General features: G+C 32.3%; 3 protein-coding genes, 1 long non-coding RNA gene and 1 pseudogene across 11 annotated transcripts; all 5 read right to left on the reverse strand.

Annotated features, from left to right (window-relative positions):
* Positions 1-14,347: 14,347 nt before the first annotated feature.
* LOC131635783 (uncharacterized) lies at positions 14,348-17,036 on the reverse strand. 7 transcript variants are annotated; one of them, XR_009293872.1, is made up of 8 exons: positions 16,701-17,036; positions 16,396-16,478; positions 16,155-16,186; positions 16,024-16,075; positions 15,531-15,620; positions 15,033-15,439; positions 14,768-14,937; positions 14,348-14,665 (listed from the first exon to the last, which is right to left on the reverse strand). It is a non-coding gene; the product is annotated as an uncharacterized LOC131635783 (long non-coding RNA). The 7 variants fall into 7 exon arrangements; XR_009293870.1 differs by having other exon boundaries at positions 16,155-16,208; XR_009293869.1 differs by having other exon boundaries at positions 15,531-16,075.
* Positions 17,037-26,532: 9,496 nt separating this feature from the next.
* On the reverse strand, positions 26,533-29,123 carry LOC131635786 (uncharacterized; annotated as a pseudogene).
* Positions 29,124-30,061: 938 nt separating this feature from the next.
* Positions 30,062-37,595, reverse strand: LOC131635785 (uncharacterized). The gene is made up of 6 exons (XM_058906431.1): positions 37,296-37,595; positions 36,548-37,104; positions 36,221-36,413; positions 36,066-36,130; positions 35,749-35,959; positions 30,062-35,490 (listed from the first exon to the last, which is right to left on the reverse strand). The coding sequence occupies exons 1-6, from the start codon at positions 37,455-37,457 to the stop codon at positions 35,131-35,133; spliced, it is 1,548 nt and encodes a 515-aa protein (XP_058762414.1). The 5' UTR covers positions 37,458-37,595; the 3' UTR covers positions 30,062-35,130.
* Positions 37,596-37,903: 308 nt separating this feature from the next.
* LOC131635787 (tRNA-specific adenosine deaminase TAD1-like) lies at positions 37,904-45,623 on the reverse strand. The gene is made up of 10 exons (XM_058906432.1): positions 45,257-45,623; positions 45,008-45,128; positions 42,308-42,495; positions 42,130-42,210; positions 41,858-41,971; positions 41,519-41,688; positions 41,359-41,435; positions 41,166-41,285; positions 40,731-40,818; positions 37,904-40,638 (listed from the first exon to the last, which is right to left on the reverse strand). Exons 1-10 carry the CDS (start codon positions 45,405-45,407, stop codon positions 40,528-40,530), a joined length of 1,221 nt encoding a protein of 406 aa, XP_058762415.1. The 5' UTR covers positions 45,408-45,623; the 3' UTR covers positions 37,904-40,527.
* Positions 45,624-62,091: 16,468 nt separating this feature from the next.
* Positions 62,092-68,070, reverse strand: LOC131635775 (GDSL esterase/lipase 5-like). 2 transcript variants are annotated; one of them, XM_058906418.1, is made up of 5 exons: positions 67,774-68,070; positions 67,549-67,670; positions 63,046-63,258; positions 62,683-62,938; positions 62,092-62,576 (listed from the first exon to the last, which is right to left on the reverse strand). In XM_058906418.1, exons 1-5 carry the CDS (start codon positions 68,039-68,041, stop codon positions 62,341-62,343), a joined length of 1,095 nt encoding a protein of 364 aa, XP_058762401.1. In that variant the 5' UTR covers positions 68,042-68,070; the 3' UTR covers positions 62,092-62,340. The 2 variants fall into 2 exon arrangements, with proteins under 2 accessions (XP_058762401.1, XP_058762402.1); XM_058906419.1 differs by having other exon boundaries at positions 62,393-62,576; positions 62,679-62,938.
* Positions 68,071-72,089: the final 4,019 nt, after the last annotated feature.

Genomic DNA, 72,089 nt, shown 5'->3' on the forward strand with positions numbered 1-72,089 from the left:
AGGTATGATATGCTGACTTTATAGAATAATATCCATAATTTAGAAAATTCGATATGGAAAAATCGTCATTACCATGAGTAAGAGGCTTGATTTCAGCAATTCTAGAGCAAATATAAAGGGAAATGGCATGCTTAATTGAATTTTTATTTCAACCTTACAAAGAAGCATGTCATTAACGGTATAGTTATATCACTAGCAATGAAAATAAATAATCATATATGATAGTTTTACAAATCCTGAAATCCAATCATCAAGTCGAAATTTGACATCATGTAACTCATTTTAACTCTTTATACTATGAAATCTAAGACCAAGACATTCTTTGATAAAATTTCATTTCTTCATATCATAGGATTTGAAAATATCTAACATAAGCATTAAGCACCATAAAACAAGATTATCCTTTGGTAGAGTGCATGGTATGAATGACTTCTTGTAGGATAATAGTATTGTCAATAATACTCCTCTTAGCTATGAAAAGCTATTCTGATAAGGAAAAATAATATTGGACATTAATTCCTTAACCTACTAGAGATGTCTTTTGGCACAATCTTGAAGATCATGTTACAAAAAGCTCTTCTTCTAAAGTCGGAGGCTTTTGAAGTATCAACACATTTGAGAATAAGTGTTAACTAAGCGTTGTTAAAATTTGTAAAAGCTTATGGGTTTAAAAAAATCGTTTTGGAAAAATATTGAAGTATCAAAGAGTAATGCTTATTATATCAATTTCTATTGTTAGTAAAATGATTTACAAATACACAAAGAGTAATGCTTAGAGTAATGCTACTCTTACACCCAATTCCTACACCCAATACTTACACCAAACACTGTTTACCGTATTTATACGGTGAACAGTGTTTTTAAAATAAAATAATAATATTTATAAAAAATATTTTTTATTTTTAAAATTACGGACGACACTGTTCATGTACAAACGTGTATTAATCAAGTTCAATATTGCATTAACCAAATTTTTACACTGTATTAACCAAGTTTGATGATTGCTAAAAATTATTTTTAATACCTGGATTTTGCATTAACCAACTTCATTACTGTATTAACCAAGTTTTTACACAGTATTAACTAAGTTTGGTGACTGCTAAAAATTATTTTTAATACCTGGATGTTGCATTAACCAACTTCATTATTGTATTAACCAAGTTTTTACACTGCATTAACCAAATTTGAATAATGTTATTCTCACACCCATGAACAGTATTTTACAGTAGTCACCAAATTTGGTTAATGCAATGTAAATTGTTGGTTAATGAAGTTATAAAGTTGGTTAATGACACAAATTTAAAAAAATAAAAAATTATTTATTATTATAATAATATTTTACTGTTCATAAAATATATATTTTTATTTAAAAAACACTATTCACCGTATAAATACGGTGAATAGTGTTGGGTGTAAGTATTTGGTGTAGAAAGTGGTGTATGAATAGCATTACTCTAATGCTTATTATAACTTGTCATAGACTAAATTAATTTAGTCTATGACAAGTTACTCTCTAATATTATTTTACGTTTACAAAACTTTATTCTATTATTTAATTAATTTAGCCCATCACAACTTATCCATAAGTGATGATTACATGGTAGCTGCCATCTCACGTGTATGTCTTGCATTTTGAAGCTGCTACAGAGCATATGAAACTACATAGTTGAGTTAGATTAATGATATAGTTTTTTATAATAGTGAGTTAAACAATGGTGCAGAATGCTTGAAATGAAACTTTGGAGGTAGGTTTTTTTTATTTTCCATCTAATAGTAATTACCATATAGAAAATAAACATAACAACTAAGTATTCGTCATATTCCCGTGGAAAATTGTTTGCTATATATAGCATTGCTCATACTCAAATTAATTTCTATTGTAGTAAATTGAATGTCATTTAATTTGAAGGGACTTAGGTTCCAGACCCTATGGGTATAAATTTTGTAGTTTTTGTTTTAAATTCAAAATTGTTTAAAATTACTAGAAATCATGGGAATTACTTATCATGAATGTACATTGGTTTAATGGTAAAGACGTAAGATGTCTCTTAAAGGACTTGAGTTTGACTCCTTATAACAAACAATTTTGGTTTTTTTATATTATTAATTCATAAATATTTAAAACATGAAATTAAAAATAAAAATTAATTTAGTATTTAAAAAATAAAAAATAAATATAATCCAACATGGCAGTCCAGTAACAGTTTAAAACTTGGAAAAAATCAGAAAAAAATCAGAAGGGATTGAATTAGGTCAATTTTATTCCGAAGGACTAATTTAGGTTGTGTTATTTTTGTGAGGGACCAAAATGAGTCTTCACTCTCACAAATATTTTGATCATCATACACCCACTACATTTTCATTTTTTAGAGACGATATACAATTACGTCTTCTATGAACTAAAGTTGTTTTATGAAAAAAAAAAGAGTATTTTGATCTTTGAGAGTAATTGTTTGGAAAAATAACAAACATAGAGAAAAAAGAGGAACAAAATAACAACACAAGGGATTAACGTGGAAACTCTAAAATCGGAGAAAAAACCATGACTGTTGTTAATAGACAACCAGAGAATAATACTATGTGAAAATTGTTACAACACATAATATACCCTCAAATACCCCAGCCCCAGTATACTCACATCCTCCAAAACAAATATTTAACTACAAGAGAACAAAGAAAGTCAAATAAAAGCTTAAAGTACTTTTAACTGGTGTATTTTGTAACGAAGAACTTGAATCTTATTTATAGCCTTGAATTCTCTCTTCCATCACTAAACTAAGCAAAGTGGGACTTAAAAAAACTTTAATCCTATAAATAACCTTGGGCTCATTCTTCATTCACAAAACTAAGCGATGTGGGACTTCTGCAACATGTACATTTTTAAGCAAACCCCAACCATCACTATCTTGATTGAAAATAATACATTAGCTTTCATTGTCTTCACCGACAATCATACTCCACCGTAAAGAATATCAACATGTATATTTTTCAACCAATCTCAACAGTAATCAATTAGGATCTAGATTGATAAAACCAATAATTCTCTTGTAAGAAAATGTATTTATATTGTTTCCATAAAGTATCTCTATATGTCTTATTCGTTAACAATTTCCATTAAGAAATGACTGACCAATCTCATCCAACTCAGCCAAAATATACTTCTTATGGAGAAATATAATATCAATGACAACTTTATTAAAAGCCTTCAAATTGATTGTTACCCTATCTTTATGGTTTAACCCAGTGGCTAGGAATTTGAAAGAGGTCATACGATTTATCTAAGACAAGCCTAAATTGATTCAAATTCTCCAATGGTCCAAAGTGGAAAGAGAAAGATTTGTAACCGTACAATTCAAAAACAAAGATTGAGAAGAAGTATTACTAATATGTCATTGCTTATAAAAAAACTAATATGCCATTGAAAAAGCATGAAGCCTTAATTCTAGTAACATAACCAAAACTCAAACATTCAATAACTTTGTCTCCAAGAATTCCACCCCTAGTAGTGTGAGTTTCCAATAAAGTAAGAAAACTCAAATTATGAATATATGTTATATCACAAATATATCTGGGAAAAAGAAACTCATTGTAACATCCTACTTTCCCTATTACTATTATTTAATTAAAAGGAATAATTTGCAAAATAATCAGAGTACACACAAGTAGGAATGGCACATTCCAAAAAAAAATTTCATGAAGTATCAAGTCACTTCATCATTATTGCTTAGCAATCAAATTAAATTAAACAACAGAAATTCAAAGTAATTCACATCAATGGCTCTACGGCCTCAACGGTAATAATTTCCACAAAACTCGTGTTCAACATAATCTGAAAAATAAGATACGTAACTAATGAAACAAGCAAAACAAATCCAAATAAAAATCTCATGTTCCCCGTGTTACGTATCAGAGAGACTCCTAAGACTATATCAAGCAACACAAGCTCCAAGCTTTACTCAAGTACCTGATTATATGTACTTTTGAAGAAGCGCAGATACAACAACATAATATGGGTGAGAACTTCATTCAAATAAGTATCGGTGAGTATAACATGCTAAGGAGTAGTATTCACAAAACAAACACAACAATCACATGTACACGCAACTTGTATAATAACGTCATGCGTCTTCACTGTGCACGACTCATATTTCAATTATGTATGCAAATTGATTCTACCATCACGACTCTATGAATGTGGTACCAACACAACCAATACGGTTCATTTATATGAACTTGATTCCCGTCGGAATCCGGATAAGTCTTAAGCATTCCCCAAACTGCGACTTATCTCCACTTGACTCCTTCTTAAGATTCCAGACGAGACTAGGTATCCATCATGGATCCCCACCTAGACTTATCTCCACATGACATGACATGAATGCATGACATATAAACATACACAAGTATCATAACATTATACATAACACGATCCTCATTGATCACTTGTGAGTCACATACTCACCGTAATTCTCCCTTAGAATTACTTCATTATACACAAATATTTATGCAATTCAAGTTATCAAACATTACCCCATAATCATTGCAGATTCATCAACTAATCATCATTGATTCATCATATATTCATACGAGGCAACTTCGTACTCAATTCACAACTCATCATAGTTTGATACTTACAAAAATACACATTTGAGGGTCAAAGAGTTGGAATGCTAATATAAAAGTAATTTTAAATTAAAGTAAGTTAGTAAATTAAACCTTCTTCATCTAATTCTTGTGACAAGTGTTTGTACACAAAGTCGTGTGAGAATATTTTGATATTCCTTTATCTCTATGTTGATTACATGTTGATCATTAGTAACGAGATGAATAGAATCTTAGAAACAAAGAGGTTTCTGAATTTCACATTCAAGATGAAATATCTTAAAATAGTGGACACTCTTTTGGATCAAAGTAAGGCAAGAGAGTGGGGGTTAAAAACATAGTCAAACACACTATATTGAGAAAACTTCCACATTCAAGATAAAAGATCTTGGACTAGTTGACACTATTTTGGGGATCAAAGTAATGCAAAAATAGTGGGGGTTATGAACTTAGTCAAATACACTTTGTTGAGAAAGTTCTTGATAAGTTCAAACTGTCACGTTTCAAGAAAGTGAATATTCAATTTGATCTTAGTGTCAAAATGATGATGGAAGAGTGGTGGCTATATTAGAATACGCAAGTGCAATTGGTTTTCTAGTGCGATGTACTATATCCGACATAGCATTTGTAAATAGTAAATGAGTAGATTTACTAACAATCCAAATGGTGAGCATTAGATTTTTGATCACAAGGATTTTTTTTATTATCTTTTAAAAACCAAATCTTGACCTCCATTATGGTAGGTTTCCTGTCATATTAGAAGGATATACCAATATGATTTGGATATCGAGTGTTGGAGATCATATATTTACAACTAAGTGGATATTTATACTAGTTGAGGGTAAGATTTCTTGGAAGAGCAAGAAATAAACATGCATCACTCTCTTGACCATGGAGCCATAGTGTGTGGATCTCGCTCCCATTGGTCAAAGAATTTGAATGGTTTAGGGACCTTCTGTTGGAAGATCCATTGGCTAAAGACAAGTTTCAAAGGTGTTAACACAATGTGATAGTCAAGCCAATTTAGCAAGAGAATTCAGATAATTGTAAAATGAAAAGTCTGGGCACTAAGGCCTTAGACATTCTTTCGTGAGAAAATTGGTTAAAGATGTAATCAATTCATTCACATATATATACGATCGATCTATAATTTGAATAATTCATTTACTAAACTAATGGCTAGGAATTTAGTAAAGACAACCTCGAGAGGTGTGAGGTTGAAACTCCTTCAATAAGCGTTCCAACAATTATAGCAACCCAATCTGAAGTTAATACATCTTAACCTAAGATTCAATAGGTAACAACAAGTCGTTGATTTGGAAGTTAGTGCAATATTTTGTGATAATGTTGACTATTACATAATTGAGGGTTGAGTTTTTTTTTAAACTCTTAATGAAGTTCTATATCGAGGAGGATATGTATCTCAAGAAATAGATACAAACTGAACTTCACCTATATGAATTTCAAGATGGTGACATCTTAAAGTGAGAGTTGGAGTTTCTTTCATGAAAAATTCATGAAAACAGGAAAAGCACATGGCCATAAATAGTGCTAGGAGAGACATGTAGGCGAAGAACCTTTAAAGAGTGTGTGTATAGTAACGCCGATCTGATCACATGGGATAACGGTTCAAAGCATAGCTACCTAACGTTCCGATTAGGCTTTGCATTGTCTTTACTAAGGTTAAGCTCAAATCAAAAGATATATAACTGTATTAACACTCATTTGCTTTCTACTTTCTGGAATTGATCTTGTCATTATTAGAACAAGTGAGGGATTGTTGTAATTATTATAATAGTTGTGCCAAAATGACAAGAGAAGTGAATTTGAAAAATGGCAACACTTCATGAAGTGTTGTAGAATGAAACCATGCAACTTTTGAAGTGTGTTGTTATAGGCCAATCATTGTGACTTTTGGTAAAATACATTGTTTCACCAAGGGTCGCTACCTTGTGAAGCAATACCAATATGGCCTATAATATTCATTCTGAATTCAGAAAAGCATAACACAAAAATTCAAATCCTCTAGAATAAATTTCAGACATTCTTCGCTACATTCGAGTTTTCATCTGTCTTATGCAAACTCGATAAGGCTGAATTATCTTGGGTATTCCTGCACAGAAAATCTAAGACAACTTGAGAGTGCTTGAAATACTATAAAGAAAGTGAATTAATTTTCTAACAATATATATATATATATATATATATATATATATATATATATATATATATATATATATATATATATATATATATATATATATATATATATATATATATATATAAGATAAGGCTATGTAACTTAAACATTCCGAAGGTCTTTTATTCGAATATTGGTTGCCAACAAAAGAAAAAAAGTCTAAAATCTTATTAGTGTCTTAAGATTTAATAATGATAATAATTAAACTAGTAGTTAACTTTTACTTAATTATCCCACCATAACTCTATTACTCTAGGGTCTAATTGCATTAGGAAGACATATGAATAAGAAAATGATCATGTAAATAGTTATGCTGCACAACTATAGTTTGTTTTCTTGTCACAAAACAAAAATTAAAATATAATCAATCTTCCCTTAAAAAAAGAAATACCGCAAGCACAATCAAATTCAAAATATGGAAAAAAAATTGTGTTTTTCAAAAATTTACATCATGTATAGTTATTAGATGTTTTTTTTTTTGTACAAGATAGACATTCAAACTAAAAATTAGTGAACGCTGAAACTTGTAGTTTGTTGAAATATGCATAATAAATAGAGAATAGTGGAAGATATCAAGATGGGCTGCCAAACACTTATACACTTTTATTTTGTATAATTTTTTATTAATTTTAATTTAGTTTAAATCATTTTTAAAACATTAATATGATGTGGGAAAATTTAAATTTTGATTGGTTGTATGTGTAAAGTTGTTTTATGCACTATCTTTGTTTATATATATATATATATATATATATATATATATATATATATATATATATATATATATATATATATATATAAACAATTATTTTTTATTTTAAAAAACAATAAAATAAACTAAATCATTGCACATTTATTAATAAATAAAATTTTACATACTAAACAGAAAATTTATGTTTCTAAATCTTGTGGAAAGTAACATGTAACAAAAATAAAATTAATTAAAAAAATGCACTAATCAAACAAATGTAGTATATAAGTAATCAAACTAATGTCTAGTATACCGTCTCTGGTGAAAGACTTTTTTTTTTTAGTTTTTGACAAAATAGTAAAGTTATTTAGCAATTTTAAAGGTTATTTTGTAGAGGTAAAAAACTCTTGTACTTTCCATTTTTTATCTTTGTAGTAATTTTGTGGGGTTATTTTTAAATGGTCAATAATTCTTTTTAAATGGTTAAAAATGAAAAAGAGCCAAAGAAATTGCTTTAGTAGATGAGAAGCCTATGTACTTTTTTTTAAGAAGAATCAAAGTTAGTATATATTACCATTTTGCCTCTAATAAAAATAAAGTTAATTTTTAATGTATTTTTTGTTTTCTAAATTAAAAAGTGAAAAATAAAACCTATAAAATTTGTTTTGGATTTCAAAACACCAAGCGAAAAGTAAAAGATATAAAACTTGTTTTGGTTTTAAAAACACTAAAATAAAATAATAGTTTTTGAAATTAATTTTACAATTATATAATTAAATTAATTTTAAATTGTAAAAAAAATTAAAAATCAATTTTTAAAAATCAAATAAAAAAGTCTCAATGACAAATTGTTTGTAGGAATGGAGAGTTGTTTGCTAAGGACTTGTACAAATTACCTCGAGAAAATAACATATTGGTAACAAACCACTATGACAAATTCATCTCCAAAATTACATACCGGAGATGTGGTCTCAATGATTCTATTGCATCTCGGAAGGTTTTTAAATTTTTTTAGATAAGGTTAGATGGAAGAACGGGAGGAGGATCATAAAGTGGATCAAGATTAATGATGTGGGTGACTCACCTTTGTGTAAGAGATTATTAGATTCAAGAATGAGTGTTTAAGTCTAGAAAATATTTAATATATAAAGTAAAAAATAAAAAAACTCATATATCTAATACTTTGAGGGTTTAAGTTGAGATGCGAGTAAATCACACTTGAGAATGAGATTGTTGTTCATGTAAGTAGTTAAGACATATATAAATTCTTGAAATCTAAATGTGAGTAGTTAAGTCACACATGATAAGGGGAAAGAATATTGATATTCAACTGTGAGTGGTTAAGTTAAGTATATATCATTGAAATTCAAGTATGAGTAGTTAAATCGCTTATGGTGAGTTGTTAAGCCCCGTTTGTTTTGTTTTTTAAAAATTATTTTTATAGTGTAACAATTTTGTGTAAAAGAAATTTACAAAGAAACTTTTCATAAAAATTTCAATAAAAATTTGGTTTGAATAGTTACTCAGAAAATGTTATTTTAGATATTTCATCATTTTATCAAAACTTTTTTTGGATATCAAATTTTCAAAAAATCACTTAATTTTGAAGTTATTTCACATAGTTTTTCATAAATATCATTTGAGATATAATTTTAAAAAATAATTGCGATTTCAATTATATTTTGATCTTCAATAATGTATGTTTATGTTATAGCATGTCAAAATTAGTCTTTCAATTTAAAAAAAAAAACGAATATAAAATACTTGTAATATTTTGAATAACAATTTTTTAAAATTCATTTTAAAAATACAAATAAAAAATCCATTTTTAAAAACTAAAACATGAGGCCCTAAGTCACACATTGAATTTTTTTTCATAAGAGCAATTGAATAAATCACCAATCCTGGGAATAAGGGAGCTAACAGCTCTAGCGGTGTGCAGATCCTGCAGATGAGAATGATGAATATGCTGAGGTCGAGTTTACAGAGGAAGAATCATATAAGCGGATAAATTTTGTGTTACAAAGAATTGTACTCAGCCAAGGATGAATGGCAGTGCAAGAATTTGTTCAAAAAACATTGTTCTATAAAAAACAAAGTGTGTAATCTAATCAAGAATAATGGCCACATGGAGAATCTGGTGTTACTGCAACTGATAGATTATTTGAATTTCTCTATAGAACCCTATGAAAAGTCATACACCTCGGTTAGGTAAGCAAGGTATATCAAGTTTGAGTAACGCTAGCCTGCATGGTTCAGTTACGACCGACTTTAAATTTTAAGCTTTTAACTTAAATTACAAAGTTGCCGCCTATATTTATTCTATCTTAAGGATAAGGAAAAATATGGGAGAAAACCTAATTAAAAAATATTTTTAGGTAAGTTGAGAAATTAGGGCTAAGGGAAGGTGTTAGATACCCTTGTTCCTTCCTTAAGGTTTAATACCTCTTTGGATAATGTTTTTAAGGTGAAATGATTAAATATTCATTTTTGATGAAGAGAAATAAGTTAAACTAAATTAATCTAATAAATAATAAAAGACTAATAAACTAAATTAAGTAATTAAAGATGAAATTAATATTTATTTTTACTGTTTCGTTTTGTATTTATATTATGTTGGATTTTTTTGCAACATAAAGGTGGTAAATAGTAATACTACAAATATCTACAACTATAATAAGAAATTTGAAACCTTATTTAATTAGATTCTAATCCTAATCTAATCCGTGGATTACTCAATTTTTAGGGATAAAACGTCATTAAGGATTTTTAAATCTTAATAATTTAATTTAATCAAATTTAATTAGTAGGGCCTATTGCAATTAAATCATAAATCATTATTAGGTTTTCGAGTTTTTACGGCACATTCATTACACTCATATAACAATTTGCTTTTCCAATTTTTTTCTATGACTTATGGTATTACCTTCACACATAAAAAAAAAAAAGAGCTTTGCTATTTTGACACTCTTAGTATATACACCATATACTACACCGTATAAAATTGTAAAGCAAAACATTCATGCACAAAAATCAAAGCAGAATAAACTATTAAAAAACAAAATTTGTATCTTGTATGCATACTATTACGGTGTACACCCTCCGGTCACATTTACAAGCAAAAAAAATGGTTTTCACGATTATTAAGAAATTCAATTAAGTGTAGTTAACTTTTTAGATTTTGGAGAAAACATTGATTAAATTTACTATAATATCCTCTTTATTAAATTTAATGAAGTATTGGAAAATGAAATATAGGGGTATCTTAGGAATTACAGCATTAAATGATTTAGTAATAATTGATTTTTGCTTATAATAGTGACCAAGAATTAGATCATTTTTTTTGCTTATAATAGTGACCGGAGGGTGTAAGTGTTAAAAATGGGTGTCATTATATCTTTTCCCAAAAAATAAATGTTCCTTAAGTTTTACAACCCTTAAATCTATCAACTTATATTTTCAATGCAGGAATCATTAAATTCGTTGAAAAATGTTTTTCACCAATAACCCTTTTAATTTCTAAGACCTACGTAATACTCTATCTTCTTCTCACAAATTGTTTTATACGAGGTTACTCATTTCAACAGGTAAACATAATAATAAAATTGTTTTGTATCCTTTCATTTTTTTCTTCCCTCCATCAAAATAAACTTGCAAAATCAAAGCCACACAAAATCAGACATGAAACATAACACAAGCACCAAGTAAATCAATCTTAAAAGTGGAAGAGATAAACCACCTAAACTGCGGAGCATCGATGAAGAAACGATGGCAGTGGACCTTACAAACTTGCGAAGGAGAGGGTGGTGCGATGGAGGTGTGTGTGCGTCGAAACATCGGTGATGCGCAATGATGACTGGAGCAGTTCCAGTATGCATGGTGATGATGACGGCGGTGGGTAAAATTTTTCGGTGAGGTAGAATTTTTTTGTTCGCGATTTCAACAATTTTTGTCTTTGTTTATATAGTTTTTCAGATTTTGTGATGTTCAGGGTGGTGGTTTGATTTGTGAAGTGTAATAGAATAAAAGTTGGAGGTTGATGAAAGGATAAATGTGAAGAGTTTTGGTTTATTTTTCTGTTTTTCTATCTTCAACCCCTGTGCTTGGGTGGTTTGATTTTCTGTTTGAGGTTTGATGGATGTGAGTTTATTATAGTGAAAAAGGAGATTTTAAAATTATATTATATTCATTTTGTCATTGGAACCGTAGCTGTTGAAGAATGACAATCGTATGGAACTTGGCATATAAGGCAAAGGTGAAGATTGCGACGCCGTCTACGTTTCTACCGTAAACGACCAAACCCCTAAAAGTATGTTATGTTTTCAATCACACTTATGCTTACTTGTGCTCACTTATCTAATTTAATTCATACTTTATTGTGCTTCGATATCGACATATAAATTTTTTCAAGGATTAGAAACAAATTTATGATCAATTTTGAAGTTGTATAGCTTGATTTTATTGGAAAGATGCCCTTTTACAATATATTGAAAAAATGTAACCTTTTATTTATTTTTTTATGTGTTAGGTTTTTGGTGGTGAGACATAGAGATTTGAAGGAGATTGTGAGTTAAATTAAGGATAATTTAAAAAAAGATGCCGTTGCTAGAGATCAAATTTCTCGGATGTTTCAGATGTGAATTACTTCCATAATTTCTTTCATTTTTTATTTATTTTTAATAAATAATAAAGCTTTATGTTTTATGTATACATATTTTCAATGAATCGAGTTCATTGTCATTGTATGTTCCAAAGCAATGATAATCATAAACAGTAATTATATTCTATTAATTTTAAATATAGCGTATCACTTTCTATTGTATCAATACCAAATCCATTCATCTTTTTCATTAACGTGTGTAGAAAAAAAAATATTAGTTACGTCACTTATTAGAAAACTTGATATAATCATTATATATTTATCAATTTTATTTATTTATGATGTTCTTTTTAAAAGATATATATTTGGTTTACATAATTCATGTATCAGACAATTTCTCTTACTAATACAAATCCTAAACCCTATAAATATATGATGATGTGTAATAAATGTTTTTGTTGGAATTTATGTATGAAAAACTTTATCAATAATAAAATATTTTTTACAATTTCTCTTGCAAATGCAAATCCTATACCCTATAAATATATGATCATGTGTAATAAATGTTTTTGTTGAATTTATGTGTGAAAAAATTTATCAATAAAACTTATAACATAAACCTGTAAATAAGTATTTTGGACTATGTTTAAATTCAGTGCTCGTGCGTTCACTCGGTATTGGTGTTACCCGTGCATTCACACAGTACTGGTGTGTTACCCGTGCGGACGCACGGGTGTTGGTGTATTACACGCGCGTTCACACGAGTATTGGTGTGTTACGCACGCTTTTGTTTTCAAAATGTAATAAAATAGTTTTAAAAAAATAAAATGAAAAAAAGAGAAAATTACCACCCAAAAATAATTTATTATTCTTAAAAAAAATAATAAATTGGTTTCAATATTTTCTTACATATATAAATATATATTTTAACTTTCCATAAAATTGTTTTACCACACTTAATAATATATAATTTAACTTTCCATCAAATTGTTTTAGCAAAATCGTTTTCCACATATTTTTAAAAACATACTTAAGTAAACTCGAAGTGATCTTATATGTGTCATTTACTATTGTTTTGTAAAATCAATTAGCTTATTGGATTTGTTCGGCTGTAAAAACTTATAAGTTTAGTAAATATCAAGTTTATTCTCTATGTATTTGTTTTCATTAAAATGTAAGAGATATTGTTGAATTTGTATTTTAAAATGGATTTGATGAAATGAGAGTCTAAGTTAAGATGTCTTAAACTTTATCTAACACAGTCAAGATCATTTTTATTGTGAAAGTGCTTTTTAAATGAGAATATTGGTCCTGCAAATCATGCAAGTAAAGCAACAATTGATTGATCTAGATCTCATGCTTTTCCATTTCTCATTCTCAATGCCTTTGTGATTAGTGCATTTTCATTTTTCAGTTGGAATAAATTGATCGCTGGAAGAGAATGGAATGGGTTGCTCCACAATAATTATAGTTATGAGCAACTCTCACATTTACAAAAGTAAGAAAAATTATAGAATTTATAGGCATGCATATAAATTGAAACGGAGAGAAACCAATGGCGTATACATTTGTAAGATTGATATCTTAGCAATGCACTCCTAACCTAAATGAAACTATATAGCTTTTTATTTGCATGATAATTGTTAGTAATTTATATGAGATAACATCTCATAATAATATTTTAGAACATGTTGGTATATCTTCCATGGTCAGTTTTTAATCTTAGAGTATCTTCTAAGATTAGTTTTCAAATTTTATAGTTATTGTCATGATTTTTCTCTATTTATTTAGGATAAGTCTTGTACCTCTACAAATAGGGATTAATGTTTAGTCTTTTACATCAAGTCAGTATCAACTTATCAAGTTATTATCAATAATATTAGATGTTATTATTTATCACTTCATTTTATCTAAAATCATAATTCCAACAATCATGATTATATGAATCCTAGAATAGGCAGGTAATGCCTTTTTTTAGTATCAAATAATTGATTAAACCATAATTCAAATACATGATGTACCAGTAGGAATATAGTCACAATCCAAGAAACCAAGACCGTTCATTGGCACATCAGGTTCAACAAACTGTCATACAACTTGTGACCCAACCGACTCAGTGATCACACGGTTTCCACGAACTTCAGTTTCGGAGATGCTCACGCCTTGGTTTCTGGAAATGTCTGAGATGTCGTCGCAGTTGAGAAGAACGACAATTGTGTTTACTGCGGCTGTTGATTGCATGACAGAGGCGGGATTTCCTTGATTTGGGTTTGTCCTAAGGTTTGATTCTCGGTTGCCTGCATGAGAGATGCGTCTCTTGATTTGATTGGTTGTGATGCTAATTTTGCAGAGACGTTGAAAACGCCGCCGTATTTGATATGTTGTTGCTTCTTAGACGATATAAAGTATTGAAATATGATATAAAGTATTGAAAAAAACATTGATTGATCATCTTCGTAGATAAAAAATATCGCAGCTCAAAACAAAATTGCATTACTTGACATACCTGCATAGCTACCACAATGGTCCTTAATGTACTTTCCACATTTGTACATAGCTACCTCTAAATCTCCTGAAATAAAAAAGAGAAAAATTAGATCAAAACAACATGGACATGGTTTAATAGTATATCAGTGGCAGAGTAGAACACCGCAACGTAATCTCACTGGCTTACCCGGATTAGTTTGACAAATTTTAACAGTATATCAGGTCATCACAAAAGTGGTTGCAGATTTTGGACAACATATCATATGCACTTCCAGGCCACTCTGCTGAGTTCTCTCACAGTAGTACTATCTTAATCTTTTCTTTCACCAATCTTAAGTTGATTGAAAAATCTAAAATCTGTTTAAAAATAATTCATAATGTCAAAAATAATTAAACACCATAAATCTTGATATTCAATTTTGCAGCATTATGAAAATGAATGAAACACTTACCTGATTTCATAGGAAGTGGGCTTTAAGCCCTAATGAAGGTGCTGCTACCCTAAAGGGTGGCATTGAGTTAATTGTCGAAGACGGAATTCGACATTGATTACATTAGTACAATTCACAGCCAACATAAATAATCATTAGATGAAAAGTAAACCTTCAAAAAAATTATTTATAACCTGCAATGCAACACATCTCTTTATGTTTCAAATGAAGTGAAGACCTTCAAAAAGCTAACCGAAGCTACTGAAATAATTTGTTTCGTACTTTTTGCGGCTCCGTATTCTTGAACAAATCATACATTAGTTTATTATTACGAATTACTAAACATACCATTCAAAACTGATAAAACAATATGTTCAGAGTCAAGTGATTGAACCATTCAAATGTACAAAAAGAATCTAAACTTTTTCCTGCAACAAAATGAGATTAAACATTATCAACATCAGAAGAAAAAAAGAGAAACTTGAAACCGAAAGAAAAAATGAGATCCAACAAAGATACCGAAAAATGATTAAGAATTCAATCTATTTGGCAATTTCAAATCTATAACAATTCCTTCACATCCTGCACTTTCTTCATTGTGTTACCCACCTAATAAGAATCATAACAATTAGTTAAGCATAAGTTATAAAACTTAAACAAATCAAATACAATAGAATAAGGTATTAACAAAACATAAATTGAAAATTTCAAACAAAAATCTTTTCGAATCGGACCATCACCACACTCGTCGCTGGAAATCTGTTTACACCACATACAAACTCATCTGTTTCCAGGATGACACACTAAAATGACAAAAACAAATATAAATTATGGCTAACAAAATAATAATGACAAAACATGGTTTCAACTTTCAAAGATCAGGGTTTCATATTCATTCTCTGCAATTAATTCAGACCAAACTGAAACATGATTATGAGTCCAAACTATCAAGGCGCTTAACACATGTTCAAAACTAAACAAAATTTTCAAATTATTAAAACAGAAACATTACTTGCAGTAGCAGGTTTAGCAATCTTCATTTTCAACACTTGTTCCTTACATGTCTGTTCAATTAAAAACCAACTAAACACTTAGCACCTTCGAAGAACTTGAATTATCAAATAAACCATATAAAATAATTACCTGTGAATGACAACAATAGTATTTTCCAGATGCTGCAACCATGAAAAAAATTACCTGTGAGTGTGAATGACAGCAAAACCAAAGACCAACTGAGAAATATTGTATCAAAACTGAGAAATATTGTATCATAAAGACTAAGAAAACCAATCAACCATAAATACCGACAAAAACAAAAGGAAGATAAACAATAAATATATTGAAAACATAAAAATAGCATAACTCTAAAAAAATCAATACATACCCTGGACTTATTTTTACTTGAGTAAACTACATCTTTCTCAGACATATCATCAATGCAAACCCTAAGCCATGGAGGCGTTGGATCTGGAAAAAAAAATCCTGTTAATACACAAATAATTTTAGTCCATGCCTTGTTAGAATCATAACTCACCGGTAAAGACCATTGTTCACGTTAAAGAACCACAAATATCAAACACAGAAATCACAAACATCAAGAAACCTAAAAGTTGTTCATCATTTTCAATTTCACAAACCCTTCAGAAAGTTTGAGAGAGAAGAAGAGAGATTAAAGAGAAAGTAACATACACTCGGAAAGATATCACCCAGCTTTGCCGATTCAGAGTTGTTTCAACTCAACATTCATCATCAAACGTTCAAAACCCAACACCACATCTTCAAACGCGAACAAAGGAGATGAGTCGAACTAGAATCGAAGCAGAAGAAGAGAGAAAAATAGTTGGTAACATGTTTGGTAAGGAGAAGAGAGATTAGAGAGAAGTTGAAAGGATAGGTTATGGAACCCAATGTTAATGAACAAAGATAATGAATCGGTACAGCAGACTGAGCAAAAGGTAGCATTGTGCAATGTATAAGCTACAATAGCAAAAGGTAGAAAGCTTTATTTTTTAGTTGGGAGTAAAAACGTAAAAGGCAACCAAATGTTGGAAAGAAGGTATAACATAACGAAATAGGGTTCTAATATAGAAGAATAAGTGTATTATAAAAGTAATGGTTTAGTCCAAACACAAATAGCATACGGGTAGAAAAAGACATGAAAAGTGGGAAAAGTGATAATGTGGCAAATTTTAGAAAAATGGTAGAATAGGTTTTTCCACAACCATTGTTGTTCTTATATGGTAGATTCAAATTCTCTCCAATACCTTTTGATTTGAAATTTTTAAGTTCTAATTCTAATTCTTGATATTCTTAAATCTGATTTTTTTTAATTTATTTATTACTCAATTCATTTCACAGAAAATATCACGTAAAAATTGATTGATATAGAAAAATTAGATTAGCATGTTTTCAATTGCATTATATATATATATATATATATATATATATATATATATATATATATATATATATATATATATATATATATATATATATATATATATATATATATATATATATATATATATATATATATGAGGAGGGATATATTTACTCCAAAAGTAAATTATTAACACTTACTCCAGATCTTAACCATTAATTCTTTTCAATCTAATGGTTAAAATTAATGAGTAATTAAATATGGAGAGAGAAAACTAATACTCCCTCCGTCCCAAAATATAAGAGAAAAAAATGCATTTTTCTTGTCCCAAAATATAAGAGAAAAAATTATCTTTCATTTCTTTCAAGATAAAATTAAATGCAAATTGCATTTAACTTACATTCTCTCTCATCATTTCCATAACTTACAACCAATTAGAATTTTTTTATAATTTTCCAAAGCACTTTATTTCAAGAAAATTATAAGTCAAATAAATGTGTTTTTACTTTTCTTAATAAGCGTGATTTTGTTTTTTTCTCTTATAATTTGGGACGGAGGGAGTACTCATTAATTTTAATCATTAGGTTTAGAAGAATTAATGGTCAAGATGGGGAGTAATTTTATTCTTGGAGTATATATATATATATATATATATATATATATATATATATATATATATATATATATATATATAGGAACGTATCAAATGAGAACTTTGGTTATTATAAGAACTGAGAGCTTGTAATAATAACCATACGATTTAAAATCAATGCCTCATATTTCACTTAAATTTTAAGAGACAATAATTAATATATAGTTTCTGGTTTAAATATATATCACATAAATTCATATCTGAGCATTGATTTTAATTCGTATGGTTGTTATTAAAAGTTCTCAGTTATTAAAATAACCAAAATTCTCATTTGATACGTCCCATATATATATATATATATATATATATATATATATATATATATATATATATATATATATATATATATATATATATATATATATATATATATATATATATATATATATATATATATATATATGTGTGTGTGTGTGTTGTCTACCTAAATTTAAATTGAGAAATTGAGAAATAAATTGATATGGTACTATTATATTTGAATATTTTTAAAATGGCAATAAGTTCATTAATTTTGTGTGTTATAATCAATTTCTAAATTTAAAATTTACTATATGTTTAGTGAGTACATGATTAATAAAAAATATTTTTTACTTTTTTTTATTAAAATTATTTTAACTATTATCTTTTCCATCTCTATTTTTTTTTAAATAAATCAATTCCTTATTTATAATGAATATTTTTTCCGTTATCTAATTAATCTTTTGTTACTTAAATAAGCGGATAAATAATACAATATCAAGTCATTGACATCAGTCCGTATAAGGTTTAATATATATTGATTTTATTTTATTTTCTTAAATAAGTGTTGTTCCGGACCGGCCCAATTATCTGAAATAGGCCCAATCCACTCTATTGGCCCAACGCGTCCTGGCCCAAACATGCGACAGCAAGCTTCCGATATGTTCCGAGCACACAACAAGTTAGGGCCGAGCACGCTGAAGTCGAGTGCTCGGCAACGGCTAGCTTCCCGTGTCTTCTGGCCGCTATTCACGCGTGGATCCCCAAAAAAGTGGACCTAACCGTTACAGAACTCTCCCATAAATAGGCCTCTGACCCCAGAGGGTAAGGTAATCATTTTTTTCAACCCAAATTCTCTCACTTTTCTGTTGTACCTTGTTGTCCAAACACTTACTTTGGCATCGGAGTGTCTTGCAGGTACAACCACCTTTTTTCTCTCAACCGTCCAGAAGTTCAAGCCTCATAGTTGCTGGCCACCTGTTCTGCTCGTAAAGATCAATGGCACCCTCGTCGTCCCTCCACCTAGCAACACTGTTCTACATCCTCGTGACGGTCTCACAGCTTCTCCCTCCCCAAAATATATCTGCAATAACGCCGCCCATCACCACGGAGAAACCAGCGACAAAGACCACCACGAAATGGGTCCCAAAAACCTCTTCTCGACCAAGGGTCCAAACCCCCTGACCAGACCATGGCTTCCGTCTTAGCCGACCTTACGCAAACGAACGCCCTGATCCAACATCAGAACGATCGGATTGGAGCGTTGGAATAGAAACGGCGTTCCAAAACTCCCCCCGGCCACAGACCTCGCTCCCAATGCGAGGCCGCGACCAAGAAGCGCCATCGCTCCCCCTCCTCGAAGGAGCGCCCAGGTTCCATTTCCAAGAAAGGTCGTGACAACCATCGCTCCCGACACCGCTCACCATCTCCCCAATCGAGGAGAAGGTCTAAGTCGCCCCCCGGGAGGCACGACGACGGTCATAGACGTCACAGGCGAAGCCGCAGCCGATCTGTCACACCCATCCTCAGTGACAAGGAAGAGGAACGTCGGGGTCCTTTATCCCACGCCATCTTGGAAACACCCCTGCCGGTCGGTCTCAAAAAATCCCACCATTGGGCACATACGACGAGACGACCGACCCTGACGAACACATCGAAAACATCGACGCCCTCCTAGATTACAGAGGAGTACCGGGCACAATCAAATGTCGATTGTTCCCGACCACGCTGCGCAAAGGAGCCATGACATGGTACAAGAGTCTTCCCGACGAGTCTATCACGTCATGGAAAGGGCTCGGAAAACTTTTCTCCCGACATTTCACGGCTTCCCGCATGCATCCAAAATCGGAAGCCTCCCTGGAGGCCATCATCCAGGGGAAGGACGAATCACTCCGAGCCTACATAGAGAGGTTCAACAAAGAGGCCGTGCAGGTATCCACAACAGTCCACATGAAAAAGTTCTTGCTCGAGCGGGGCCTCCGACCACCTTCAGATTTCGCCAAAGCCGTCGGGATCGAGACGCCGGCCACTTTGGACGCGTTTTTCCTTAAAGCCCAGACGTATATACAGTATGAAAAAAAAGAAGTCGCTCACGCGGTCCGCAACTCCAGACAGAAAGAAAACACCAAAGGCGCCCGTTATATTTAAACCCTAAATATATGTATGTTGCAAATTAAGTCACATTATTTAATATAAATTTAAAATTTAATAATGAGATTTAAATAATGAGAATAAAAATATATGTAAGCTGCAAATCAAATCACATTATTTAATATATATTTAAAATCTAATAATGAGATTTAAATATGTTAAATTGTATTATAATAAATCAGGTTGTAATTTGATTTAGTCTTACAAATATGTAAATAAAATAATACTTATTAATATACAAATTTTATTTTTATATTATTAATAAAGAATTGTATTACGATTATATGATTCCCTTTCTTTTCAATTTCAAAACAATAGGTATATTTATAAGGCACAATCAAACAACCCCATTGTTTGATAGAGTTTTTAAAAAATGCTTATTATTAATAAGGTTATGTTTAACATGTATGTTTTTGAACTTATTGTTTATAAGCTCATATACTCATATGATAATAAAAAAATTATTTTATGAATTTTCTATGGGCTGATACTAATTAAAGTACATACGTCCTACGGCCTGAGACTAGTTAATTTTATTTTATTTAATTTTTTTATTATTAAAATTGACAATGTCTATGGGCTGAGTCTACTTAATTTGTTTATTATTATTATTATTATTATTATTATTATTATTATAATATATATATATATATATATATATATATATATATATATATATATATATATATATATATATATATATATATATATATATATATATATATATATATATATATATATATATATATATATATATATATATATATATATATATAACCATCACTATATTATATTTATTTACTATATATAACGATATTGTGCGATCCGTATGAACGCACGAGTGGATGACTACTTAATTATTTTCTTTATTTATTATACTAAAATTTACATTTTTTAACCATGATTTTATTCTATTTATTTACTATTCATGACGATATTGTGAGACCCGTGTGAATACACAGGTAGATGACTACTTAATTATTTCATTTATTTTTTTTTACTAAAATATAGATTTTTGACGGGACGAAATTACTTCATTGATATATATTTTATATACATTTCTTAATCATTGCTATACTATAGTTATTTATTCTTTATAACAATATTGTACAACTCGTGCAAACGCACGGGTAGATGACTACATAATTATTTTATTTGTTTTTCTACTAAAATATACATTTTCGACGGATTAATACTACTTAATTTATATATATATATATATATATATATATATATATATATATATATATATATATATATATATATATATATATATATATATATATATATATATATATATATATATATATATATATATATATATATATATATATATATATATTTCTTAACTATCGATATTATATATTTATTATTTATAACGATATTGCGCGACATGTACTAGCGGGTAGATGACAACTTAATTATTTCATTTGTTTCTTAACCATAACTATATTATATTTATTTACTATTTATTACGATATTATGTGTTCATTTATTTTCCTTAATTTGTATATCTTTTATAAACATTTCTTAATCATCACTATACTATATTTATTTACTATTTATAATGATATTGCGCGACCCGTGCAAACGCACGGGTGAATAATCGATTTTATATACGTGTTTGAGTGAAGTGTACTACACAATATATTCATATATTTTTCAACATAATTTCTATGCATATCCTGATAACTACTACAACCTGATAAATTAAAGGCTTAACTGCAATTTTGGTCCCCCTATTATCCATTTTTTTGTGTTTTGGTCCCTCTATTTTAAAATCCGGAATTTTAGTCCCTATATTTTAGTTTTTTGAGGATTTTGGTCCCCCTGCAAATTCGAAGGCAATTTTAAATGAAATGAAGCTCACATTGATGATGTATTACTGTCAGTTCAACAATGAACTGTTAAAAAAAACTAATTTTATTTAAGATTTATGTTGAATATGTCATCAATTTGAGTTTCATTATATTAAAAATTGTCTTCGGATTTGCAAGGGGACCAAAATTCTCAAAAAACTAAAATAAAGGGACTAAAATTCCGGATTTTAAAATAGGTGGACCAAAACCCAAAAAAACGGATAATAGGAGGACAAAAATTGCAATTAAGCCTAAATTAAATTAATATTTATATGAAAATCATTATTTAAGATATTTTTTTTCTTTATATATATAAAATGTTCCTCTCATCTCTCATTATAAAATTTTCTCACTTGATATGCTCCCTATAAAATATTTATTTAACATTTATATCAACTTTGTTTGACCCGTACGAACGCACAGGTCTCTTACTAGTAATCAAAATAAAACAAAACTAACAATTTAAGAATAGTCTTGATTAAGACAAATTAAAGTAATGGATCTAGGGGTGGCAAAACGGGCCGTGGCCCGCCGGGCCGGCCCGCGCACCCACCAAAAAATGGCGGGTTGGGATATTATTAGGCCCACCGCTCGCCAAATCCCTCCCCGCCAACACCTGCCGCCTGCCATAGCCCGCCCTGCCAATGCCCGCCGCCCGCCAAAGCCCGCCCCTCCTTCAAAATTCGCTCTTTTTTAGTTAATTCTAGTAATTCCAATTCTTGATGGTTTATTTTATTTATTTATTTGTAAATATATGTAATATTTTTTTAAGTAAAATTTGTTAAAAAGTTTGTTTTATAAAAATTATTTTAAAAATTAAGTGAAAAATTTAATTAAAAGGTAAAAAAAACCTATTAATCTATTAAAAAAATGAAGAAAAAATATAAATAAAAATAGGCGGGCAAGCCCGCCGCCCGCCAATCCGCCATCTTGGCGGGGCGGGCATGATTTTTATGCCCATTTCATTTGGCGGGCATGCCCGCCCCGCTCATTTTCTAGCGGACTTAAGGCGGGGCGGACGGCGGGCGGGGCGGGCGGCCCATTTTTCCACCCCTCAATGGATCTATGCCATTTAATTCAATTTTAATTAGTTAAAGGAATAGATTTTTGAGTGCTTTAAAAACAAGCAAATTATGCTTACTCTAAAAACTAACCGAATCCACCTTATGCCCTCTTACTTTCAAACTTTATTCCTGACCAATTGTGCTATGTTATTTATATAAAATAAAAAGGCAATTGAAAGTATATAAGAAAGAGCAAGTATTTGTTATTATTTTAACATAATAAATATAAATAAATTAAGAGTAAACTATTATATTTCAAAATAGACTTGAAATTGAATATTTATAAAAACCAAAGATGTCAATGTGAATGAACTCAAGAATTTATAAAATCCAAGTTTTGAAATAATTTTGGATATTTGAAGAGGGTCCTCATATTTTATGAATAATAAGCTCAAATGAATACACACTTTTATTTATTGTACACCCCCATTTTATAATCTTGATCACACTTACATATACATTTTAATACATACGTATTTTAAATGATGTGCCAATGAAAATAAATAAGAAGGGACAAGTCTTAGTTGGTCAAGTTTGGGGTATGACAGGTTCCTATCTCCATCAAAAAACATTACAGAGATAAGGTGCTTTGTGATGGATGTTTTCCATATTTTACTTAGTAGACCTTGACAGTTTGATAATGATATCACTTATCGAGGACGGGATAACGTGAAAATGTTTATATGTGGCACACATAAAATTGTTATAGATCTTGTTTTGCACTTTGATTAGAATCCAGAAGGAAAGAACTATGATTTATTGGTAATGACGTAAAGTGAAAAGGAGATTGATGAGGCTGTTAAAGAAATTGAATGTTTTTATCCAATTATAATTAAAGAGTTGATGAATGATGTAAAGGAGGAAATAATGATTCCCGGAGAAGTGATAGAGATCCTAGAGGATTTTCAGGAGTTGATCGCAGAGGAGTTACCAAACGATTTACCTCCTGTGCGAGATATTCAACATCAGATTGACCTCATTCCAAGATCTAGCTTACTAAACCTTCCTCACTATCGTAGGAGCCCCAAGGAGAATGATATTTTAAGGGAGTAGATTAAAGATTTGTTTTAGAAGTGATTTATTCGTGAGAGCATGGGTCCCTATGTAGTACCAGTCCTTTTAATCCCTAAAAAGGGAAATCAGTGGCAAATGTGTGTTGACATCAGAGTCATCAATAAGATAACTATCAAGTATCAATTCCTAATTCCTCGTTTGGAAGACATGCTTGACGAGTTGGTCGGTTCTAAGGTGTTTTCGAAGATAGATTTGCGTAGTGGATATCGTCATATCAGAATCAGGCATGGGGATGAATGGAAAAGAAATTTCAAGATCAAAGACAGATTGTTTGAGTGGTTATGATGCCGTTTGGGTTATCAAACTCCCCTAGCACTTTCTTGAGGCTGATGAATCAGATTCTACGCCCGTTTACTAGTTCTTTAGTAGTGGTTTATTTTGATGACATTTTGATTTATAGCAAGAACAAGATAGGGATCTGGAGCATCTGAAGCATGTGCTGCAAGTCTTACGAGAAAACCAGTTGTACATTAATCTGAAGAAAAAATGCACATTCAACACCAACAATTTACTTTTCTTAGGCTTTGTTGTTGGTGAATGAGGGAATGAGGTTGATGAAAATAAGGTGAGTGCTATTAACTTTCATGGTTTTGCCACCTTCTATAGGAGTTTTATCAAGGACTTCATTGCTATCATTGCACCTATTACTGAATATTTGAAGAAAGGGAAGTTCAATTAAGGGTTTGAGCAAGAGCGGAGTTTTGCATTGTTTAATGAGAAGCTACGTACCGCACCAATATTAGCACTTCCTGATTTAGAAAAAGTGTTGCAAGTTGAATGTGATGCTAGTGGAGTGGGAATAGAGTTATGTTGTCTCAGGAGAAGAAAATAGTGGAATTTTTTAGCAAAAATTAAACGATGCTCGCTAGGAGTGGAGTACTTATGATCAGGAATTCTATGCGGTCTTTAGAGTTATACGCTAGTGAGAATATTATTTGGTTCAGAGGGAATTTATTTTGTTCACTGACCATCAATCTTTGAAGTTTCTTCATATTCAGAAGGTGATAAACAAGATTCATGCTCGGTGGGTGAGTTTTCTGCAAAAAATTCTTTTATTATTCAGCATAAGTCAGGTGCTCTTAACAAGATAGCAGATTAGTTGATTAGGAGGGCTACCTTAGCGCAGGAGATAATAGGTTTTGAGTTTCTGAAAGAGTTGTATGAAAGTGATTTTGAGTTCAAGGAGTTATGGGCCAAATGAAGTGGAAAACATCATTGTGCATATTTTCATATTCAAGGTGGCTATCTTTTTAAAGGGAATTGACTATGCATTGCTTGATCCTCTTTAAGAGATAAGCTAACTCGAGACCTGCATGGTGGTGGTCTTAGCGGTCATCTGGGTAGAGACAAGACAATTGCTAGCCTGAAGGAGAGATTTTATTGGCCACACTTGAGGAGGGACGTTGGTGCTATAGTCAAGAGGTGTTATACTTGTGAGGTTTTTAAAGGTGATTCTCAAAACACTAGTCTTTATATGCCTTTACATATTCTTGATGATATTTGGCATGATTTAGCCCTGGATTTCGTGTTTGGTTTGCCTAGTACACAACGAGGTATAGATTCTCTATTCGTTGTAGTAGATAGATTCTCCAAGATGACACACTTCATTGCTTATAAGAAAATTGTTAATGCGTCCAAAATAGTCAAACTATTTTTTAGGGAGGTCGTGCGTCTTCATCGGATTCCTAAGTCAATTACTTCAAACATTCATACAGAGATACCAACGATACCAACTTACGAAGACCAATTGACTATTTAAAGCTAAATAATTATAAGGTTGATACTCTATAACTTATAGTTATAGTATTGTTTTCAAAAGATGTGATTCTAATAATGGAAATAACAATATTGGTACAATTCAATCAATAAGGAATAGGTTCACTTAAAAAAAATCAGTTTATATTTTTAAAGGTGATTTGGTTTGATTCTAAACCACAATGCACATTGTAACACGGGACGAACCATTAATGATTTGGTTTAGTTTTATGGAACTATTGTAATTTTGTAACAATTATATATACATGGAGGATCAATAAGGAATTAAAAGAATGAGAATATGAATTTCTACTAAAAAATATTAACAATCATGCAAATGTTTTGTCAATAAGAAAAATAAAAATATGCCAATACTATTGTCCATTGTTTTTACTCTTCCAATACTCATCTTCCCAAATTTCTACCTGTCTTGTTGAACTAACTTTTCTCTCTAAAAAATGTTGTAAAGTTAAAGGATCATATGGAGGAGGAAGAGTGCATGGATTTGAATCACTAGGAACCTTCTCCAATGACTCTTCCATAAACCTCCTTTTGTTACCATTTACATCACATGCCATTAATTTTTCAGCACAAAACTCCACAGCTCCTCGCGGTATTTTCGGCTTGAATCTCAAAAGCTTTGCATATTCATTTAGTGAATGAAACATGTAATTGTACACATTTTTCATGTCTAAGTCCTCTGTATGAATTTGCTACCAGCCTCTCCAATGGCTTGTGCCTGTAAAATAGAGAGAGTGAGAAATTATGTAACATCAAAGTTATAGTAAAATAAAAGCATAGTTATGCATAGCTGGTACCTTTTGAGTGTGATTGTTGCCCCATTCTACAGCAAACTTAAGAGATGAACATTTAGTATTGTCTCTAATAGGCCAATAGTGTTGTAATGGCATCATGTCTCTCATGAAAAAATCATGGTAATTGGATCTTACATATAATGTCATGGAATCACATGCTAAAATGTACTTCTCACTAACAGACCAAGCCCATCCTTCTATGTATATCTTGTATCTGTTACGAGTCACGAGTCAAAAACAATATATACATATAAGTGTAAGGTATAGGGAGGAACCGAATCTGAAACCTAGAGATGAGCACACTCGTTGATCTCAAGCCTTCACCATACTAATGAGTTTTGACTATTAATATCATGTATAGTATAGTCAAATTTATTCATGTACCTGTGAGTGCATTGATCTCCTAAACTAGATTTCTTGAAACCTTGATTTGATTCTTGAATCCAGTCCTGTTATCCAAACATAAACACAATGGATTAATTTTCTTATTGGTGTGAGTTGCAAGGAAAACTTGTGAAAAATCTGATGGAATTTTTATTTACCTGTATGTATATGAGAGTATTCCAATCCTTCTCTAATGTAATATTGCACTGTAGAAGGTTTTGTCTAGTTTGAGCAACATAAGGATTCCCTTTCCAATAAGCATAAGGTACTCTATCCTTCCACTTTGTCTTTTTGTTCCCTTCCTTTATATCTTTTAGAGTATCTTTCCATGGTTTTATATTTGTCTCTGCCCTGTTAAAAATAAACATTAGTACTATGCTAATACAAAGCCGTCTTAACTTTTTGGAGGTCTCTGTAGATAAATCACAGTTCAACCATGAAAAACAATTAGAGACTCTATTTCACCAGAGTTTAACAGTAACAAATATTTATCGGACTCTATTTATCTACAGTTTAACTATGACAAATTTTTTTATTAAGTGCGATAATCCGCCTTACAGACTCTCAAAAACGGTCATATTTTCCATTCCAAGTCCAAGCAACACAAGCATTTATAACACTTACCATCCCCAAAAAGACCAATCTGGGAAGACAATATCCAAGCTCAATTGATCAGAACAATATCTAAACAACGGAGGCGGCGAAGCATTAGTGCCTCGAAACTTATCCAAAGGAACAACAGGCTTATCTTCACAATCAAACATAAGTTCCAAATCAGGCAACTTCCCAGGAAACAACCTCAACATCTGCAAAATACCCCACAAAGTAAAAACATCTCTTGTCTGAATAGCTTTCCTATACTTCTCCACATACACTTTCCCTTTCACAATCACAAGCTTAAAATGTGCTGTCTTTTTTGCCCTCTCCAACATCTCTCTTGTGATCCCTTTTTCTCTCCATGGCTTTAGATCTTCATGAATCCATCTAAAGTATGAGGGACAAACATGTCCACTTTGATTTGTTGGGTTATGTGTTGTAGGGTAGTCTGTAGGACATGTTTGTTTGAAAGATTTTCCTTTTATGCATCTAAGAAGAAAATCTTCTTGGTCATGGAGTCTGTCTTTGTGAATAAATGGAATTGAAATACCTGCAAATAAGTACTTCAAAAATAATTCCAATGTCAGATTCTAATAAAGCAGAAAATACTAACATTTTTGGATATATTTGGTCATGCTTAGCATAAAGAAACTCACTCCATTATTTACTATATATATATATATATATATATATATATATATATATATATATATATATATATATATATATATATATATATATATATATATATATATATATATTGATTTTTTTAACAAATAACACTATTACTCTATATTAAAAGAAGAAGAAAATAAAGAATAAATAAAAAAGAAAGGTAGTTTTGATGCATAAAGTGACTCACAGTCCAAACGGCAAAAGCACAAAAAGTGGCTAATAAGCATGAAACTCTAACGTTCTTGGAGAACATGAACCGCTTCTGTTGACTAGAACCGCCGCAGAAGAGTTTCAGGTATGTTTTGTTCATGCTTGAAGTTGAATCGTCCTAAAATTTGTTGGAGACATGAGAAACTAAAAAACTGAGAGAGAGTAAAGTAGGGGATAGAGGAAGTAAGGATGTGCAACGAACATGGTCCTCGTTTTGGTGAGTTTTTTTGGATTGTAGCTGATTGGTTAATTTAAATATAGTTGATTTAATATAGGAGGAGGGTTATGTTATTTTTTTAATGATTAATTTAATAGTTTAAATATTAATGTATTCAATTTATCGATGTGATCTACAGCTGGACCACTAGTTAGTTTTTATATTTATAATATAATAATATAGTAATCGTAGTTGTGATCTAGTTGCCCCTTTTGCTGCTTGAGCATAATCTCTCTCATTGGATTAGTATTAGGGTTACGAAAATGACACTAAATTGTTTAACTCTAAAAAAGACAGTTTTGTGGAGAATCAAAGGGTTTTAGTTATTAATATGTATAAGTGCGATGTGGTGGATTGAAACCATGAACATTCATATGAATTTTTATATAGTTATTAATTGAACTGATTTAACCAAAAAATATAACTAATTTTATTATTAATCATATATGAACCAATTGATGTGAATGCACAATTTAGATCTTAGGATATATTTTTAAATTTTTTATATAAAATCAAAATACTAAATTTGAAATACATACTGTTTAATTTTTTATTCAACGATTTAGGTGTGGATGATTGCTGAAGTTATGAAATTTTGATTGTACACAAATTAAATTAAAATTAGAAAGGATTTGATTAGGGTTGAATATTATGTTGGATTTTGTCGAGTTTGAATTTAAATATTAAATCAAGCTCAACTCGCATGAGATAAATAATTGTTCTACTTGATCACAAATATTGATCATCGTGAAGAATGTTGATAACTGTTAGCAGAAGAGAGATGAAATTTGCCATGGATAAAAAGTTATTTGACATTTTCTGAATAATAGAAAATAAAATGTAAATTGTACATTATAGATGTTGAATACATGGGCCTTATATAGGCAAGGTTCAAAAGTAAATAAAAGGCTAAATGGGCTTAACAAGAATGAGCATAAGCATGTTAACACCCCCCCCCCCCCCCCTCAAACTGGAGTGGATATTCAACAGTCCAAGTTTGGTAACACAGGATTTGTAGGGGCCAAGGTGTAGGCATTTGGTGAACAAGTCTGCTACTTGGTTTCGAGTGTTAATTGGCATAAGATGAATAACTTTGTCTTGTAGTTTTTCATGGTCGACGTGGCAGTTCATCTCGATGTGTTTCGTGCGTTCATGGAATATGGAATTGGTGGCGATGTAAATGGCGCTCTGGTTGTCGCAGTATAGAGTAACATGTTGTGGATGTTGTATTCGAAAGTTGTGGAGCAGGTACATAAGCCATTGTGCTTCGCAGGTGGTGTTGGTGAGTGCTCGGTATTCTGCTTCGGATGAAAAACAAAACACGGCTTACTGCTTCTTTGTTTTCCAACTAATTAGATTGTCTTCAAGGAAGTAACAAAACCTTGTAGTAGATCTTTTGTTAGTTGGGCAAGCACCCTAGTTGGAGTCTACGAAACCTATGAGGTTGAATCATGATTGACGTTTGAAGTGCAGGCCCAGGGCTAGTTCATTCTTTAGGTAGCAGATGATCCAGTAGGCTGCTTGAATGTGTGTGGGAGTTGGCTTGGATAGGTGTTGACTCAACCTGAAAACGGAAAAAGCAATGTCAGGTCTGGAATCGGTAAGGTAGAAGAGCTTACCAATGATGCTTCTGAATACGATTGGATCTATAATGGCATAAGATGAATAACTTTGTCTTGTAGTTTTTCATGGTCGACGTGGCAGTTCATCTCGATGTGTTTCGTGCGTTCATGGAATATGAAATTGGTGGCAATGTAAATGGCGCTCTGGTTGTCGCAGTATAGAGTAACAGGTTGTGGATGTTGTATTTGAAAGTTATGGAGCAGGTATATGAGCCATTGTGCTTCGCAGGTGGTGTTGGTGAGTGCTCGGTATTCTGCTTCGGATGACAAACAGGACACAGCTTACTGCTTCTTTGTTTTCCAACTAATTAGATTGTCTTCAAGGAAGAAACGAAACCTTGTAGTAGATCTTTTGTTAGTTGGGCAAACACCCTAGTCGGAGTCTACGAAACCTATGAGGTTGAATCATGATTGACGTTTGAAGTGCAGGCCCAGGGCTAGTTCATTCTTTAGGTAGCAGATGATCCAGTAGGCTGCTTGAATGTGTGTGGGAGTTGGCTTGGATAGGTGTTGACTCAACCTGCAAATGGAAAAAGCAATGTCAGGTTTGGAATTGACAAGGTAGAGGAGCTTACCAATGATGCTTCTGAATACGATTGGATCTATAATGGCAGCTTCATTTGGTATTTCCAGTTTGTTTCCTGGGTCCATATCTCCATGGAGAAAGGTAGTATTAATGTCCAACTGGTGGACATGCCAATCATTGGTGGTAGCAATGGAAAGTAACAACCGTATTGTTGTCATTTTTATGACAGGGCTGAAGGTTTCAAGGTAATCTAGGCCTTCAGTTTAAGTGAAGCCTTTAGCAACAATCCTAGCCTTATATCTTTCAATGGTACCATTGGGGGAGAATTTCAGTTTGAAAATCCACTTACATCATATGGTTTTTTTGTTGGGAGGAAGGGGTGTGATAAACCAAGTATTGGTCTCATTAGCTGTATTGTTTTATAGTGGTGGGGTGTTGGGGTGGAGATGGGAGGTGTTGTGACAGGTGTGTGGTGGAGTGTGTTTAGTTGGTTGAGGTAGGTATTAAAAAAGGTCTTCAATAGGGGATGGTGGAGTGGTTTAGAGGTTTGGTAAGGTGTTCGTGTGTTGTTTTTGTAAGGGAAGTGTTGTTCATAAAATGTGGTATCCCTATAGATAAAAATATTCTTGGTTTGAATATTGTACAAAATGGAACCTTTTACCCCATGTTTAACACCTAGGTAGACATATTATTGGGACCTTGAGTTTAGTTTGGTCATGTGGGTGGTGTTGATACAAGCATATACTAAACAGCCAAAGGTTCTAATAGATGAGTAGTCAGGAATATCATTAAGCAGTAGTGTATTAGATGGCAAACAATTAATAATGTGAACAACATAAGATACAACATATGACCAAAAACGTTTAGGGATGTTAGATTGAAAGAGAATGGCCCTTGTAATACCAACAATATGTTGGTGTTTTCATTCAACTAGGCCATTCTATTGTGGTGTATAAACACGTGAGGTTTGATGATGGATGCCTTGAGTGGAGAAAAAACATTTAAGAAGAAACTCTGGCCCATTATCAAACCTTATGGTTTTAATGGTTGTTGAAAACTTAGTTTGAATATATTTAACAAAAGCCTTGATAAGGTTAGATGTTTCAGCTTTGGTTTTCTTCAAAAAATCCAACAATACCTACTAAAGTCATCAACTATAGTCAGGAAGTATTTATGTCTATTGATAGAGGGGGATGAAATGGGGCTCCAAATATTCATGAGAATTAATTCAAAAATAGTAGAGGTTTTAATTTTGCTATTAGGAAAGGGTAAACATTTTTGTTTAGCTTTAAAACATATATCACATGGATCAACAGTTTTTTGAATAGCAGTTAAATGAAAAAATTTATTGATATTAACAAGAGTATCATAAGGGGCATAACGAAGCCTATTGTGCCAAAGGTTACAATTGTTAATATTGTGGGGGCACATTATTATGAGTAATGGATGGGGATGTTAGTTTGTAAAGCCCTTGGTGTGAGCTAGATGTACCGATCTTCATCGGGGTAGGGATCCCCTATATGATACAGTTAGAAGAAGTAAAAATAAGGGCACAGTTTGAGGAACTAGCTAGCTTAGAAATGGAGATTAAGTTTGTGGAAAAAGTAGGAATATATAGTACATCATTTAGGTAAAAAGAACTGTTAAAATGTATTGTGCCCGAATGTTTTATGGTGATAGAGGTTCCATTAGGAAGCCTTACCATAATAGGGGTAATAGGCTTGAGAGTGGTAAAAAGGGACTGAGAATTAAAAACATGATCAGTCGCCCCTTGTCTATCAGCCACTCAGTATTAGAAGTAGATGTTATATGATTAAGTTTATGATTACCTGAAGTGGGAAGCGTATTGATATGGAGGTGTTGAATGTTTGCAGTTGGAATCGTAGTTGCTTATTGAAGAAGGGCAGTTAGGGCATGTTGTTACTCAGTGGTTAAGTTGAGAATGTCTTGCGATTCTTCAAGTTGTCCAAAAGGAGAATTGTTGGATTCTTGTTCCTCAGAGGCCGTGTGAATAATGTTTTCCTTCTAGAGGTAAGGTGAGAGGTCGTGTTTCTTAAAGCATACCTCAACGGTATGACCAGGTTTGCTACAATATGTGCATATTCTAAGGCCTTTCGATTTGGGGTTGAAGGGAGCTTTGTTGGTAGACTCGACGGGGTGGCCTTTGTAGTAGGGTTTTTGGACTTGTGTAATGAGTGTGTCTTCAGGGGTTAGTGTAATGATTTGCCTTGCTTGTTGTATTAAAAGGGAAAAGACTCTCTTGATGGTTTAAAGTGGAGTCATGAGCATGATTTGTGCCTTAATAGGTGCATATTGGTCATTAAAACCCTTCAAGAATCAAATGAAGTAATCATTATCTCTGTAAATTTTGCTACCCAACATTCCTTCCCCGCCTATAACAATTTTCTCCTTCAAATCTTCCATAACTCTCTTCTCTATAAAACCTGAAGTAATAGTTTATCGGGGGATATTGACGAAGATGAAAGAAATTGCAAACACAGATGAAAAGCTCTCAAGATTCATAAGTGACAAAAGGGAAGATGAGACCCCATGACTCCCCATATAACCTCTAATGAAGACAAATGCACTATCCACTAGTACAATAAGTCGAATACACTAGTGCAAATTGCACCACCAACGATCAAGATCTTGCTTAGAACTATTTAGAACAGTCGAATACACTAGTACAATAAGTCATCATTTCTTTTAGACATAGGACCACACATCGAGATTCCCATGAAAAAAGTTGTTAATCACAAATGAGATATTCAATGTGCTTGATCTCAATGTTATTAATGTCCCATCAAGGTTATTCCATTTCCTTCTCCTAAAAGTCGGACTAAAGGCATGCACGACTAGCCCTCATTCTACGAGTAGGAACAAAGGCTTAAGTGGATATTTGTTCAGGGTTGATCACATGGCCCATGACGAAAGGCCCAATAACAAGCATTGCACTGAAAAATGTGCGGAATAGGTGGGACCTTACTATAGTCAAGGACAAATGATTCTAGCCTCAAATATATTTCTCACCAATGGATCTGATTGGATGACAATCCACGTGAGGCGTCAAATTTCACGGAGAGGGTTTTAATCACTCCCTCTGTATAAATAACCACACTCCATTTCAGATATTCTCTCATTCACACGCTCAAACTACTTTCTCACTATTTCATTGACTAGGGTGTTGGAGTGTTAACTTTATATGTCCACATTCGCTCCGCCATGTTTGAAGCTCGCTCTACTGCACCTTTGTTTCATTTAATCTCCACCTATTTCTAGTTCTAGTACGATTAAACCTTTAAAAAAATCACTTTTGAATTCTTTTTGTTATACTTGTGTTTAAGCTTTTTTTCTAAATCATTTCGTTAAAAAATATTCCATATTAAAAATAAAATAACTATTTTGATTATTTAAAAAAAACATTTTTAATAAAAAAAAGAAGAAAAGTATAATTTTTAAGTGTTTTTTAATTATAATTTATATTTTTTCTTGAATTGATAAAGAATAATCTCTAAAACCACGCATATCAAAATTCTTTTTAAAGAACTTTAAACATTTTAATTATATAATTTTGAATTGCTTATAAATATGAATGAATGTATAAAATAAAATAGCAACAATGTTTTCTTTTCTTCAATTGTAATTGTAATGTAGGGGTGGGTCTAAAAACGATGCAGAGACATGTATTAATACAACATGGCCTATGGGCAGTTTAAACCAAAAAGCTTAGTTAAATATCTAATTATCTCAAACTTTCAACAGCTACAAACTTCATGATTTTTCAATCTTTTAATAAGGACTAAAAACCTGTAATTTTGTAGATTTCCAGGACTATAAAATAAATACATAGTTTAAAAACAATAATAAATTATTCAATAAATTAACAACTAAGCCAAAATTATTACCCATTATTTTTATGCAACCAATATTCATCTTCCCAATTTTCCACTTGTTTTGTTGAATTAATATTTCTCTCTAAAACTTGTTGTAAAGTTAAGGGATCATATGGAGGAGGAATAGTGCATGGATTTGAATCACTAGGAAACATCACCATTGACTCTTCCATGAACTTCCTTTCTATACCCTTTAAATCACATGCCATTGCTTCAGAACAAAATTCCACAGCTCCTTGAGGTATACTTGGTTTGAACCTCAAAAGCTTTGCATATTCATTGAGAAGATTAAACATGTAATCATATACATTGTTCATGCTTAAGTCCTCTTGTATGAATCTGCTAGCAGCCTCTCCTATTGCTTGTGCCTAATCAATAAATTTAAGGGAATGTAAAGTGATAATAACTACTAAAAACTCACACAACCGTGAGTACAGGATTCGAAAACTGGTGATAACGTCAAACCTAACAATATTGACTTCTGTCAGTTGAGCTAGAATTTACGGACTGACTCATTATATTTTATTATGTGAATTTTCTTTTCAACTTTGTGTCAAAATAATGAAATATAACCTATATTGCATTGTTACTAAACTCAAATACTTAAGAGAATGAAAGAGAGATACCTTATCGGTATGATTGTTGCCCCATTCTACAGCATACTTAAGAGAGGTGCATTTAGAATGGTCTCTAATGGGCCAATAGTGTTGTAATGGAACCATGCCTCTCATGAAAAAATCATGGTATTCGGATTTTACATATAATGTCATGGAATTACATGCCAAAATGTATTTCTCACTAACAGACCAAGCATATCCTTGTATGTATATCTTGTACCTGTCACAAGCAAACAATGACACAACATTAAAAAAAAATTATGTGTTAGGACTAGGACGGTTAAAAAATAGTTAAATCGAACTGAACTGAAGTTAAATTAACAAACCTATAAGTACATTGGTCCCCTAACCCGGATTTTTTGTAACCTTCATCGGATTCTTTTACCCAATCCTGTAACACAAACATATATACACAATGAATCAATCTTCCTTTCATATGAATTGCATGAAAAACATAACACAAAATTGATTAAGAAAATACTTGTATGTATAGGCGAGTATTCCAATCGTTTTCCGATGTAACATTGCATTTCAAAAGATTCTTCCTAGTTTGAGCAACATAAGGGTTCCCCTTCCAATAAGCATAAGGTACTCTATCCTTCCACTTGGTCTTTTTGTTCCCTTCTTTAATATCTTTCAAAGTATCTTTCCATGGCTTTATATTAATCTCAGCCCTATATATAAATTTGTTCAAATTCCATTTTATAAATATTCATTATATATAATCAACATGATACAGAAATAGCAAACAAACGTACAACCAACTGCATCAATATAATAAAGGAAGTGAAGTTAGTTTAGAATTTACCATCCCCAAAAGGACCAATCAGGGAAGACAATGTCCAAACTCCGTTGATTAGAACAATATCTAAACAAAGGAGGTGGCGAAGCATTTGGGCCATGAAACTTATCCGAAGGAACAACAGGCCTATCGTCACAATCAAACAAGAGTTCCAAATCCGGCAACTTCCCAGGATACAACCTTAATAGTTGCAAAACACCCCACAATGTAAAAACATCTCTTGTCTGAATAGACTTCCTATACTTCTCCACATACAACTTTCCATCCACAATCACTATCTTAAAGTGTGCTGTTCTTCTTGCTTCTTCCACCATTTCCTTTGTGATCCCTTGTTCTCTCCATGGCTTTAGGTCTTCATGAATCCATCTAAAGTATGAGGGACAAACATGGCTATATTGATTTGTTGGGTTATGTTTTGTAGGAAAGTAGTCTCTTGGACATGTTTGTGTCTCAGTCTTGTTCCTTTTGGTGCATATAAGTGGATATTCTTGTGTTTGGTGTTTGTTTGTTGAGATGGGTGAAGAGTTTTGATTTGGAATGAAATAATCACCTGAAATTATATTCTTTAAAAATAAATTTAACATTAGTTTCTTGTAAAAAAAAAACTGATAAAAAAAAAATCTCGTTAAACCAACTGAGTTGGTAGCTGTAGAGAGATATCAGATGTAAAGGCACGGGTTTGAAGTTGCGACATCACACGTATTCATTACTTACAAAAAAAAGTGAGAAAAATTAAATATAGATGAAAGCTTACATTATTGGAGGCTGCAAAGTAGTAACAAAAAGTTGCTACTAAGCAGAACAGGGCAACTACAGTGGTGGTAGCTTTAGCTTTTTTGGAGAACAAAGAACTCATGTGAGTATTAGAAGAACCTCGTTGGAAAAGTTTGAGATATGTTTCATTGTCCTTGTTCATGTTTGAGTTCAATCAACCTAGTTTCTCTAACTCTTGTTTTGAGAAACTTGAAACTATTATGTAAGAAAGAGGTTGTTTAAGAGAAGGTATGTAAAATGAATGTGGTCCTTGTATTATTAGAGTTCTATTAGTCTTAGTTTTAAGTCCACGGTTAGCTTATGGATGTGGTTTATTCAAACCTATATAGTATTTAAATTTAATATATAGTTTTTCTTTGTCTTAATCTTAAGTTTTTAGAAGAAAAAAAATTCAATAAATTTAGAATTTTGTTGGGAGGTAAATAACATATGGTTAAAAATTGTTTCAACTAGAATTTTTTAAACAATTTTTATTTCAAAACTTGTCTTTAATGATTATTGAATATAATTAAAATCTAAGTATATATTAAAACATTTAACTTTATGTTAACTCTCATATATAAAATATTTAATTATGTACTATATTAATTATTTAATTATGTACCATATTAATTTAGTTCACTTTAATTTGAACAAACCATACTAAAGTACGCATGTTATGTGTGGGTGTAGTGTAGTTGGCCAAACATCTTCTTGACATTACTAAAATTAGAATTTTGAAATATGTAATATTAATATTATTATACTATATGTCTCAAATTCCAACCAGAGACCTTCTATTTTATAGTATACTATATGTGAATTTATTGTCACCCTTTTAAGGGCATGAGATCAATCATAGAGTATATCGAGGGATGGTCTTACAAGTTACAACCACACTTCACCAAAATGCTTAGTTATATTATTTTATGAATATTGTTAGATTGTTATGTTTGTAGTTCCTAAAGAATAATGGTGTAAATATAATTAAATTAAATACCATGTCTTAGAATTTAAATTAGGATCACATAATTGATTAAGTGATAAATATCAATATTATTAAATTGAATATTTTATTTTAAATTTTAAATTTCAAAGCCCAAAAGTCTAATTTTGAATTGACTATAAAGACTATTCTACATTTTTCTTCCGTCATTTACTCTTCCATTTGATGTTAACAGTTTTGAAATGTTTAGAAAAGGACATACAAGACCCTTGAAAGCACAAAATGGGTCTACTTGTTTGGTTTCACTTCAATCTCATTAAACCATATACTCTTGTATTACATACAAAAATATTGATTGATTTATATAATAAATTAAATATCCTTGAAAATAAATGGCTCAATTATAATTATTTTTTTTAGCGTGGTTATTTTTTTTTTCTTATATTCTCAATTAACTAATGAGGCTCTTTCATGTTGCGTAAACGGAAAGGCACCAAAATGTAGACCATAATTTTTCATTAGTTATTAGGCCTAACTAGTCAATTACTTCTAATATAGGCCAAAGCTAAACCAAAACTATATTATAGTAATAAGTCAAATATCCAGGTGCATGCTTTTTGAGTTTTGCATCTTAAATATACAAGTGCAGAAAATACATGGCAAGTCTGTATTTTTATTTTCTTTTCTAGGTTAGTGGTTTGATGACTGAGATCCGGCAGGTTTGAATTCACACTTTGGACTCTGTACAACTATTAATTAAACTATTTTAAAAATAAATAAGTGAGATATCACATATTCAAATTTGAATCTCCATACTTTCAGTCAAATATTTCTATACAACTATCAATTAAATTACTTTAAAAATAAATAAGTGAAATATCGGCGAATATATGAAAAGCTATCAATTGAACTGTCTTATCGGCGAGTATATTTTTATTTAATACAAAATTAAATATAAATATATATTCTTTAAAAATAATTGGAAGAGAAGACTATTAATTAAGTCTTGTTTCATTGTTCCCACCAAGATAGTTAGGTTACGTCCATGTCATTTAGAAGCCGATAAATTAGGTTAAAACCCTCAATTCAAAGTCAACAAAGTTGCAAATTGATTTTGGAAAAAATATATTATTTTAATTTAAAAAAATATCCTACAAACAACAACTAAATGAAATCTTAGAAACAAATTTTTTCATTTAAATTTTTTAATCTCTTTTGTTTATATTTTGTTGTTTTATTGAGGAAAAAAATTAACAATCTATAAACATTGTTCATGCAATAATAGTGTTAAATACAACAATAAAGTTTTATCCCAATGAGTGAAATTAACTAAATGGATCAATTTTTGTCATAAAATTTTATTCAAGATTATGTTTTTATCCAAATTATTAATCTCGAGATTTTTCTTAATAACTTCTCTTATAATTTTTATATATCTTTCTCTTTCTCTAGTTGTTTAACTTCTCCTCCTCTAGCTGTTTAACTTCTCTGCATCTAATCTCCTTACCATAAAATCTCCTCTTTTCTATCACACTTGCTTTATTCTTGTGCTTCGTATTAACCGTCCAACATCCTGTCTCGTACAACATCATAAATTTTAATGTTGTCCCATAAAATTCCCCTTCTACTTGAGTTGTACCTTAGTGTCACATAAAACTCCTAAAGCTCTTCTCCATTTCAATCACTCAACTTGAATTCGATGATTTACATCCCCTTTTATTTCTCCAGCATTTTGTATTATAGATCTAAGATATTTAAACTGCAAGACTTATGGGATGATACAATCTCCAACTCACACCTCTCTGTCCATAGCGATTCTCCTTTTGTTGAACTTACATTTTATATTCTCCATCTTATTTCTGTTTAGACAAAAACCGTACATTTCTAAAACTCGTCTCCAAATCTAACTTCACATTCAAATCCTCCTTCAACTTTTCAAAATTAATGTAAAAAGAAGACATAAATTAGTGTAGTTTTGTTCTTGTCTAACATAGGGTATTGTAATAGACATTTACGTGTATTCTACTCATACTGTGAACAGAACTAACGATAATCATGCAATTTTCAATTTGACTTGGATTTTTGAACATCAATGCCAATGCTAAACACATGTGCTAACTTAGAATTGTGCTAATCAAGTTTTCAGTCAAATAAAACAGATTAAGACTTATAATTTGTAACCTTGAAGCCAGCTTATTTTCATTTTAATATACGCTCCTCTCTGAAAAATCATTTCTAAATGCTCCTAAACAAGAGGAGATTATCAATATCATAAAGCATAAATGTATTATTTTGAAATGGCGAATTTCTCACAGTCCAAGGGTTTCACAAACCAGTCGCAAAAAGGTGGCTTCCCTTTAAAAATCTTCGACGCTGAATGATATTCTTCGGCCCCGTCCTGCAAAGGAGTCGACATGCAAAACATGTGAAAACGCGAAAAAGACCAAATATATTCATTCCCGACATAAACTAGACCGTCATATGAAATACCTTGAGTTCTCTGTAAGTAATCTCGTCGTCCAGGGACATGGCCAAGCACTCTTTTCTCATTGACAAGAAAACCTCTAATAGCCTCTTTCTGAAAAGCAACTATAGTCAGTAGTATTCAACAAGATATATAGTATAAGCCTGTTTGGATTAACTTATTTTAATATATCTACTGGCATAACATAAGTAATTTGCGAGACGGTTTGGAACAGCTTAAGAAAACAGTTTATGACATTGTCCATAATCTTTTTTTCGCTTATTTCCGTAAACTCTTCAGAATAGCTTATCAAAACAGCTTATATGAAAACAGTTTTATATTAAACTTTTTCCATATAGAAAAAGCTTATGCATAATCAGTTATATGATAACCATTATTAATGTTTAATTAAGCTATTTATCCAAACAAAGTTTAGGTCCAGGTGCAAATTGTCAGCTTACTTGCATAAAGACGACTCTGATGAAGGATAGAGTGCTCCTTTTGCAGAAGTGCCTTGCTTTCTTCCAGTAGTTCCCAAACTGACCTCATGCAAGCCACATTCATTCCAACAAATAGAATACCTGAAATTTTCAACATTCAGCTAAATGCAACAAAAAACCATACACTGATATGAACTTTTTTTTACGCAAGTACCCGCATGTCAAATTGTTAGCAGAACTCTCAGATTGCAGAAAATCCTTAGGCGGCACCGGAGCAGCTTGAAATAGTGGCTATGAAATGAAAAACATATCAAAATCAGCATCCAACCATTCAATTTTTATCTTATTCACAGATATACAAAATATTCACATACTTGGTTCACTAGAAATGGAGATGTTAGCTCATTCTTCAGGTGTCGAATACGATCATGCAAAGCTCTTTTCAAGTTGTCTTCGAAATGGAAATTTTCAGGACTGCTATGCGGCAGACCAACAGTAATTGACGAAAGATATACGGGTTGGAGAAAGTATGAAAGCAAAGCTCCTGATATAGAACGAACCAATTTATACTATATTTCACCGAAAAATGTAATCATCGATATTATTTTAATTTGAATTTTTAAAGACGGCTATTAGATCAACAGAAAGCACTAATTCATCGTGTTTTCAAACATGACTATACTTCAAACAACCTCAGTTTAAGCATATCTAACCTTGAACACCAACAACGTTCCAACGTGCTATCTTGTCAGAACAACTAACTGACAGGGTTGTATCGCCGCGACCTGGCTTTCTCTGCACTGTCCCTACTTGTTTTGAACTATTCACTGCAATGAAGGGCAAAAGTATTTCTCATCAGACCATAAAAAACAACAGTTAAGGTTCAAATTAAAAAATATCCATTGAATATAACATTTGAAAAACAACACTATAACATCAAATTTAATAATAATCATAATCATGTTATACATAAAATGTAGCTTACATAATGATGAATGTGAATCATTTTCTCCTAAAGGCAAACTTTGCAAAGGAGCGACATGCGAGCTCAGTGAAGCATCTCCACCTACAAAATGCAACACAAAAGGAAATTTCCCTTGAGCATAACCCACATAGCAACAAATAAAGGAAGCAAAATAGAAGAATGTGATCAAATAGATTACATGGTAACTGTGATATGTACATATGTAACTTCCAACCACTTCTCAAGGTATATTTCCGTTTGTCAGGACACCCTCGGTCCAACTCCAATGCTAACTTGTCATCATCAAATTTGAACCGTTTTCCTCCATTGCTTGGTGCAGACTTGGTACTAGTTTCACAAAGATATTGAATCTGTGTATAGAAGAACCTGGCGTAAATAGAAACATATGAAATAATATCTTCTCGCATTGCAAGATGTTATGGTAATCAGTAACCAAGATTTTAAAAAGAGGTTTTGAATTATGGTCTCGGCTGCGACATCAAGTATTTTGACATCTTCACAACCGCAGTTGAAGCCGCATCAGTCGCATCGGACACATCAACAATGATTCTTCTCAATATGAAGAATACCTATGGAACCACAATTGAAAACCTTATTGAAAACTTTTGAAAAATGCAATGTAAAAGTATGTTTATATCTATGCAGCACTGACATCTCATTTCAGTTTGAAGGTGTGACTGACTGACACCAAAACATCTGGATACGTTTTGGAGATCATTTTGTAATTATTAGTTGGTCAAGTCTGTTAGGAAGTTAGTTAGGCAGTTAGGAAGTTTGTTAGTCCTTTCATTTTCTCGGCTATACCAGTCTGCTACACCAGTACTATATATGTGCAGACTGTGTGCAACTTGAAGCTTAAGCTTGTAATTCAAGATTTCTTTCATTAATGGATGAATGCAAACATTCAAGTTTGCCTTGCAATCTTTCTGTTATCTGTCAGTAATATGGTATCAGAAGAAAACTATTCCTTTTCCGCAAAACCTAATTCCCAAATTCCCTTATCATTCTTCTTCTTTCGATCTTCTTCCATGGAAGATCCCGACTCTTCCTCAGAAACTTCCAATCACAGCAATCCATGATGGAGCCCTCAAGCAATCTGTGGAGCCCTTATTACCTTCACCCCGGAGAAAATCCTGACGCTGTTCTCGTCGCACCACCGCTCAACGATTCAAAATATCACAGTTGTAGCAGATCTACAAAACGAGCCTTATCCTTATTGTACAAGAACAAAATAGGTTTCATCAACGGCTCAATCACACAATCTTCCTCAATTGATGTTAATTTCAAACTCGGGGATAGGTGCAACAATATGGTATTTTGATTACAAGAACCCTAAATACTCAAATTGCTCAAAGCACCATTGCTTTGACAATGCAGTGGAATTGTGGAAAGATTTACAACATCGCTATACCAAAGGCAATCATTTCCATTTTTCAGGTTGGCTCAAAGATCTTCACTCCATCAAGTAAGGTTATCACAATCTCTCCGCCTATTTCACTGATCTAAAGATTATTTGGGATGAACTCCAATCCCTTCGTCCCACCCCTTCTTGCACATGTTCACCTAAATGTTCTTGCGCCCTTAGTCTATCTATGCAAAAATTCAAATATTTGGAGTACATTACGTGTTTCCTCAAAGGTCTTAATGACAATTATAACATCATACGCACCTAAATCCTTCTCGTGGACCCTCTTCCTTCTCTCAGCAAGACTTATTTAATGGTTATTGAGTAAGATCCTCAGCCTTTCCGATGGCCATCAAGGAACTCCATGCTCTGCAGTCATTGCAGCAAAATGAACCACACAGTCGAAAACTGCTATTTCGTGCATGTATTCCCCCTGAGATACAAGACAAGAGGCCACTCCATCAAGATTCCAAAGATGATTGCAAGAAAGGCAATCCCAAGCCTCACACAGATGATACACATACCCTCAGCAAGACTACAAATATCTCATCAATCAATTCACAATGACAAACCTGCTAGAGATTCTTCACATATCATATCTAACATCTCCAAAACAATTAACCCATTCTCATGAAAATACATTATGAATACTATAGATTCTGGTGCATCGAACCATGTGTGTCCTTTTATTAGATCTTTCCAAACAATTCAAAAAGTCAAACCTGTGCCGATCACTTTCCCAAATGGGCGCAGAATAGTTACATATTATACCAGAAACATCTATTTCGCCAAGAATCTATATCTTCAAAATGTTCTTTATATTCCTCAATTTCACTTAACTTACTCTCATTCTCTAAGTTAACCACTAATCTGAATTGCAATGTCATATTCTCTCAAAATTCATGCATTATTCAGATTTGGCTTCCAAGAGAATGATTGGGAATGTGGACCACATCAATAGTCTCTACATACTCAATCATGATCCTATAGCTCGCAATTTTTTTTTTTTATTTTAGCGATGATAAAATCTGTCTTAGCAACATTAGTACTACTCATAACAATAATTTTGATGTACGTTAACGTCACTATAGGTTAGGCCACCCATCTTGACAGGTTTCCTATACTATGTGTAAATTGTTTCCCTACATTCACTGATATTTATTAAAATTTGATATATGATTCTTGTCATTTGGCTAAACAAACCAAATTACCTTTTCCTCATAGAAACACTACCACTATGCATGCTTTTAATCTTCTTCACATGGATATTTTGGGACCTATCAATACTATATCTCTAGATGGTTTCAATTATTTCTTAACAATTGTTGATGATCATACTAGATTCGTTTTCTTATATTATTACCGGTGTTACGTGTCAGTGTCAATTCATGAGTATATATTCTAGTATATATGAATATGATACATAAACAAATCTATACTATCATCATGGAGAAAACAAGATATGAAGAAAACCTGATTAAAGCTCTTCTAGCAATAACTTCAGCATGTGAATCATGAACAACATCACCATACGGACGCAATAATGAACGTCCAATACACTTTGTTCCAGTTCCAAGTGCAACAACCTTCAATTCTAAAACCCCAAAATCAAACAAAAACTGAGTAAATAAAATCCATAATCATAAATAAAAATTTAAATTTTTTTTCATTTGATTTAGATTAAAAGTTTGAAAATTGAAAAAGGGGAAGGAGAGAGAGTACCGTTGGAAGGAGAAGAGAGAAGGAAAGCAGAGAGAACAGTGAGTTCACGGCCTTGAGGTTTGCCTTTCTTTGGAAGGGAATTGTATAAAGAAATAACCTTTTCGGATATGCTTTGTCCCAAACTCGTTCCTTCAGAAGAAGCCGTAGACATGGCTTCGAAATGACACTGAATGTGTGTAGGTGAAGAAGAAGAAGAAGAGTGAACTGAACTGGCAGTGAGAAACAGAAGATTTTGCCCTACGCTGTTCAAAATAGAACGAGCCAATAAAAAATTGCAAATAAAAAAAAACTAAAATATTAGTATTTTATTAATTAAAAATAAATTGAAGAAATAATAAGAAAATAGAGAATAGGAAGATGTGAGGTTGAATTCTAAATTAGTAGAATAATGGAGTGAAGAGTTCGCGGCATTGAAGTTTGTCTTGTTTATGTTGATTGTGTTAAATGATTGAAATAACATGTAATAATTGAAGTATGATTGTTTAGTTAGTTTTTTAGATTGATTTGGATTATTAGAATAAAAAATTGGAGCTTCCATAAGGCTCCAATGGCAAAAATTACGTTTCTGCGTTTTGGAAGCAGGTGACAGGCGTGACCAGCATGGCGATCAGGACGTCATGCAAGGGCGGAGCCAGGATCAAAATCTAGGGTTTTCCGAAAATGAAAGTAAAATATATAAAAAAACGTACGAAAAAATTCTAGTCTAATCGTAAATGCATTCTTCTCTTGTTCATTCCTTGAAAACACTTGATGATATCCATATCATCAATTGTATTAAACATCTCTTTCTCCACAAATATCACTAAGCAATCATTTAGTCATGGATTAACCATTCTACTTCTCAACTCATTCTTAACATATTTCATCCCCGAGAATACTTGCTCAGCACTTGCACTGACCACCGGTAAGGACAAAACTAGTTTGATAAGTGTGTGTGGTTATAATTAAAATCTAATAATTAATGATGATTTAGAGTTCACAATTGATTGACAATATTATAAATATTAATTATATGGTTAGTACATACAAATTAAATTTATAAAAAAATAAAATTTATGCAAAAAAAAGGTTGAAGTGTTTAGAAGAAAAAAAGTTAATTCTAAAGGTGTGTTTTCATTTGTGCTGATTAAAAACAAATTATTTCATTTTATTTATAGTTAAAGTTTTGGTTGAAAAATGAGATTAAAAGATAAGAAAGTGATAATTACTTTAAGTTTTTTTATTGAGATATAAGAAAAAAATCTATAATAAAATAGACTAGCACTTAGTAACACCTGGCGCTAAAATTCCTGATAAATATGAAGGAAAAAAGTTAAGGATTTATTTGAGTAGGAGAAGAATAATAAATACTCAGACAAAGTATTCACAAAATATTCTTTTGTTTTGTTAAACTTGGAAGTAGTGCACTAAGAAAAAAAAAGATTAAAAGAGGTGAAGGTAAAAAATTAAAAGAAGTTGTGCACTAAGAAAAAAGTGTTAAAAGAGGTGAAGGTAAAAAATTAAAAAATTGAAGTGTAATAAAAAAAGAACAGAATATGCAAAATCCGTCTGTTACAGGTTTCGAACCCAGGACCTCTTGTATAAAACTCCCAAAAGCTTTAACCATGTGGACAAATTTCTATACATTTAGGGTATTCCATGGAATACCCTATACCCCCTTGGATCCGCCCCTGACGTCATGCGTCTTTGTTATGTTCTAGTTCTATGGTGGGGATCGAGAGCAAATAGCTGGTTCTCCTGAGAATCGGTGAAACGTTACATGTGGTGATGGTTTGGTGTGCTCTGGTTCTAGAGAGGGAATCGAGAGCGAGATGAACCTGATTGTTCATATTGGTACCACATGCATGATGAGTCAGTTGTTGAGTACATTGCATCAGTGTTGCATTTGGTGATGTGTTGTTTAGATGAGAATACTGGATGCATTGATGTTGTTATGACTAGCGTGTGTACTTCTTGTTATGTGTTATTCTACCTTTGCTTGTTTACACTGCTAACTTATGAAAGTGTATTGTCACCCCTTTTGCTTTAATGTTGTCCACCATTGACATTATTAGTTCTCTATTTTGTTGATTGACATTAATTTTAGTAAAACAAATATAGAAGCAATATGTTAAATAGGATGTGTTAACTTGCTAAGAAGAACAGGTTGATCGAGAAGTCCTATTTTATGAAGAAACATGTTGAGATGAAATGTTTCATCATCTGGAGCAACATGTCGAACAAGATGTCATATGCAGAGTCATTCAACATCGTGACTATTTGGGTTGGGTTGTTGGATCGGTTCAAGATTTAACAGATACAGAATATTTTGGTAATATTATGAAGTCCTATGTGGCGCGGATTGGTAGGTTTAGAAATATCAAGTTAGAATCAAGAAGAATATTCATTTTCTAATTATGGAAATAATTTAGGAAGATTTGATTGAAGATCTATTTTTATGCAAAATCTTCTATAGATTTGTAGCAGCTGATATGTTGTGATTTTGAAGCCCAAATCCAGTTGGGAAAAGGTTATAAATAGAAGCATTATAACCTAGAAAAGGCACAGGTCCAAGATATTATGAGTGGGATATAAACAATCATCACATTGCATAAGAGCATGAAAGAGTGAAGCGAGTAGGTGTTGCTAAAGTTACATGTGGATGCTACATTAGAATAACTTATGTTCTCCCTTGTGCATGTGAATTTTCATCTATTCAAATACAAGTTAATCCTCTTCTATTATATTTTGGGTAAAATTAAATTTTATATTATTAAAATTGTCTAAGAATCTATACATCACCTTTTTTTTTACTTGGCTTGTCACCATTTATGAATGCATGCCAACATAAGCTTATTGCAGTTTGCTTTGGCAATAATTCTTAATGAGTTCAGTTGAAGTTGATGCCCAATTTCTCTTTTTCCTCCAGTCATCGAACGTCCGAGAGAGAATTATAGTGACATTGCAATTGAATGAGAAGTATCATATGTAGTTCGTATAAGGCATTGGAACACGGAGTCAAAGTACATGCACGTGCGAGGCCTAATGCAGATCCACAATAGCCAGTAGTTGACCTTGATGATAATTAACTTTTTCGATGGTCGAGATTTTAGGGACACTTTTGTATGGTTGATATTTAACCAACACTTTTGCTTGGCAGAGATTACACTAACATTTTTTTATGATCAAGATTACACATTTGTATGATCGAGATTACACTCATAATTTTTTATGAATGATATTGCACTGGAACTTTTGTAAAATTTAAAATACAATGGCACTTTTATATGATCGAGATTACACCGAAACTTTATATGGTCGAAATTACACTCACACTTTTGTATGATCAAGATTGGACCAACACTTTTGTATGGTCTATAATGTTTTGAATAATCTATGAATGTGATTTAATTTTTCCTAGTAAATCATAAAAAAATGAATCAATATTGTTACCTTGCATTTCTTTACTTTAACGATATTTCCCCTCCATTTGATTTTAGGGTTACATAGAGCACCACTCTAATGGACATGAAGTCCAAAGCTGAAAATCTCTTCATGAAGACACTTGAAGGGTAGTTAAGATCGAATATCGATCCCCCTTGATTAATATTCATGGAAAATAAGGTCAAGTAGTATTCATCTCAAGACATATGTAAAAACAATGTTTCACACATTTCATCATTACGATAGTAAGGGTCCAATCGAGGTGGATGTGTCACTTGCAAGATCAAGAGATGATATTCTTAAAATTTTGAAATGTCCAAATACAATTGTTGATGATGAAATTATAACTATCATATGTTAGAACTATGATTTTCATGTCATTTAATTTATAACCTTTTTATGTTGATTATGTGTGTCAATGTTATGTTTTTGGATGTTGGTAATATCATATGTGTTTTTATGTTGTATATTTCATGTATAAGTTGAGTATGTCCATGAAGACAATAATAAAATAAAAGTTATTTAATACAACAAACCAAAAATCTAACAATTACAAGTCTTCAAACAACAGGTCATAAACTAAATATGAATCTAAGTAGTCCCACCACATGTAAGGTGGGAAATCCGTGCAACTATTTCAGCGTACTTACTGGTTAGTGTATGGTTTCCAGATCATATCATCACAATTAAGTGTGCCAATCCTATGTTTGTACTCTTGCACGCCATCAGACACATAATGTTTTTCCGTCCATTTGATCCCTTGAGGGAGCCATTAGTGACATTCTCGTGATCTTTCTTTCCAAGTATTATGGGTAAATGCTCATAGATTCAGCATTGTAGTATGGTATAATATTTAATACCATATTATTGTACATAAATATTTAATAATAAAAAATTATAAAATATTTATGTTTGTAACAAGCTCATATACCCAAAAAGACGTTGTTTATTAGAGGTTAACCTTTCCTAAAAAAAAGAGAGATAACATCATTAGTGAAGCATATACTCATGCCCATATATAATATCCATGCTCCAAAAATAAGAAAATATACTTCGCATAAATGAAATGATGTGACTTGTCTGCCAAAATGGTACTGCCAACTAGATATAACATATAAACTCTAGTTGCCTCATCATAATGAGCTTCTGCCACCAACTATGTATACCTCTCTTGTAGCTAAGACAAATTGAAATGCACACCTCTATTAGGTCTCATCTTCTTTAAATAATCTGCAAGGGTGACCCCCAAATATGTCTCTACACTCATGGAATTTAACTCAAAACTAGTCAAGAGAGAGATAAGTAAGTATCCGACTAAAGAGATATGGAATAGACACGACACATTATCCAACATGATTGACATGTCTCCAAATGGAAAATGGAAAGAAGAAGTATATGAATGTCATCTTTCCACCAAAACAAATATCCGTGAAATTTCTAGCATGGTGAGCGAACATTGTAACACCCCAAATCTACCCGATAAATTTTACGGAAAAATTAGAGTATAAATTTCAAACAAGTTCATTTGAGGTATCACATATTCGTCATTCGAAAACATTTACGGCTTACTTTCCTTCATATAGATACATAGCACAGAAATTTAAAACGATAATTAAATCATTACTCGAAAATCACTTTGTTTCAAATTAAAATAATTAACTCGCAGCGGAATCAACAAACTTCATAATTATTCAAATAATATCGTAGCATCTTTGCACGGTAACTTTAAGTTATAATTTAAACAAAAACCATATAAAATTCAGCAAATAAATCAATAAGTAAAACAATCGTTTATCCCCCCGAGTGCTACGTATCAGAGCGAGACACCAACTCGAATAACATCAACTAAAGACTTCATAAAATCACTTCAAAACTTTCACCGCTATCTTGAGTACCTGTCCGTTTTCCACGGTAAGGGAAACATCATTCAGAAGGGGTGAGATATCAAACAATATAAACAGGGTGATGATAAACAGTATATTCAGGTTCAAGTTATAATAATTATCGCTTTGCGGTATAATCGTTACCGCCTAGTTTACTTCATTGTTTCAATCAACAACACAAGTCACAATATCTCACATAAGATCATATTCAAAGTTCACGACAAGTCACATAAATTCACACATCAAAATACATAACATCATAATCACACAAATGAAATGCGACTCTAACAAATGCACATGCATGTGGTACCCAGGGCTTCAGCCCCCATCGCCAATTGCCAGATAATAGAGGCATCAAAACAGGCATAAGCCTTCGTCGCTGTTTTGCCAATCCAGGCCGTCGCTACAACATGCAAATCATGAGACACTGATGAAATGCAACAAATCACAAACATCTCAAAACAACGTCGCGAGATATACGCCTATATCACAAACACGTCGCTAAACATCGTCACAAAGGCATTCGCCTACATCGCCAAAATATATCAATAGTTATTTATAAACAATCGTCACCTTAAATCCTGCACTTCGCAATAATTCACAAAAACTCATCGCAACATCGCAATATATCACACGACAAATCAACAACAATAATTCATCACAAATAACTCACGCAAACATCGCCATACTTCACAAAACTCACAAAAATACGTCACGTCGAAACATTACCAAAAACACCGCAAGCACAACGGTTATCAGATTATTCTCGAACACTCCTAATATTATTCAACTCGCTATATATATATATTTTTCCGTCTATTATTATATTTCTCTGCTACTTATATAATGTCTCTGTTACGAAATTGGCCACTACACTGATGGGCAACAAAGTGCTACTGTTATTTTAATTAACTTCTTATGTATTATTAACTCATAAAATTTATAATAATATATAATTATAATTCGACAGAGTTTCGAAGGGACTCTAAACAACTCTACAATAATTCATACAACTCTAAAGTGCCCAAATATACCCTACTGACAATTCTTATTACATATAAGGGTAACTCTTATGCATCAAATTGGCTAATAGTCTGACTCAAGTAATAATAAAACAACTCTAAAGGGTCAAATACCTTCAATTTTAATCTATAGTTTATCAGATTTTACTCTAAACAACTCGAAAGTAACTCTGCTGACAACTCTAACAACACTATTGAAGATAATTTAAATTAACCAAATAATACAAATATTCATCTCTAACTCAAAATTACTAAAATATTTTACCAATAATATTAAACCATTATTATTATTATTATTATTATTATTATTATTATTATTATTATTATTATTATTATTATTTTTAATAATGACCTATCATATATTAAGAATTGAAACGTAACAGTCAGAAGTTACATAATATCTATAATATCTATGTTAATTGTTGGATATGATTAGTTAGAAATTGTTTTTTTTGTGGTACATATTGTTCCTATATAAAGCATAATAACCATACAGTATATATATACAAGAATTATATGATCGATGTTATAGTGCATACCGAATTGTTCCCTACCAAAACTTATTATACACATGTCGATGCATTTTATACACCGGCGCTACACACCACAGTACCGATCGTATACTGATAATTAAACGCTACACCAAATATATATATATAAAATAATCAACCAATACACGTATAAGAATCAAACGCTACAGTAAATATATATGTATACATTCAAAGACATAAATTTAGCGAATTCACAGAACAATTAGTCGCACACAAAGAGATATTATAATTCCTTAAACCCCACATACGGTCCATCATATCCCCGTTTATAGAGCAAGAACCCCACCCTTACCTTGTATTCGGAGTCCGCTCTACGATTTCGGTCGAATCCAAGCTTTCTGGCTTCGCGTAATTCTTTCGTTTTTCTCTTCGCGGCCTAATTCTCGTATCTCTTTTCTTTTCCAATTTTCCTCTTCTCTCTGTCGTCCTTCTCTTTTTCCCCAATGTTATGTTACTTAGTTTCTAAAAACCTAGGTGTATCCTCACTTCTCAATTATTCCAATCTGGGCCAAAACCAAATTACAACATAACACCACTCAGCCCATCTAATTTATTTTATTAAAACTCCCAATTTACTCGTTAACTCTTATTTTTCGGTCTAATTTTATTTGCTCTGAAAATTCTCAAAATAATGCTCGACACTCTAATAATATTTCTAATACTAAAAATATTTAAAATCTCGATTAATTGTCGATCCGCTATCCCGAACTAATACCTATTAAATCATCCCAAAACGCGAAAAATTCCATAAACACTCCAAACGTCTAAATTAAGCGGATAATCGAATTTTCGGGCGTTACAAACATCCTACCAACAACATCATACCAACATCACTAAAAATTTTGGTAACCTCCTCATGAATCTTCACCGCAAATAATGTATTCAACTTCATCCCATGAGTGGAAACCTTCAACACCGATCGATCTTGAAAAACTAAATCTTAAAATACTAGTTATTTTAATTAACAGATAATGCATATAATCTAATAATGTTTAAATAATTATATATAGTTACATATCCCTCTCATTTTCATAAAAGCAATATTATATGGTCATTGTACGTCATTAGCACAGACGTGTCAGAGGGTTGTTCTGAGAAGTCTACTATAAATTTTCTCCATTCACTACTACAAGTAACGCTTGTAATGTCGGTGGGAAAATGCGTTTAACCCCAGCTACCCAGGAGAGGTAATGAAGGGCGTCATGAAAATTTAACACTAACACCTGAGTGTTTTAAACATCGAGGTTAAGGTGTTAAATGGTCATGGGTTCGATCCCAAGGAACTGCATATTTTTATTTTCTAAATTTTGTTGCACGCGTCATATACCATTCGTTTTTATTTAAAATTCGAGGTAATAAGTTATTCTTTTACCTCGGTTTTATGTTATACCTGAGGGGTTTAATCTCTTTTTTTGTAATTGTACCAATTTCACTTACACGTATTTTTTTTGGCTGAATCATTTTCACTGGCCTGTATCATATCATTTTAAATCTATTAACATGCATGCATAGGTGAAGCCAGCGCACGACGACTCGGGCAGCTGCCCAGGCTCCCCTTCTTCTCACCTTCCATTTTCACTCACCTTCCATTTTCACTCACCTTCTTTTCCCTAAAACCCTTCCATTTTCACTCACCTAATTTTCTTCCTCTTTCACCTTTTTCTTTTATCATGCCTCCCAAATCAAAGGTACTTAAAATTATTGCATACCCTTTTCTTATTTTTTTTATGGAATATTTTGTGATGTAATGAAGAGTTTCAAAAATTGATAAAAATTAGGTTAGAAAGGGACTAATGGTATGATGTTAAGGTTTTAAAAAGTAAAAATGCTAAAGACATGTAAGAAATGGATTGATGATTGTTGTTGTTGTTGCAGGTTGTGGCTTATGAATCGATATCGAATTGTTGTCGTTACCATCATTTTGTTACTTGCACACTAAGTGTTTGGTAAATTGCTTCAACCAAGTTTCTTTTCCTTTTTCGCTTCTGTTTCTTATTGAATTGTTGTTATTGATTGACTCACTTGTTGAACTTGTGAAGGAAGGAAGGAATTATTGAAGCAAGCTCCTTTATTCTGGAGTCATATCCGCCATGTGATAGTGTCGAGATTTTGAAGCAAGCTCTTTGAAACAACAAAGTGAGTTACAAGCTCTACCTTGCTCATCTTGTTGTTTAGTTGAACTTAGTAAATATGTGTGATATGTTCTGGTTTATTATGAACTTGTGATATGTTTTGTTGCAATGATTTACTAGGTTGTTGCGTATTATTACCTCGGTTTGATTCTTGACGAGGGAAATACAGAGAAACACACGGGACAGTTGTGGCTGCATTGCAAGCAACAGATGAATACTTCAAAGAAAGGAATAAGTTATGTGAGGCATTCAATTTGGCTCCTCCATTTTTAAGGTTATATATTGTCTTTCTTTTTACATAATGATATGCTTATCTCGCACACGAAAGCTATGTGATTGTGTTTATAACAAGCTTACAATATTTTAGCAATATTTTACGGTATACTTGTAGAGAGAGACACATGTTTCAAGAACTTGTGATCCTTACTTATTTTCTGCAAGAGCCTTTAACAATTTTTTGAAGAACATTTATCTGTTACGGTTCGTCAAAAAATTATTATATCAAATGCTGCCTTGGTAGAAAATTATGAAGCCAGTGAAAACTTGCCCAGGCTTCATAATTTTTCTGAATTCGCCACTGCCTGCATGTATCAATTTTTATAGATAAACTACAAAATATGTAACAGAATTGGAATATATCATATCATTTTAAACAAAATGTACAAATTTACATGTTATCATCTTCAAGACATAATACACACATTTGACATTTACATATTTGCACATCAAAATGATAAAACCTCTGTTCATATACAAATTAAGATTACAACAACCAAGAAAAACTATTGTTGTCGTAGAGATTCATAACAAGATAAGAATAAACTAGCACAATGTGATCGAATGTCATCAATTTCTTCTTTCGAGTATGGTGTTTGGTAGCTAAGCTCCTATAATTAGGACAAAATTTAAAGTATGATAAACTGAAAACAACAACATTAACTTATAAGTATACATATGTATGTATATATGGATTGAGCTAATACCTTATTTTTCATTCATCCATTTGTAATGCATCCGGAGACAATATAGAGCATATATCTCATAACATAATATCCGCCACTACAAATAATTTTGATTTATTTATGTCACACTAATACATACAAATAACATAATGTCAAAAACCGCAAGTAAAATACCTACTTTTGGTTTAACATAGCGTGACTTTTGACCAATAAGATTTTTTTTGTGCACATTAAATTCCTCCATCGCTCTACTCATGTCAGTTAAAATTAAACATGAATAAAAACTATTTAATTCAAAAGTTAAATATGAGTATTGAAAATAATACCACTTACCCATTCAAAGCGTTAATCACTACATCGGGAAGTCCATAGTGCAACGAGCATACAAATCTATAGTATTTTTCTTCGGACATATGACAAGTAGTTGCCAATGTTGCCTACATAAACATTCAAAAATAATTAATAATATGAAGAAAAAATAATTATAAATGAAAACACAAATTAATATATACTTACTCGCGGTAAAACGGGGCCAAATAACAATCTTTGGTGTTCCCTTTCTCCATCAACTTGTCTTGTAAGTAATTTTTTATTTCGTGTCCTGGTGAATCGCGAGTAAGAGCAATATTCGCAGCATCCAATATATAATACTTGTTTAGAAGCTTCCTTTTAGAACATAACTCATGGATGTGCATGCAAGGGAAAATCTTTATGTTAAAGTAGAAGAAAGTATGAATATAAATAGAAATCAATGTAAAAATTATACTTACGAGCACCACAATTATAATACAAAAATGTCTAGCCACCCATTCCCCTTAAAAAAATTTATGTATAGAGAGAGCTTAGAAAGTACAAATAACTGCTCTGGATCATGTCTTAATGGAATACCCAAGATTTAATCTTCATTAATACTAGCCATCATCATCTCTAGTCTCTGAAGGCTATTTTGATTTGGTGGTGAGGGTTCAACACTGCCCTGGTTGGCAGAAAAACTATGTGTCGCGCTTGTACAACCCGTAACTTTCTCAACCATATTATCTCGAATTTCCAACTGATTTGAATTTGTGTGGCTGAATATACCCAACGAGCTCAATTTCTGCATCATAAAAACAATAAAAAGACAATCCAAAATTGAAATATGCAGAAATAATAACAATAACATACAACTTATACCTCAAGAACATCGTAGATACACTTTTGGACACTTTTGCTCACTGTTTTCAACAACTTCTCCCCCTCCTCCTCCAATAACTTCTCCTGCACTGTTTGCAAGAACTTCTCCCTCTCCTCCTCCAAGAACTTCTCATGCAACGTCTGCAACAATCTCTCCCTCTCTTTCTCCAAGAATCTATCCTACTCCTCCTTCCACTTCTCAGTTTCTTTTCCCAACTCAACAACAACAATCTCTTCAACCTCTCTCTTACTAATTTTCTCTCTAGATGATTGAGAGTGTCCAAAATGTACCTTGGAGCCAATGCCTCTACCAAGACCACGGACACGCCCATGATGCTCCTCTATTCCAATCGCTTCTACTAAGATGTCATGACGACCTTGTGAAATGAAGAGGCCGAACTTGGTTTGTTCAATAATATCATCCTACAACACATGAAATTTTATCTTTACCAAATTGATTTTACTAAAATAAATATTGTTGAAAAAAGTATCTACTTACAATACTTTGAGCCACTTCGCGCATAGCATCTGATGTGTACTCGTTGTATTTTCTTTGGTGTTCTGTCTTCCATTTCTCGTGTCTTGATGGTGGAGATGGAGTGCGATCAAGACTTATAGAACCTCCCAAATCCATCTGTTTTCTTTTTTCTTCAATCAAAATTTTTTCAAGTCTTTGATATCCTCCACGAGACAACCTATATGGATAGATATTTTTAGCTCAATTTTCCTTTCTTTTTTTACTCTTTTCCAAAAACTTGGGAGTGATGCGAGACTCTACAAATTCTTCCAAAGTAGCTTTATCAATAAATGAATATACCTCGTATGGAGACTGTTTCTTTATTTGCTCAATTTGTAATATAATCTTGGGTGAGTTGTGTCTTAAACCCCCTCCAACGCTCACCATAATAAGAAAGCATTTTCTTTTTCACATACTTATCATTTGGAGTATAAATGAACACATCCTATGTTTACACAATAAAGATGTTATTAGTATTGCACAAAAAATATACTTGTAAGAAAAATGATAGAATACAAAAGTAAATACTGTCTTATCGGTCCATATGTCATCTTTCAATTCTTTATCAATAACATGACAACTATACATGTAAATGCTCACTTTACTTCTACCTTGTAAGGCAACGTAACCCAAAAAATCATCAGCATGTTCACCAAAAGCCCTGCCGATTTGGGCATCAACTCTAACTGGGTATCGAATACGAGTTTCATTGACTTTTCTCACCTTTGTATACATCGTGACACCTCTAGTTTTTCTTTTACGTGTATTGATAGAGTTTGCAGCAACTGTTGTATGGGAGATGCTTGTTGAATCACCCATGACTATCAAGATGAATCAAATAGTAATGTTTTAGTTAAAACAAAATGATCAATAGATAAACTAACAAAAAAATCCTAAACAACATGATCAAGAGACTATTTCAGTGAAAAACTAATGTTGATGAATATACAAAATAATGTGTTATGAATTCAATGTCAATGACGAAGTATAAAACAAGGAACGAATAAAGAACAAGGAAGAAGAAGAACACAAGAATTGATTATAACTGCTATTCTTTTACTTTCTCTTAGAAAACAAGATTACAAGTTTACAAGAATAACAAATAACCTCTCTCACCCTAAATTAGGATTTGTAGTGTGCAATGATGAGAGACTGATATGCTATTTATAATAAAACCTAACATACTAACTAATGGGCTTTTCCCCACAAGGCCCATTACACAAGCTAACTTAATAAACAAGCTAACTTACCAAATTAGGGTTTAAACATTAAAACCTAATTTAAAATTCTAACAACCCTAGCATCTTTGACACCAGCATGTGAACAACCTTCGACTTCATGCTTAATCCTGTCAAACCAAGAAGCTACCCTTCGACCATACTACAGTTCGATAGCCTATAAAGACTATTAGATTGTTGAAGATGGTTGAGAGATACTGAAGATTGAAGATTCGGTGTTGTGTGACGTGAAGATGAAAGCGCTGCAGAATATTTGGATTTTTAGAGTGAGGGAGAGGGTTCAAATCGAGTGGTGATTGAAGGTGGTTCGTGGTGGTGGAACGCGGTGGAGATCGGTGATGGAGGCGGTGTGACTGGCCAGAGGAAGTACGGTGGTTGTTCGGAGGAGGAGAGAGATCTCGAATCAGTTTTTTTAGGTTCTTGATGTTTTTGTAAAGTTGTTGAAGGTTTTTTTTTGTGAATGAGTTTTTTGTAAATATGTAAATGGATTAAACTTTTGTAATGGACTTTGACTTTTTTGTAATTGAACTTCGAATGGATGGATGTCTTTGGCTTTATCCTTTTGATAAAATTTTGAACATGAATGCCCCTTGAATAACCTTTGAACCATGAATGAGCTTTCAATTTGTACCTTAATCTATCAACAATCCTACGCAACTACTTCAGAGCCTCACGCTTACTTCAATTGTCTCTGAATGCAAATCCACCTTAAACCTTAATGAATAACTCCAGTCAACTTGCAACTTCAATGGACCGAACTCAATTTAAGTCATCATTCTAAGTCAGACTTATGCGTCAAGTAATTATCATATTGCCTCTTCAAATTCAACATCTTGTACTCAGCATAAAAGCAATACCCTGAACAGGTGAAAACTGTAGCTTGGATCATCCATAGGGAAATAAGCCCTAATCTCACACTTCACCGCCTGAAGCACCAGAAGAATTAGATTTTAATTTTCATGCACACATCAAACTAAATATGAAGCCCTAAGCTTTCAAAGTCCTTAATCCCATGCCAGATTATTGATTGATGAATGTATGGGTGTTAGATGACCTAAGGGAGAGATGCACATGAATGTAAAGCTTAAGCCAGTTAGCAGTAAAATTAGGAGGGCAAATTTTGGGGTGCAAAAATTGCCATTATCCTTACCTCCATGATCTTTCAAGCGTTTAGGGCACACTTTTCTTTTGTGACCCTCCTTCTTACAATGATAGCATCGAATACCAGATGCTTCGCCACTATAAGACTTATGCTGACTTTTGCATTTCTTTTTGTTGGACTTACCATCCTTTCGCAAGAACTTTCCTTTAATGGCCAAACCTTCACCAATAGTCGAAGGTTTATGCTCCTTTCGTTCGTTCAAGTCCTTAGAATACATGGCTGATTGAACTTCTTCAAAGGTCAGGGACTCCCTTCCATACACGAGAGTTTCTTTGAAGTGAGCATGTGATCGAGGTAAAGCGCATAATAGTAACAACGCTTGATCTTCATCATCGATTTTCAAGATCAAGAATCAGCTTGTTGAACATATCCAACTGCTCAGCCAACACTTTGTCTTCAGTCATTTTGAATGAATACAAAACTTGCTTCAGTTAGATTCGATTTACCAGTGATTTGGTCATGTACAAACTTTCAAGTTTTATCGATAACCCTGATGTCGTCGTCTCCTTTGATACCTGTCGAAGAACCTTATCACCAAGTCTCAACAAAATTGCACTGTGTACTTTCTCGATCATGGATGTCTTATCTCAACCCCACCGCTCCCTTCAACGCTTCCAAACAACCCTGCTGAACCAGTAGGGATTTCATCTTCAAGTGCCACAGACCGAAATCATTCACTCCGGTGAATTTTTCAATCTCATACTTTGTTGAAGGCATCTTCTCCATGCTCACCGCACCAATTTGTTGTGAATTCAATGCCAATAACAAAGTATAAAACAAGGAACGAATAAAGAAAAAGGAAGAAGAAGATCGCAAGAATTGGTTATAATTGTTATTCTTTTACTTTCTCTTAGAAAACAAGATTACAGGTTTACAAGAATAACAAATTACCTCTCTCACCCTAAATTAGGATTTGTAGTGTGTAATGATGAGAGACTAGTACGCTATTTATAATAAAACTTAACATACTAACTAATGGGCTTTTTCCACAAGGCCCATTACACAAGCTAACTTAATAAACAAGCTAACTTACCAAATTAGGGTTTAAACACTAAAACCTAATTTAACATGCTAACAACCCTAGCATCTTCGACACTAGTATGTGAACAACCTTCGACTTCATGCTTAATCCTGTCGAACCAAGAAGCTATCCTTTGATGATACTAGAGTTCGATCCAATATCTCACATAATGCTTCAGTGAAGAACAAACCTACTTGCGAAAATGACGTTTGATGTATATCTCTTGGAAGATTTTTAATGAATATCAACTTGAAAATCGCCTAGGTTTTTTGCGAAAAGACGAACTGACATTTGAGTGTTGATAAGTAAATGAAAAATTAGAAACTAGATAGTACTTTGAACTATTTCATGCAAATAAGTGTCATGTCGGTTTTACACAAAAACTGATTATTAAAAATATGAAATAAGCGTGGTTATTTCATAAAACGAGGAGTCAAAGTATATCAAATAAATTTTAAAATAATATTTTGAAATTAATATTATGAAATTGTTAATGTAAAATATTTTACCTCTCAGTTGTAACAAATATAAAAATAATAATAAAAACTTCATTGGAAAGGTGCCAAGTGAGAAATACACTAAACAATTAAAAAAACATATAAACTGCAGCAACTAGGTGTCGAAGCGAGATTCCTTGTTGCTAACTTACCTCGGTTTTATTAAATGTCTGAGAGATAAAGTTTTTTATTATAAAAATAATAAAACATGACGCTCCCAGGACCTTTACCCTTATTTTTTCATTGTTCGAGGTGTAAGTTTCGTCATAAAAAGCATTATTTAGTGTAGTGATTGGAATCCTGATGATTCTCATGATCATGTTGTGGCACATGCTCATGCATGTAATTATTAATTACTTCATCCAACAGTGGAGGCACTTGAGTTCGTGTCTCCACTATGACCTCCTTCTCTTCAACCTCAAAATTAGCATCTGGTCTCTTGTTTACAAGTTTACCTATACGATAGAGAATATGTGGTCCTGAAAGGACATTTGTACTCCTATGATGAGAGGTTTTAGAAGAAAGTTTGGACTCCCTTGTCTCAAAATGACTATGACATTCTCCATCACCATTTGCGTCAGCTGGGGGTGTGATATGTCTATCACCCCAAGCAAAGAATGATACGACCATCGACTCCTTTTTTCTTGACTATACATATAATGATATTTACTTAATATATATTTTGTACAAAAAATGGGAAATTATCCATACACCACCTATTTCTCAGACACCCCCTAAGAAACTCAATTTTAACTATGCTTGGAATGCTCCTTTTAGAGTGTATATGTATAGTCACAAGTTCACTATCGCCTCCCCCATTATCAATTTCATTAATATAAATATTTCAAAAACCCCAAAACCTCAAAACTTTCATTTTTCATCCAAATTAAGTGGAGAGAGGTAACTCATTTTTAATTTATATAGACATTAATTTACAATTTTGTTTTTTTTATTCAGGTTAGTGGTGCACTAAATTGGATTTTGGTTATATCATTCTCTCTATCTATTTTCCATGATATTACCATTTTAGAAACCAAAACAACAGACGATTGTGTCTTGTCCAATATTTTCATTAAACTTCAATGCTAATCAAGCACACCCTAATACTTATCCTATTGGATGAAAACTTTTAACTTTTAATTCCTAACTTGAGGTTGTGTATGTATCTTTTGAATGCTTTAAATATTTTTTGCAACCATTACTTCCTCTTTGAATCATAAATTTTTCATATAATACAATAATATTATAATTCATTACTCCAAAACAATAACATAATGCAATGTAAATATTATATCTAATCTAATAAAAAAATGAAAAGCAATTGATGAAGGGATAACATTAGGGATTGATAAGTAACAAACAAGGAAATGACACATTGTATAGTATATTGTTACATTTACACATCAAGAAAATACTAATAAATTTATTTTATCTATATATTTGGTTGCACGCGTGCCATTGAAGGCATGCATTTACTTGCACACACATACACATATAGTTGAATTATCCTTCAAATAATGTTTTGAGATTGTAAGGGCCAGCGATACTTTGATTTCCACTCCACATAAACTGAGAAATAATTTTACTAGCACTTTCAGTAGGATGAATAGCATCAAAGAACACATATTCAGAAGGCATCTCACACAAGTCATAATCTTTCACTTCTCTTTTACCTCCACAACTATAATATCCCTTGTAAGGACCGCTACCACAACATGCTGCTCCACCTTCTTTCAAACCTTTTCATCATGAAATCAAGACACAACATCAAACTGCATCCATATAATACTTTGCATATTCGATCATTATAACAAAATAGTATAAGCTCTATATGAAATTACCTACCAAAATTTGAAGGGTTATTTATCACTTCAAAAGATATATCAAAGAAATTAAAATATGAATATTTAAATCCTTTGATTTGTTTCTCTAACTTCTGGAGTTCAACAGAAAGCACAATGTTATGTAATTTTGCAGATGATGAATACTCTTCTCTGCACGCATCTTTAGTTCCATTTATAGCAGCCTTAATAATTGGAAAACAACCTAGAGATGGTTGGTTAAGAATCCCAAATTTTCTCCCTCCCATTTCATGTATTCCCTAACATTAAATACAGAATTAAATTGAATACACAAACAATTAGAACGATATAGAACTGGGTGTACTTTGATAATGAAAAAATACAAAAGAAGATAAGTTTTACATACTTTGATCACGGTTGTAAGATTACCAACTACCATGGATACGTATTTTTCATGAGTATATACGGTAGAATTTTCTGCAAAATAGTCATTACTTCCGATGGTAATCAAGTAAACAGCCCTAGCCAGCAAAGTTGTGGTCTCTTCATCTCCATGTTTCTCCCTCAATATCTTTTTAACATTCTTGAAATAAGTTAATTGAGTATGTAGATCTATCACCTGTAAATATCAAAATAACATATCATTAAACTCTAATAAGGAGATACGAATATTATATTTAATCATTCAATAATTTTTTAGTGATGCTATATAGACACAAAAATAGACACTTATACTCTAAGTAGGCTTCGTATAGGTTAGCCACGGTCCAACCCTAATAAAATAACTATGGATTCTATTTAGTCATTATTTAAATCTAACAAATCTATAATTAAGTTCTATTTAAACAAAACTTAAATGTGGCAAACTTCATTGTAACCCATCTTACACAATCTTAAAGACGACCATATTACACTATGACATCGTCATATAGGAAATTTGACCATACCAATCTTTAAATACCAAGTTAAATAAACAATATTATAATAAAAAAGTTTAAATAGACGATTAGTTCTTGTAAGTTGCCGTGTTTTTGTTTTTTGTTCATGTATATTTTTTTTTGGATAAAGTCCATAAATGTTGAATTTCATTTGGTTTTAGTTCCTAAACTTAAAATCCATAGGAAAATCTGTAGGTTTCTTGCGAATATTCCTACACATTTTCTTGCGGATTTTAACTTTAAGGACTAAAACTAAAAGGATTTTCACATTCACGGATTATTAAAAAAAGAAGAAGATACAAGGACGAAAATAAAAAACATCCCAACTTACAAGAATCAATTGACTATTTAATCCTTAAAAATTTACAATAATCGTATTGTATACTTTGTTGATGTTCATGGTTGTGTTTACTCAACACTTATCATCATATTTTACTACATACTTGCACAACTCACTATTAAAGTGTTCACTGCCACTAGTCTAATCGGCGAGAGTTTGACTTTATCATTTTTAAAAATAAAGTTTAAATCTACAAAAAAACGGTTGTAAAAAAATTACTAATATTTTATTTAATTAATAATTTTCTCATTCTCCACATTTTAAACTATTTGATTCAAAGTTATTATCATATATAAATACATCATGTTTCCTCATATAATAAGGACTCATATGATCCGGTGACAACTGTCCCAACGATAGTTGTTTCTAAAAGAAGATTCCAAGGTTTTTTAAATCCTAGAATCTCAGTATAATGTCTAAAGAAAAGTCTAGACTCAAAAACATATTATTCTAAATCATATATCTCACATTTACGGTTGTCACTAACTTGATTGGCAGAGTATTTGTATGTACACCATCCATCAAACAAACTCTTAAACAACCTCTTTATTTGAGTTATCTAACATCATCATCAATATTAGTTGAGCAAAAAGATCTTCCCAAAAACCTTTGACTTCACCCCAGATCTTGCTAACATGGTCCTAAAGGTGGCGCCATAACCTTAAGACGAGTTTACCAAATTTTCGTGATTTTTGGGAGTGCCGGTCTTGCTCTAACAATTAGAGGTTCTTTCTTAGGACACATAGGTCCATGAGGCTCTAAAAGAAAACAAATATATGAAAAACTTTCTTAGAGACCTCTTATTAGCCTTCAAAAGGAAGTCAAAGGTAATTGAGCAGTAAAAAGAATGATTAATCAAGGTCAAAACGATCATAAATCACCTTAAGGAAAAATCATATTGTAGTATAACTAATTGAAGAAAGTATTATTATTTTCTCGCAGCAAGATCGACAAGCATGCCCTTGATGTTTTGCATCCTCGAGACTCAAGAATGATAAATGTGTCATACACAAATCCAAATCTTATTCGTGATGAAGACATTTGCCTTCTAGACCTTGTTGTCGCCATGAACACCACAATAGGAGACTGAGGGATTCGGTTTTTCCCCCATTAAGGAGCAAGACTTCCCTAGAAAAATCACTCTCCTTCATACTATGACCATCATTCAATTTCCTCATAGAGATCTTAGGGTGAAGAAAAGTCACCATGAAGGAATAAATTTAATCCTCAATGGATGATTCAGAATAAAGGATAAAAGGAGTAAAATAGATAGGAAAAACTCACCAACAAAAGAAAAACAAATAATATGAGTTCAACCAAACGATATTCCAATGCAAAGATGAAGTTCGAAGGAAAAAAGTTTCCAAAAATGGAAACCCGAGAAATATGGAAGTTTGGAAGATGAGATGAACTTAGAAAAAAAGGAAATAAGGAAGAAAAAAACCTCCTTTATAAGGCAACCTAATCATATCAATATGAAGTAATGGGCCAGATCCAACGACTCTGAATGGAAGCTTTAAAGGGCTGCAAAAAGTGCCACGTAATAGTGTAAATAGTCTCATTCCTCATGAAATCATAATTATGCCTCAACTTTAGCTGGAGACATCAAATGCGCGTCTCACCCTAGGAATACTACATCCATGGCTATAACTCACATGGAGAAGAAAGGGAGTTTTAAAGATATAAGCTCACACAACACATTCCATCAACAAACAAAATGATATGAAACCATAAGAGCCATATCAATATCCTGATTCTTTGAAGAGTTATGTACGTCACCCACACGAGCCCATTGGGAAATCCTATGAATCTTCATACCAATAGAACTATAATGATCAAGCTGAGTATTGATAGAAAACACCATTGACTGTCTTGAAGAATCGTAATACCTTCCAAACAAATAATCGTAAGCTAGAGGCATGAGAGGTTCACGAATAATTAAATGAAAGAAGGTTATTCCATCCGAAAGGCTCCACCCCTATTTAAAAACATAATTTAATTTATGATTCCCAAGATGATTAACGCATGCCTCACTCTATGCTACTTACTTCTAAAGTTGTTGCTGATACATTAGAAAGAAAAGCAAACTCCAGACAAACCCCAATTTAATAACGACAAACGAACAAAAAATGGAGTAACATCATACCTTGACTCGATGTTAGTGATCTCTAATGAGTCAAAAATGATAATGAGTGATGCCCATGGCACACAATTTAAGATTCCTCATATAAATTTTTTTGATAGGTCCCATCAAGAACCACAATAACAGCCATCATCTAAGGAAGAATGATATGGTTCACCAGGTCTCATAACCCAACTTTGTAGATCGAGGCTTAGGGAGAAACGTTTCGATCCAGATCAAGGCTTATACCTCTTAGTATTGGTTCACCAGGTCTATAAGATAGGGTAGATCACGAGGTGGGCATGCCTTAACCGCGTATAAAATAAAATTCATCGAGTTACAAAGGCTATCAGATCTTTGAACATCTACCCTGTGAGACATCTGTCCCCCAAAGAATGATCTAGAACCTCGAGGACATAAAAGTGGTCTTGCCTTAGAGGTACGTGAGATCATGTTGGACCAATCCATGTAGACTATCAGATAATGAGGACTCACATGATTTGTCGATACCTCTTCTCAAAGACAATTGCCCCTAAAAAGAAGATTATGGAGCCTATAAACCCTAAAACTCCACTATAAAATGTAAAGAGTTCAGACTCAAGTACACACCATTCTAAACTCTAAACTTCATATTTACTGTTGTATTTAACCTTATTGTCAGAGTATTTGCAGACATATTCTTTACCAAAAAAAAACTCACGAAAAACCGTCGCACAAGAGTTCGCTAACAATACTATCACTAGAATGAAAAACATTCTGGATCACATCATGTCAATAATTGTTGACATAAATTTAAAAGTATTTTACAAGCTATTTAAGATATGTCAAATATTAAATCATATTATAAGTAACTATAAAAATTTATATACATGTCTATATATACATGTATAGTTCAAAGGTGAATTTTGTAATACACGTGTTGGTAAAAAGTCATTCTCTTCGTCTCATAATGAGTATTTAATATAGATTAAAAAAAATATATAAATAAAAAAGAGAATAATATTTTTACTAAAGTATCTCTTATTAAATATTAGGAATGATGAAAATAATAGTGGAATTAAAAAAAATAGTTAATATTGCATTAAAATTGAAAATGATCATTTATTTTAAGACATTTTTATTTTATAAACAATCACTCATCGTGTGTCAGAGAAAGTAGGAAACAATATACTCCCTCCGTTCCTTTTTAAGTGTCGTTTTAGAAGATTTTTTTTGTTCCTATTTAAGTGTCGTTTTATAATTTAATGTTATAATTTGTCATTTATACCATTATTTTCTCAATAACTCCACCTCAAAATTTTCAATTAGTTATGGAAAAAAGAGAATTTATTATTGAATTTATTTGGAAAGAGAAAATTAAATAAGGATATAATAGGAAAATTAACTCTAATAATCCACTATCTTGGTTGAAGAGCTTTTTGCTAAAACGACACTTAAAAAGAAACGGAGGGAATAATAATATCAAACAATTGCAACAAACATCACTAAAATTAGCAAAATAAAACATACCAGTCCTTTATGGGTTTCTACCAAAGCTCCAGCACCTGCTGATGCAAAATTGATTCCATTAACATATTCTTGGGAGCCAGGAAATAGATATGGTTGAATTAACGGTAACTTAGCATACTCAGCTGCAGCAAAGCGATTTTAATCATATTATCAACTAGCATAAGTAAGTTAATTAAAATAATAATTAATTAACAAATAGTAATTAATACTAATATTGTTTCTTACCTATGAAATCTGGAATGACACGTCCATCAGAAAATCTACCCGTTGGATACTTGAAGAATGTTTCACCATATGGTGAGTAATTTGCTAGATTATTAGCAGTAGTATTGATGTAATTATTGTTTCCAACATCAAAAAATGAATCTCCAAACACAAATAATGCAACATGTTCTTTTGATAAACATATATTATCAAGAGACAGTGTTGAAATTAGCATGCCATAACTTAGAAAGAATGTTAGAAAACAAAAATTGAATATTTTGATGGCCATCTAAGTTTATGATTATCCAAAGCTCACTCTATCAGGATATATAATCATATAAAATAACAATATATATTGGAAGCATATAAAGTTTGAATATTCTCTATCCTTTAATGCGTGTAACTATCCAATTTCTTAATCACTAAGCACATGGCTATGACTTGTGTGACAAATCTAATAAAAAATAATTAAAATTTTCATTGGAAGTTTCGTTGTGATTGTTTTAAAACTTCAAAGGGGCAAATATTGTCCATCTAATAACTTTGTCAACTAATTTAGTGATAAAATAATATTGCAATCAACTCATTTCATTAGAGAATCATATTACAATACTGGGTTAGAAAATAATTTACTAGGTTTGATAAAAATATTTAAGCATTTGTAATTATTAAAATAAATATCTTAATTAAAGCGACATTAATAGTTATTTTTGTTGGAGGTAATTCGGGATCAACACGAGAGACCATTTTACACTTGAGATACACCTTTGTGAAAGACACACCACGTACTAACCCAAAACCTTAAGGTGATACACTACTTGAGACACACTTTTGTGAGAGACACACCACATACTCACCCAAAATCACACCGGTCCTTTCACTCGAAACCAAAGGTTCTTGATACTAGTGTTGGAGGAAATTTGGGAGTCAACACGAGATAACATTTTACACTTAGAACATGTTGGTGATTTTAGTATCATCAATGTTTTGGTAATAATGTGATTTACTGTAGGGCGATGCAATTATGCGTTAAGCTTGAAACGAGTTAGGGTAGTGCGGAGTGCACGCTCGTAGAGCCAAACGTGCAATTGAATACGAATAATAGAAACGGGGTTCCAAGGGGCGGAGCCCCTGGCGGGGTGCGGGGCAGCGCCCCGTCGGTGTCCAAGGGGCGGAGCCCCTGGCGGGGTGCGGGGCAGCGCCCTGCCGGGGTCCAAGGGGCAGCGCCCCTGGCTGGGGTCCCGTTGACATAACCGTTTTACCGAACAGGTGCGTCGTTTCCCAACCAACATAACTGTTTTTACCGAACAGGTGTGTCATTTCGGTTTCTATTGTTGATCTCCTATATAAGGAGTCATTTGGCCTTGGTTTCGAATACGAAAAATATACTTCCTCTACATTCTGATCTGTTCTCCATTGTCAGAAACAGATTGTTCTTCGAGAATTATCCCCGCAAAGATTTCGTGAACCCAGACAAGAATAGGGTCGAAATACTTTGTTCGGAAAGTGAACGAACACGATTCTTGAAGATATCCAGGATTATCATACCTCTATCTAACAGAACACATCCTTGTAAGAGACACACCACATACTCACCCAAAATCTTAAGGAGATAGGTGTCTGAGTTCTCTCACTTATAAAGTGTTAAATCTTTCATTTTTAAGCAATGTGAGAATTCTTCCTCACATTTGATTATCAACGATTTTATGCATTGGAGAAGATTTGAAATTCGTGCATTAAAATTAGAAAATTGTATTGGAGACGTAAAGACATATATTTCATTAAGATTAGTAGATAAAACTATGAGTGCGTTTAATTGGTTAGATAGGTAGATCACAATTCTAGTTGTACGACCAAATGGGAGTCGAGAAAATGGAAATAAGAATAATTCTAGTTTGTTCATCTATCTGGCTATCTCCACCAATAAATTAAGTGTCCTCCTTGTCAAGAAGGTAACATTAGACAAGAGTCCCATATATTTCATCTCAAATGCACTAGCAGGCCCGAAAACCCATTACTAGAAGATCTAGAAGATTTCCTTGGCATTGGTCGTGGCATCATGGAAGTTGAGGCGTTACTTCTTAGTAGTTTTCATAGAAGTCCATACATATCAACTATTGAAGCAGGTCCTCTTCAGGTCGCACTTGGTTGGGTAGACGAGAAAGTAGTCAATTGAGATTTCACAGTTTGACATCTCTTTTGAACAAAGGAAGGCCCCCAAAGCTCTGGTTTTCGTAGATTTCATTGTAGAGCAATAACGTCAACCTTCGCTGAGTTGTGTACCATTTGCCTTTACAAATGAATCTTCAAACAACCGAGGAAGTTGGGTTATGAGATTTGATTTTTCAATCACTAATAATCAAGTGAAATATGAAGCTTTCATTTACGACTTCACACTAACTTCTGAAATGGAAGCGGAAAAGATCATACTACTAACTGTTGGGTGAGAATATGGAGTAAGAAAACAATTTGGGGAAATAGACTTTTAAAAAAAAATTCAACCGATTTTTCATAAATGATTTATCAGAGATTTTCAAAGTTGCACGCGGAAATGCTTAGAGCGAAAATATGAGAATTATACTAGAATATAAGTTGTATCACGTAACCACTTAATCACTTCACAAATATCACGAATGGTTTAATGATGATACACAAGGTATTCGATTGATTCAGTTATATACGTCACGAAACGTTCAATTCAAAATTCTAAACTTAACAAATTTCTCAGATTTTAATTACCATTAAAGCTTGATTAAGTGTCAATCCCAATAAAACCTAATCTTAAGAAATAAATTGCTACGAATTGAATAAATGATAAACTACTATGAGAATTGAAAACCTTTGCTTGAAATATACTACGAAATTTAAATGCGGGAGTAAGAGAGATAGATAGATAGATAGATAGATAGATAGATAGATAGATAGATAGATAGATAGATAGATAGATAGATAGAGAGAGATAAAGGACATCGAGATTGATATTGCTTCGGTATTTGTCCTCACTTTGCCTACGTGCACTCTTCAATGGTTTCTCATTGGAACCTGCATAGCTCCATTTTATTTTGATAAATATTTCAAGAGTTTATACAATCACTAGTCCACAATAATGCTGAAGAAAAATATTCTATCTAGATCTTGACTTGTATACAGCTTCACGCCAAACTCTCCTGGCAATCTTTACTCGATATACGCTTCTAGAATCTTCCAATATCACCAATCTGCTCCAAGCCTTCGTGTGTAGCAACCAATCCTTTAATCCTGGAACCCTTAAACACAAGGTCCTTACTTGCGTTATTCTCAATTAAATAACTAAGAGTATAAAAAAATGGTGTACCCTTTGTCCAATAATTGGCTAACTCTAAGTAGGATGTGTTTAAGCCCTTTCACTAAAAGCACATTTTAAAAGGTGATTGTGGAAGGGTTTCTGACAATATCTTCTCCTAGTATTTACCTCCTATGTTGTCTCCATACGTGACATGGTCGCTTTCCTTCTCCTCGAATTTGACAAACATCGTAGCATCTCCTGTCATGTGTCTTGAACATCCACTATCTAGAAACCATAATATTTTCGCGGATACAAGACTTTCCTATGACAATCAAAGACTGGAGGTTTAACACTATAATGTTCTCTTTCATTAACAGCGGGTGCTGTTAGGGAGATGTTAGCAGCCATTGTATTTCAAACAAAAATTCTAGATCTTTATCTGATACGGTGAAGTGTTTGATAACAATCTATACTAGAACCAGAGCTTTGATACCAATTGAAGGTAAAGGGAAACACAAGAAAGGGAGGGTTTGAACTGGGTTTCAAGATTTAAAACTTTTGATAAACAAAGACAAACTAAGAGGGGCAAAGGATAAAAATAAAGAACAAGATATTTTTATCCTGGTTCACTTGTAACAAAGCTACTCCAGTCCACCCGCCGAGGTGATTTTGCCTTATCAACAAGTACATAATCCACTATAACCAAACTGATTACATAAACTATAAAGACTATCTGTCAATATCTTCTTGAGAAATTCTAACTATACCCTAAGTCTCTCTAGGAACACTATCAACTTACAAATTAAAATACAAAAAGTGTGTGTTTGTAAGATGCTTCTTAAAAGTATATTACACAAAATGAAGTACAAGATAACACAATAGTGTTAAGCAAGTTAATGAACAAAAGTTCCTTTATTTTTATAGATTTTCAAATGAACATAGTTTTAGCGTATTCAAAATTTGTTCGTTTGTTCAATGATTAAATGGTTTTTGCAATCTTCCAAGTCTTCATTATATAGGCATAAAAAAGATCCGTTGGAGGGTGAAGATGGAATTGCATAATCTCTTAGAT

The sequence above is a fragment of the Vicia villosa genome, unplaced genomic scaffold (assembly GCF_029867415.1).
Source record: "Vicia villosa cultivar HV-30 ecotype Madison, WI unplaced genomic scaffold, Vvil1.0 ctg.001544F_1_1, whole genome shotgun sequence".
Lineage (NCBI taxonomy): Eukaryota > Viridiplantae > Streptophyta > Magnoliopsida > Fabales > Fabaceae > Vicia > Vicia villosa.

What these genes read in the sequence shown, in the direction of transcription:
- LOC131635787 (XM_058906432.1), bottom strand. Translation starts at nt 45,407, where the DNA reads ATGTCTACGGCTTCTTCTGAAGGAACGAGTTTGGGACAAAGCATATCC. An exon ending in TCTCTCTTCTCCTTCCAACG is followed by an intron (nt 45,129 to 45,256) that starts GTACTCTCTCTC and finishes TTGGGGTTTTAG; the next exon opens with AATTGAAGGTTGTTGCACTT. An exon ending in TCAGAGTCGTCTTTATGCAA is followed by an intron (nt 40,819 to 41,165) that starts GTAAGCTGACAA and finishes GTTGCTTTTCAG; the next exon opens with AAAGAGGCTATTAGAGGTTT.
- LOC131635785 (XM_058906431.1), bottom strand. Translation starts at nt 37,457, where the DNA reads ATGAACAAGGACAATGAAACATATCTCAAACTTTTCCAACGAGGTTCT. An exon ending in ATACTCGCCTATACATACAA is followed by an intron (nt 36,131 to 36,220) that starts GTATTTTCTTAA and finishes TTTGTGTTACAG; the next exon opens with GATTGGGTAAAAGAATCCGA. An exon ending in GCAACAATCATACCGATAAG is followed by an intron (nt 35,491 to 35,748) that starts GTATCTCTCTTT and finishes TTTATTGATTAG; the next exon opens with GCACAAGCAATAGGAGAGGC.
- LOC131635775 (XM_058906418.1), bottom strand. Translation starts at nt 68,041, where the DNA reads ATGGCCATCAAAATATTCAATTTTTGTTTTCTAACATTCTTTCTAAGT. An exon ending in TAGAAACCCATAAAGGACTG is followed by an intron (nt 63,259 to 67,548) that starts GTATGTTTTATT and finishes TGATATTTACAG; the next exon opens with GTGATAGATCTACATACTCA. An exon ending in ATCTTACAACCGTGATCAAA is followed by an intron (nt 62,939 to 63,045) that starts GTATGTAAAACT and finishes ATTTAATGTTAG; the next exon opens with GGAATACATGAAATGGGAGG.